The 69,813-nt window shown below is 46.4% G+C and overlaps 6 protein-coding genes across 7 annotated transcripts; 4 read left to right on the forward strand and 2 right to left on the reverse strand.

Annotated features, from left to right (window-relative positions):
• Nucleotides 1-2,464: 2,464 nt before the first annotated feature.
• Nucleotides 2,465-8,568, forward strand: LOC117858142 (beta-galactosidase 2). The gene is made up of 19 exons (XM_034741153.2): nt 2,465-3,110; nt 3,271-3,366; nt 3,484-3,596; nt 3,918-3,984; nt 4,106-4,198; nt 4,283-4,426; nt 4,607-4,695; nt 4,801-4,906; nt 4,988-5,075; nt 5,611-5,729; nt 5,822-5,986; nt 6,163-6,332; nt 6,404-6,513; nt 6,597-6,706; nt 6,803-6,913; nt 6,998-7,099; nt 7,191-7,396; nt 7,478-7,796; nt 7,887-8,568. The coding sequence occupies exons 1-19, from the start codon at nt 2,952-2,954 to the stop codon at nt 7,995-7,997; spliced, it is 2,478 nt and encodes an 825-aa protein (XP_034597044.1). The 5' UTR covers nt 2,465-2,951; the 3' UTR covers nt 7,998-8,568.
• Nucleotides 8,569-10,362: 1,794 nt separating this feature from the next.
• LOC117855377 (1-aminocyclopropane-1-carboxylate oxidase 1) lies at nt 10,363-11,974 on the forward strand. The gene is made up of 2 exons (XM_034737719.2): nt 10,363-10,611; nt 10,734-11,974. Exons 1-2 carry the CDS (start codon nt 10,492-10,494, stop codon nt 11,550-11,552), a joined length of 939 nt encoding a protein of 312 aa, XP_034593610.1. The 5' UTR covers nt 10,363-10,491; the 3' UTR covers nt 11,553-11,974.
• Nucleotides 11,975-17,299: 5,325 nt separating this feature from the next.
• Nucleotides 17,300-20,540, reverse strand: LOC117856437 (uncharacterized). The gene is made up of 5 exons (XM_072293982.1): nt 20,285-20,540; nt 19,616-19,827; nt 19,097-19,537; nt 17,889-18,645; nt 17,300-17,802 (listed from the first exon to the last, which is right to left on the reverse strand). The coding sequence occupies exons 1-5, from the start codon at nt 20,538-20,540 to the stop codon at nt 17,348-17,350; spliced, it is 2,121 nt and encodes a 706-aa protein (XP_072150083.1). The 3' UTR covers nt 17,300-17,347.
• Nucleotides 20,541-24,129: 3,589 nt separating this feature from the next.
• LOC117859004 (uncharacterized) lies at nt 24,130-28,643 on the reverse strand. 2 transcript variants are annotated; one of them, XM_034742174.2, is made up of 5 exons: nt 28,488-28,643; nt 27,853-28,314; nt 27,709-27,767; nt 26,925-27,605; nt 24,130-25,405 (listed from the first exon to the last, which is right to left on the reverse strand). In XM_034742174.2, the coding sequence occupies exons 2-5, from the start codon at nt 28,199-28,201 to the stop codon at nt 24,401-24,403; spliced, it is 2,094 nt and encodes a 697-aa protein (XP_034598065.1). In that variant the 5' UTR covers nt 28,202-28,314; nt 28,488-28,643; the 3' UTR covers nt 24,130-24,400. The 2 variants fall into 2 exon arrangements, with proteins under 2 accessions (XP_034598065.1, XP_072149695.1); XM_072293594.1 differs by having other exon boundaries at nt 27,853-28,622.
• Nucleotides 28,644-41,755: 13,112 nt separating this feature from the next.
• Nucleotides 41,756-45,971, forward strand: LOC117859306 (lycopene epsilon cyclase, chloroplastic). Its single transcript, XM_034742532.2, has 10 exons — nt 41,756-42,271; nt 43,409-43,580; nt 43,686-43,821; nt 43,921-44,134; nt 44,280-44,423; nt 44,509-44,616; nt 44,813-44,909; nt 44,993-45,121; nt 45,245-45,377; nt 45,482-45,971. Exons 1-10 carry the CDS (start codon nt 41,948-41,950, stop codon nt 45,645-45,647), a joined length of 1,623 nt encoding a protein of 540 aa, XP_034598423.1. The 5' UTR covers nt 41,756-41,947; the 3' UTR covers nt 45,648-45,971.
• Nucleotides 45,972-46,105: 134 nt separating this feature from the next.
• On the forward strand, nt 46,106-49,123 carry LOC117859305 (U-box domain-containing protein 35). Its single transcript, XM_034742531.2, has 4 exons — nt 46,106-46,582; nt 46,682-46,776; nt 46,850-46,974; nt 47,111-49,123. Exons 1-4 carry the CDS (start codon nt 46,378-46,380, stop codon nt 48,960-48,962), a joined length of 2,277 nt encoding a protein of 758 aa, XP_034598422.1. The 5' UTR covers nt 46,106-46,377; the 3' UTR covers nt 48,963-49,123.
• Nucleotides 49,124-69,813: the final 20,690 nt, after the last annotated feature.

The raw sequence follows: 69,813 nt of genomic DNA on the forward strand, positions 1-69,813 counted from the left end.
GCGGTGGACGCAGCACGGCAGCAGCAGGTGGGATCGATGGGATCGGAGGAAAGGCTAATAGAGTAGACCTGAGCCATCTCTTTCGTACACTGCTTTTGTCATTGGTCAACAGCAACCTGAGTACGGGAGGTCAAGTTTCCTAACCATGAATGATAAACCTGTAGTATTCTGTTCGTGAGTGAATTTTCTCCCGTCTGCCTTGCCAACATGTATGCTCCAGGAACAGAGGCGGAGCTTCAGGACGCGGGCGTGCTTCGTGCAGTCCCTGACGATTCTCCTTGCCGCTGTGGGTACGTACTGTAGCTGAAGGTAACTGTTAAAAAGTGAGCGCTCTGGGATCTGCTGGCTCTCCATGTCTCCGTGTCTAGCTCAAAGTAGGCGCCTAAAAGGTTAGTTATGGCACAGCTATCGTACGTACTCTTGTTACTATCGAACGGGACACGACCGACCATGCCACCTTGCACGTGATGCCACGCTAATGCCTGTGCCAACAGCACCAGCACCACTCATCAGTTGAGACCCGACCGTAAGAGGTGCAGAGCCTGTTATGTTTCCTTTTTCTTTTTTGGACAAGCCTGTGACTTTACTTTTTTGAAGCGGTCCAACCTGTGCACAAATCCAAATACCAAATGTAGCTTAACATTTTTTTTTAAAAAAGAAAGAGATTCTTCAGCTTATATGTGTACAATTAAATCCAAATTTAATCAATTGTAAAAGGTCGGCACAGTTATTTATTTTTTGTTCACCCGCTTAGACGTTTAGTTTTTTTTTTAGTATGGCCAATTTTGTAGCTTCGGGTTGGCGATGAGTGTTTTTTTCTTGTTACATGTGCCACTCCATGAATGTTTTTCTTACACACCAACAGGACAAAAAAGCCTGACCCCTTTTTAGAGCGCACATATTGTTATTATAAATAAAAGCACACATATTCTATTATTTTCTACCCTAATCTCTGTACAGTGTAAATAATTAAATACTTTATCATGCTCTCGTATATGAGGTGAGGTCCACACGTCAGGTATCTGAAGCACTACGTGCGTTAGTGATGTGAAATATCATGAGCCGTAGGGTGCTTTAATTTGCTTTTATGTAACAATAAAGATAGCACATGATCGAGGCGGTGAAAAAGGTTACGGCAGATCGATAAATGAAGCGTGGGCAACACATGCTACACGCATCGTGCACCACTACACGATACGTTTAGGCAGTCGTTGAGCCAGCCACTTGCCTGCACATGTGACATGACACGGCCGAGGAAATCCTATTCATTACCACTCAAGAACACACACACCAAGATTTGATCTCTCTATAAATTTACCCCATATAATGGTTCTCCTATTGGTTCGTTTGTTTAAAAATGCAAAGTAGAGTAGTTACTACCCCTCCGTTACACATTGTAGGTCGTTTTGGCTAAAAATAACCAAAATGATCTACAATTTGAAATGGATGGAGTAATTATTACAACATGTCCATGAGTACTTGAGTTGTTCAACTTGACGCGGATGCTCATATTTTTCTAAATTTATGCTCGAAATTAATCATGTTATTTTTTCAATGGTAGACCACACGGCTATAAATGCTATTTTTTTTCAATGGTAGACCACACGCCCGTAGAAATGCGCCTGTGATGCATATTCAACCTTAAAAATTGGTGGTATAGTCTTTTGGGGGCTCCCATAGGTGCATGATTGCGTGCGAGTATTCATATAGGTAAGTATGCATACATGTATATTAGTGTCGGCGTCTATAATATGTTTCACAAAAATAACTGCATTAGGGATGAAGGGAGGACACACATTTTGTATTATTGGAATAATATCAAATTATCTTTTTAGTAATGAAAAAATATAGTAACAATTAATTTTAAACAGATGAAGAGTTTTCCAAAAAAATGTTCTGCCAACGACGCGAGATAGGCATGAATTTTTTATATGAACATGATTTTCTTTCGAACCAAGAACAGCCAGAACATCGATCCTTGCTTGTTTGGCAGCCCAATGCAGAGCAGTCCGCGCGAGCAAAGCTCGACCCACCTTCTATAAATTGTTCTGAAAATATATATTTCAATGCATGCATGTAAGCACGCAAAATTAAACTGAAGTCGTTATATTTTACGAAGAACATGCAATTTTTGTGTTGGAATATGAAATGATATCTTTGTTACAGGAAAAATTATCTAGTAAATTTAAATTGTGGAACTTTTTTCTGCAAGTTATACTAGACATGAATTTATGTTGGACGAGCATGATTTTTCTTCTAAAAATGAAATATCAGAATATAAACCTTTGCTTGTCTGGCGGTGACGGTAGAGGCGTAGAGCAGTCCGCCACCTCAACTGGCAACCCCCACCAAGATTTGACATCGCATATAAATTCGTGCCTCCCTGGCTCCCTCTCCCTCCGCGCCAAAGTCATCTTGACGACACCAGTCCCACGCTGTGGGCCCACCAATGCAGTCACATTCTCTTTCTTCTCAATCCTTTCTCTCTCTAATTAACAACGCTATTAGCAGTGCAATCACGCTCTCAGACCTCTCCTAGATCCTCGCGACCCCTTCTCGTGCAAACACATTTTTTATTCAGATCGATGGGCGAGCTTAATCACCCCTCCTTCAATCTCCGATCCCAAAGGCCAAATCTAGAGAGAGAAAGCAATCTCCAACTCGAGAGACAGAATCACAGAGAGAGGTGTTTGATGCAGAGCAGCCAGAAACAGAGCGGGGTGCCGGGGAGAGAGAGAGAGAGAGAGAGAGAGAGAGAGAGAGAGAGATCCCTCACTGTCCTCACTCAAGCGATGAACGAGTGAAGGCGTGAAGCGGCGCCTCACTCCCACCGTCCGGTGGCCCGACCTGCTTCCAGTGGAGGGAAAGCACCGAAAGGCGCGGTCTTTTTCTCGCTTTGTTTCCACCTTCTTTTCACTTCCCTCCCTTTCCTTTCCTCCTTCCCCCCTTCCATGGCGCCGCCGGCTTTCGCCTACGCGGCGGTCGCGGTGGCCGTGCTCGCCGCGGCGGCGTCGGCGGCCGTCACCTACGACCGCAAGGCCGTGGTGGTGAACGGCCAGCGCCGGATCCTGCTCTCCGGCTCCATCCACTACCCCAGGAGCGTCCCCGAGGTGCGCCCCACACTCCCTTGCACTTCCTCTTCCTCCTCTGGCAGTCCGGCGCCTCGCGTTCCTTCTCCCCCCAAAATGCGGGCTCGCTGCACTGCCGCCGCAGTTCGCGGAGTGTGTCTCTGACTCTCTTGCTTGCATGATTGCTTCTCCTGGCGTGCAGATGTGGCCGGATCTGATACAGAAGGCCAAGGACGGCGGCCTCGACGTGGTGCAGACGTACGTCTTCTGGAACGGCCACGAGCCCTCCCCTGGACAGGTAGTTACCCTTGCCGGAGCACAAATTGCCGGTAAAGAAAAGCAGTTGATTCCCCCCAACTTCCTCTGCTGTTCGCCTGTTTGTTCCTGATGTGGTGGTTGGTTGTCCCATGCGCAGTACTACTTCGAGGGGCGGTATGATCTGGTGCACTTCATCAAGCTGGTGAAGCAGGCCGGACTCTACGTGCACCTCCGCATTGGCCCCTACGTCTGCGCCGAGTGGAATTTTGGGTAAGGGGAACTTGCTCGGTTTTGCTCCATTTCTGTATGAAATGTTTTGGGCCACATTGATGGTCTTGCTGTGACCATTGGTGTTTTTTGAACGTAAGAGTGTATAAGTTTCAAGTGAAGAAAAAAACAAGCGGAGATTTGGTAGTTAATTTGGTTTTTGAAGTAGCTTTCATGCTCTTGTAGTTGACAGTGAGTGTTTGCCTGTAATCGTAGTCCTGTGCTTTGAATTTAGCCAGTGAGGAATAATTAATATAGATCCATTGACGTCAAGGTGATGTGAAGTATGCTAAACTATGTTCCTTTCCCTCTTTTTGGTTGCAGTGGTTTCCCTGTTTGGCTTAAGTATGTCCCAGGCATCAGGTTTAGGACTGATAATGAGCCGTTCAAGGCAAGAATCATTGACCGCTCTGCTTTTCAAGTGTTTCTCCTTTCTAAAATTACTGCAAACTCAGTAACTTTTTTTTTACCCGGGGGTGGGGGGGGGGGGGGGTGTTGTCAATCTTGAACAGTCTGAGATGCAGAAATTCACCACAAAGATTGTTGACATGATGAAGTCAGAAGGGCTCTTTGAATGGCAGGGAGGACCAATCATCCTCTCCCAGGTATGTTTGCAACTCTACATTCTTGGTCTGTATTGAGCCATGCTTTTGAATGCAACCTACCTTTGGATTCCGCTGTCCTTGCAGATTGAGAATGAGTTTGGGCCCTTGGAGTGGGATCAGGGCGAACCTGCCAAGGCCTACGCGTCATGGGCAGCTAACATGGCGGTTGCACTCAACACGGGTGTCCCATGGATCATGTGCAAAGAAGATGATGCCCCGGATCCAATTGTATGCACTGTACTTCTTTCTTTAATAATGCACCTTGGGCAGCATTTCTTTAATGTGCTGGGGTCTGACCTTGTGACCATTGTCCAAGAAAGGAAACTAATCATGTATTGTATGATTTGCTATTTGTTTTCCCTCTCTTTGTTCACTTAACAAGAACTTTCTCTGATCTAATGGTTGCAGATTAATACGTGCAATGGATTTTATTGTGACTGGTTCTCCCCGAATAAACCTCACAAGCCTACCATGTGGACTGAGGCTTGGACAGCTTGGTAATTGAGTTTGCTTTCTTTTTTCTTAACCCAAGAAGGTAGGCACTTGTTTTTTTAATAAAAAAACTCTCTTTATGTGTCTCCTGTATTTTCTCTTGGGTGTAGGTATACAGGCTTTGGTATTCCAGTTCCACATAGACCAGTAGAGGATCTAGCATATGGTGTTGCCAAATTTATTCAGAAGGGTGGCTCTTTTGTTAATTATTACATGGTAACTCCCATGATTTATGCTTCGCACCTGAGCCTTATTACTAAATTATTGATTGAATAAAGTTCTCACACCACCTTTCAGTATCATGGAGGAACAAACTTTGGGCGCACAGCTGGTGGTCCATTCATTGCAACTAGCTATGACTACGATGCTCCTATTGATGAGTATGGTGAGTTGAACACATTACACATTCTACTTTGGCAAAGGCATTTATTTTGTAGTTTGCATCAATCTCCCGTCATGTAAGGCTTACTTCTACGCATTGTTCCCTGATACAGTACATATACATAATCCCGTAGATGCTATAAGGTTGATTTAATGTTGCTCCACTCGTCTTGAATGAAACAAAGGTGCATGTATTTTCTGATAAGTTTTCTATTGGCAATGGCTACAGCATGGTATACTTGATATCCTATCCACAGTCCCTCCTAGGCTACTAGCCTATGAGCTGAAGTGGTTTAAAATTTTCAAATTGACGCATATAATGTAACCTGTATTCTCCTTAATCATTAAAAGATTTGATTGGGGTAAGACATTGTGTTGGCAATCAAAAGCACATGCAACATACATTTTTGAAAATACTTTGATGGGATATGATGGGTGCATTTGATGCTAAATGAGAAGTGGTTATGTTTCAACCGTTTATGATTTAACAATCCTTCTGTTGACCAAATTGATCTGAGTTCCCCCCTTCACTTCCTCAGGCTTGTTGAGAGAACCAAAATGGGGTCACTTAAAGGAGTTGCATAAAGCTATCAAGCTATGCGAACCAGCCTTGGTTGCAGGAGACCCTATTGTTACTTCACTTGGCAATGCTCAGCAGGTCATTAACTATTATAACATTATGCTCACTCTTCTGCACTTGGACCATATGTATTTTATTCAGGACTGACTTCTTGATCATTTCCTATCTAGGCATCTGTTTTTAGATCAAGCACAGGCGCTTGTGTGGCCTTCCTTGAGAACAAGGATAAAGTATCTTATGCTAGGGTAGCATTCAATGGAATGCATTATGGTCTACCTCCCTGGTCCATAAGTATTCTCCCAGATTGCAAAACAACTGTATACAACACTGCCAGGGTGAGATTGAGTCTTTGTTGTTCATTCTGCAACTTTCTCTTGTTCTTGCTCGAAATGAGTTGCTTGCTTAAATTAGATGTGTACCATATTCAATTAGTTCATGCAGCATTTTCCTTTGTGCTAGGCACCTTTTTATTATTTTGGAGAAGAATTTTTGTACTGATATGTTTATACAGGTTGGGAGTCAAATTTCACAAATGAAAATGGAATGGGCTGGAGCATTGACATGGCAATCATACAATGAGGATATAAACTCCTTGGGTGAGGAATCGTTTACGACAATAGGGTTACTGGAACAGATAAACGTGACAAGGGATAAAACAGACTACTTATGGTATACAACATAGTGAGTACTCTAACTCAGAAAATATATTACTAGTTTTTGCAATTCGATGATGCTGAAGGTTTCACTTTCAGTGTTGAAATAGCTCAGGATGAGCAGTTCCTGAGTAATGGGAAGAATCCAACGCTAACTGTTATGTCAGCTGGTCATGCTTTGCATATTTTCATTAATGGACAACTAACAGGTAAAACAAATGATTCTCTCTCTCTCTCTCTCTCTCTCTCTCTCTCCAATTGATTTTCAATATGCTCTCCAATTCATTGGCAGGAACTGTCTATGGAAATGTAGAAGACCCAAGATTGACATATAGGGGAAGCGTGAAACTTTGGCCAGGCAGTAACACCGTTTCATGCTTAAGTATAGCAGTTGGCCTCCCGGTAAGTGGATGTTTGTCTTAACAACTGATAGTACTCTACTACTGATTGGGAGATGTACGAGTGTCTTGAGATTCATTCTGTTAACCTTCACTGCAGAATGTGGGAGAACATTTTGAGACTTGGAATGCAGGAATTCTAGGTCCCGTGACACTGGATGGCCTGAATGAGGGAAGAAGAGATCTCACATGGCAGAAATGGACCTATCAGGTTATTTCTGTTATTGTTATGAACCTTAATCTTATGTGTGATGTGTTTAAGACATGAACCTAAACAGCACTGTACTTGTTGCAGGTTGGTCTGAAAGGTGAGACTTTGAGTCTTCATTCACTTAGTGGAAGCTCATCAGTAGAGTGGGGAGAACCTGTGCAGAAACAGCCTCTAACATGGTACAAGGTGTGGAAGAAATTCATAAATTTCATTGCTTTCCATGTGGAACAAAATGTTGTTTTTCAAAAAGATCATTCATTTATTGTCTTTTGTGCAGGCTTTCTTCAACGCACCAGATGGCGACGAGCCATTGGCTTTGGATATGAGTAGCATGGGTAAAGGGCAAATCTGGATAAATGGACAAGGTATTGGGCGGTATTGGCCTGGCTACAAAGCCTCTGGAACCTGTGGAAACTGTGATTACCGTGGAGAGTATGATGAGAAAAAGTGTCAAACCAACTGTGGTGACTCTTCGCAGAGATGGTAGGCACTTCATAGGTTACTGCAGCAATATCCGTGAAAAGTTTACAATGAAGCTCTTACATTCACATCATTCTTGTTCAGGTACCACGTTCCTCGTTCATGGCTTAATCCTACAGGGAACCTTTTGGTTATATTTGAGGAGTGGGGTGGTGATCCTACTGGAATCTCAATGGTGAAAAGAACCACAGGGAGTATCTGTGCTGATGTCTCTGAATGGCAGCCATCAATGAAGAGCTGGCATACAAAAGACTATGAGAAAGCCAAGGTCCACCTTCAGTGTGATCATGGACGGAAGATAACTGAGATAAAATTCGCCAGCTTTGGCACACCACAGGGCTCCTGTGGGAGCTACTCTGAAGGAACTTGCCATGCACACAAGTCGTACGACATATTTTGGAAGGTAAAGGATCCGCAAACACTTGTAGAACAGTAAAAAATCCTGAACTTGTATTGGTGTTTACGCTACAATTAAAATTGGTGTTTCTTGCAGAACTGCATTGGTCAAGAACGCTGTGGGGTAAGCGTGGTTCCAGATGTATTTGGTGGGGATCCATGCCCTGGGACTATGAAAAGGGCTGTTGTTGAGGCTATATGCGGTTGAGCCATATAATCCATATAAGCCATCGGTTTCTACAATAACGCCGCCTTATCAACCTTCTGGCAGGACGTGAAAGTCACAAGCAACCGTGACGCGCAGACTGTCAGGAGTTACAGGAATTAGTTGTATGTTAGATTTAAGCATCGATATCTGTATGTAATTTATGTAATTTAGCCGACACAAGAATTTGCATGGAAGAAATGGTTAGGACTCTAGGTGTGAGAAATTAAGGGCTGTGGCACTCTAGACACAACAGATAGGTTTGGCTGGTGGAGGGCGCGGATGAGACTCTGCTTATTACCTGAGTCCATGTGCGTGGTGGCTCTTGGGTTGGAGGACGCCAAGAAGCAAACCGTTGGTTTTGCATTTCCTGACTTCTCATTTTAGCTCGTTGGAGGGTGCAATGTACTGTTCAGGGCCCATCATTCAGGTACTGTCCTTGCTAGTAATGAAGCAGCCAAGAATATCTGGTTCGGATTATAAATGAGAACTGTGTCCTATTCTGTCTAAAACTTACCTGATTCCGTGCTTTGTTGGGCATGGTTTACATGAATACCATCTTGCTGAATGCTTATATGTTTTATCAGAAACGACCCATGACCATGCACGATGCCGCAGTACATGGTTTGCTTCTGATGAGTTGGGCCCGGGCGTCCGGCACTGAAAAGAATACCTGTTTGAAAAGTTTGGAATTCAAAACTTGAGTTTCTTTATTTCCTTTTGCTGACGTTTAATAGAAAGGCTGGAGTTTGATTTTTTTTAAAAAATAAACTGAGAATGACATGAATCTGCTTTTGCTGAATGCTTTGCATCAGAGACGACCCACGAGATTGGGGGTGTTTGGCAACACCATCCTAAACTTTAGTACTTGTCACATCGGATGTTTGGATACTAATTAGGAATATTAAATATAGTCTAATTACAAAATCAATTGCACAGATGGAGTCTAATTTGTGAGACGAATCTATTAAACTTAATTAGTCCATGATTTGACAATGTGGTGCTACAGTAACCATTTGCTAATGATAAATTAATTAGGCTTAATAGATTCATCTCGTGAATTAGTATAGGGGTTCTGCAATTTGTTTTATAATTAGCTCATGTTTAATCCTTCTAATTAGCATCCGAACATCCAATGTGACACTCCTAAAGTTTAGTAGCTCGTATCCAAACACCCCTTGTGGCACTGAATCTAGTGCGATGCTGACATGGTCAAAAGGTCTCCGCCCCGCATGGTCCTGAATGTACTGGCGGCATGTTGACGGTCGCAGATTGACTGATCAGGGTTCAGAACGCATAAACGCGACGCACGATGGAGATTGGAGAGCTAGCAGTACCACCAGTAGCTGGTGGTGTGTTTCCGGCATGTGCTGCTGCTGTGCTCGCGCTCGCAGTTTCCAGGGGAACCCGGGGGCCGGGGCTCGGCCGAAACCGCCGCCGGTGGCCGTGCTGCCTGGTATGATCCTTCAAGTCTTCACTGCAGCTGCAGGCGGGGCGGCAGGCAACAGCCGAGCTGGCCAAAAATAAAGCCGATCACTTTCGGTAGATGTCGTCTGGTGATCGTCTCTACTCTCTAGACTAGGAGGAGTAACTTTCTGCGAAGGCGAAGACGAACCGTTGAACACGTTGGATGATGTGTGCCTGCTGCAATCTGGTTTGGTGTGGTGAATTCAGTGTGCGGTGGAAAAACCGCGCGAGCACACGGCGTCTGACTGACGACCGAAGCAAACGGCATTGCCGGCGGCCTGTCGGAAGATCCGGCAGGATCAGGCCCCCGGATGCGGCGGCGCGCCGGCCGAAACAGCGTCGAGTACGGCGTACGAGACCACGGCGCGAAGCAAATGCTTGACGCCGCGCTTGCATCGGATCCACGCATCGGAATATCGGTTCGTCAGGGTCAGTCCAATGCACTTAGGCCCCGCCGCGTCCTTCACTTAGATCACATCAGATTCGATTCTTCAGAGCTCAGTATTGATTAATAGTACTCCACTTACTAGAACAGCCGATCGATCAGCTCGATCGGTGTCGTACGCTACGCTGCATACGGCCGCCCGGCGCGCGGTGTGTCCGGGGAAGACTGAACCTGCTGCCATTCCAAACCAAGCAACTGAAACCGCGGGAAGCCACCGGCTTCCTCGCTCGTGCCAACCCCCTGCCCCTGTCGCGGACGGGACGGGACGGGACGTCTCACCTGGCTGCTCTCTGGCATATGGCCACATGTCATGTGGGATCGATCGATGTAGCCTAGAGCTGCCTAGTCATCTGCCTGCAAGTTGTTGGCACCGTCCAGTTGGTAATCTGGAAGACTAGATCACTACACCAACTGGATTTGTTTATGGGGGCACACATACATGCCAACGCAACTATACATGTTCGTGCGATGTCGGAAGCGCTATAAATAGCAGCAGCCTAGGCACCTCCCCCTCATGCAGCAAACACAAGTTTAGACACTGCAAGGAGATACAAGTACACTAGTGTTGTGTTCCAAAACGAGGCGATGACGGGACCGATGGAGATTCCGGTGATCGACCTCGGCGGCCTCAGCGGCGGCGAAGAGCAGAGGTCGTGGACCATGGCGCGGCTCCACGAGGCCTGCAAGGACTGGGGCTTCTTCTGGGTAATTTAGCAATGCATCCTGCATTCCTCTGCTGTACAGTGATTTGTTCCTACTACTTTCTAGTGCAACGCATCTCGTAGTATAGCTTGGCAAAAAATTTGACGCGTGCTCGTGCGCGGCAGGTGGAGAACCACGGCGTGGATGCGGCGCTCATGGACGAGGTGAAGCGCTTCGTCTACGGCCACTACGAGGAGCACCTCGAGGCCAAGTTCTACGCCTCCAACGTCGCCAGGAACCTGCCGGCCGAAGACGGTGGCGGCGAGCCCTCCGACGAGGTGGACTGGGAGTCCACCTACTTCATCCAGCACCGCCCCAGGAACAACGCCGCCGACTTCCCGGAGATCGCGCCGGCGGCCAGGGAGGCGCTGGACGCGTACATCGCCCAGATGGCGTCCCTCGCGGAGCGCCTCGCCGAGTGCGTGAGCCTCAACCTGGGCCTCCCCGGAGGCCACGTCGCCGGCGCCTTCGCGCCGCCGTTCGTCGGCACCAAGTTCGCCATGTACCCGCCCTGCCCGCGCCCGGAGCGAGTGTGGGGCCTGCGCGCGCACACCGACGCCGGGGGCATCATCCTGCTCCTCCAGGACGACGCCGTCGGCGGGCTCGAGTTCCTCAGGGGCGGCGCCGAGTGGGTCCCCGTCGGCCCCACCAGGAGCGGCCGCCTCTTCGTCAACATCGGGGACCAGATCGAGGTCATCAGCGGCGGCGCGTACCGGAGCGTCGTGCACCGCGTCGCGGCGGGGAACGAGGGACGGCGCCTGTCCGTGGCCACGTTCTACAACCCCGGCCCCGACGCCGTGGTGGCGCCGGCGGCGAGGGGGGACGCGGCGGCGCTCTCCTACCCTGGGCCGTACAGGTTCGGGGACTACCTCGAGTACTACCAGGGCACCAAGTTCGGCGACAAGGACGCCAGGTTCCAGGCTGTCAAGAAGCTGCTCGGCTAAGCCAGCAACGATGCTTTCGTTCATGGATATATTGTTCTGCGTCTCGATTCCGTGCTTTGCTTGTTGATCCATGGCCTGCATTTGGGTTAGTTGCGTGTTTGTTTTAGCAAATCTTTTACGTGATGGTTAGTGATTACCTGTAAGCATTCTGCGGTTGACTAACGGCCGTCAAGAGCTTGTTTGCAGTTAGCACATCATCCATTGTCTTCCGAATTCCGATACAAGTGGATTACGGTGGAAAATTGGGATAGAGATCCTCAGCAGTACATCTCTCTTGTCACTGACACGTGAATCTGAACCTACGTGTCAGTGACACATAGGGGCGGACCTACGTTGGTGTGAGTGAGGGTACAGGTCCTCACTCAATTTTATCATGCTAGGGTAGTTTGCAAATTTTCACCATATAAGCTTTCAAATTTTAATTGTTCTTAAGGTGTGCTGTAACACCAAGTGTTTTTGGAACTTTAAAAGGTCATCAAGATGATAATAATAAAGTTTGGAGTAAATTAAGGTATTATGAGTTAAGTTCAAATTTAGATGGAATTTGACAAAAATTCAAATAAATGGTCGAATTTGGAAAAAATTGAATCAAACATGGAATCATAAGTTGAAAGTCTGAAAACAGAGTTAAATGCTCAACTTGGAGCTCAATTTCTGAGAAATTCTAAATGACAATCTTGGAACTCGAGGGACCCTACATGATCTTGGATGTTTAATCAACATCTTAGATAAGTTGTTGAACACAGAAAGTTAAGAATTTAAATTTTAATTGGAGGTCAAAGTTTGAAAATTAAGCTGTTCCTAGGCAACACTGATGAAACTGAATGGCATGTGCCATTGAGCACTGACGGATAGTGCATTGGCCGATTTTCGAGGCTTCAATTCGAGCATTTGAGTGATCCATTGCTCAAAGTGCAAATCTATTGGATGAAGCCCCATGAATCCTTACAAGTTTGGTTAAAGGAGATTGCAGAGCTTGGATTGAAAGTGGAGCACAAATTTGGAATGAAATCGGGCGGAAATGGAGAAAAGGGGAGAAGAGCAGAGTCGTGGTGCTGCCACGCAGCTGCTTGCCGCCGATGGCCGGAGGCGGTTTCGCCCGTGCCACGTGCCGGTGCTGCGTGCGAGCAAAGCAGGTGAGCTGGCTTGAGGTAGCCGACGCGGAGGCGGTAAAAATTTGAATATATACTGCGTTCACCGGCTGTGTTCATCTCTTTTACCGTCGCCGCCCCTTTTTCACCGCTTCCTCGGTCACCGGCGAATTCCCTCATCGTCCGGCCACCGCTAGCTTTTTCCTACCATAAAAACTTTCTCCTGACAGTCCCTGACCTATTTCGCCAGTCCTCGTCTAGCCCCTTCCACCACAACACCCTCCCACCACCGTCTTCCTCAGGTCCGACTGCCGACTCTGCTTTTGGTAAGCCGCCGCCGTGGAGCCTTGTGTTGCCGTTGTTCTTGTGGCCATCTTAGGGTCCGGTTGAGTCATGTAGGTGCAGGAGATGGTGTAGCAGCCGCTTGTTGGCCTGGAGCACGGTCGAGTTGATCGGAGCTCCTACGCCGCCGCGCACGCGCCTCCGCCATGGCCGTCGTTGTGGAGCGCCTTGCTCCGGCCATGGGGAGTTTGGGTTTGGGGGCGCGCCATGCGTCTTGGGTCCAGGCGTAGCTATGGAGCTCGCTTGTTGACCTGGAGTCGCGCGCGGTGAGCCGCGCACTGCCGCATAACCTAGCACCACCCACTCCGCCGCTGGTCTTCGCCATTCGCCGCCGCCGCTAGCCAAACCACCCCAACAGCACCCCCAGTAGGTGCACGTGGTCGAGGTGAGCCTAGTTGGGTAGCCACCGTTGCCGGAGACCTCACCGGCGGCGAGTTCTCGCGGTTACCCGTGCCGGTACCCACTATCAAGGCTGGGGTATCGTGTGTTGACCGAGGCCACGGGAGTGTGAGAGGGGGGTACGGCAGGGCTGAGTGAGAAGATTTTTTTCCGGGTGTTTTCCGGGAGAAATTGGATTAGGGGTTTTAGAAATTAGATTTAAATTATGTTTTCATATTTAATTTATTTCAATTTGTAGAAATGTCCAAAATTAGTGAAACCAATTTTATTAGGTGTGTTTTGTTTTTCCCTTATGCATTAAAATTCTTAAACCCTAGGAAAAGATAATAAAAATTAGGTATTTATTTAGTGCCTTTATTTAAGGTACTTAAATAAATACTTAACCTTTATAAAATGTATAAAATTTGAATAATGTTTTATTATTCACAAATGCTTATTAATCCATAGGGATTAGGTTTTAAGATTAGAAATTATTTATAATGCTTTTCTAAATAAAAGAAAAGGCTTAAGTTAGGTTAGTTAAGAAAATAATTGGAGGGCTAATCTTTTTAGGTAGTTTAGTGTTGGCTTGCAACTTTATCATGAAGATAAGTTGTATAGTCTCTTTTTATCAAAAAGTTTTGCATTACTAACTATGACTTGCATCATACCGTAGAATCTGAAGCACCTGAGGTGGAATTTGTGGAATTGTCTGAAGAAACTCATGATTTCGAGGAGATTATTGAGCTAGCTCCTGTTATTGAAGGGTCTTCTGAAGAAGCTAACTTTTTTGGGACCCAAGGCAAGCCCTGGAGCATCTACATCTATTATTTTTAGAGATTATATTCACATGTCCAAACTATTGGTTATTTTCTCTATTTATGCATTAAGTCTAGGAGTTGATTGAAACCTTACTTTTATGCACAATCCAACCTTGTTTGTTGGATATTTTTGCCACCTGTTCAAAATAACTAGTAATGTCCTATGCTTAGCATTTCTTAGAATCTCTCCTTATAGTAACTTTTGTTGCTCATTAACTTAAGGTAATCATGTTCATACACGATTGGATCAAGGAAATGGCCTAATTTTTGAAAGTCATGGACAGGAGCTAGAGACGATAGTTTTGTCTACTGAGATTAATGAATTAAGGCCCTTTCACTGTCTTAACCTTTGATCAAGTGATATTACCAAGTTGCTTACTGCTATTGGGAACTAGCAAGCCCAGTAGATTAGTTGGCTTTTTTATTGGAAATGTCCTTACTCGTGCTTGGCGTGCGGGAGAAAGGCAGGGGCATAGCCTGAAACTCACATGGAGATCGGGCCAGACCTGGGGTCCCATATGGGGGTGCATCCCTGGGTTCGAGTAATTATGTTTCCGATCTTTGGGTACGGCTAATCAAAAGGTCGTTATGCGCAACCCGATTAGTTGTGCATGGCTGGTGATTAGGTATCTCCTGCAGAATGTAAATCGGTCTGAATCGCCGCAATTCTCGGTTATGAATGCAATTGATTGTCGCTTAAGCATCCTATAGTAAACAAGTTCAATATGATGTTTTCCTTGAATTAATATTGTCGTATGATGTTCTAAACAACTCGTCTGTGCAAATGATTTATAAACCTAGATTGGTTAGGTAAACATAAATGGTTAATAAAATCACAAAACTAATGTTTCACTAATAGTAAGCTTTTTCGCAAAATGTTGACTCAGCTAGTCCACTAAAAAGCTATCATACTTCTTAAAATTTTATTTTATTTTATCTATACTGGTTAGACGGGTCAGTCTTACTGAGTACCTTAATACTCAGGGGATTCTCTTTTCTTGTTTTCAGACGTGACGCAGCAATCTGCCGAAAAGGAAGGCCCGAAAAACTAGAGTATTCTACAAGTCTCATATGCCCTAGTATTGGACTTAGTTGTTTAATTACTTTACTTCCCAAGCTTGTTTTAGTTTGAAATTCTTAGAATGGTTTAACTTGCACTAAGTTTGTTTGAACCTACGATTTGTAATAATTCGTACCTTCAGTATTTATGTAAAAAAATAGTGTTTGTTGATGCTTTCCCTTCATGGAAGTGATTCTGATGTATGGCTAAGATTCAAGTTGTATGTGGATGATTCGGGTTATCCCGGGGACACTTGACGAACTACCGGATTTAAACTGTTTCAAATGCGTTATGAATAATTTCTATTTCGATAGTGATTAGACACACTTAAGCTAGTTTAAATCGGTTCCACCACATATGCCCTCACTCAAAATTGGTCCTAGGTCTGCCCCTGGTGACACAGCTGCAGGTGCAACTACTGGAGGAGTTCTGTCGAACCAATTACTTGAGGATTGGAATGGATCACGCACTATCCAAGCAAGGCTGAAGGCTCTCTCCAAAGGTCGGCTGGCCAAGCAAACAAAGAAAGGAACCCAGAACAGGAAAATAAACAAGCTCCGCTTGGATGTCGATATTGTGAGGCTTGGCATTGAGTTGGTCTCAATACCAAATCAGAGAGGTTTTGAAAATGGATCAAAATACCAAAGCTATTGTTTGGATGTAGATGAAATCACATATGGAATTCAAGGAGACGACAAATACCAATTCGTGTTTGAATGTGCATCACGTGAAATTTAGCATTGACTCATCTTCTCTCCCGTGCGCAGCCCCTTGTCGCTGCTCCTCCCATCGTCGGCGCCCAACAACCAGCTCAAGGTCCATGCGCCCAACCACCAACTCCTCTTCAGTCCGTGTCCAGATCCATGAAGGGAGGAAGAAAGGGGAGCGGCGGAGGTCGCTAGCGGTGGGGCGGCACGGCTCGTCGCGGAGGGAGGCAGGAGAGGCGCGGCGCAAGTCGCCGGTGGCAAGTCGCGGAGGGAGGCAGGAGAGGTGCGACCCCCACCGCCAACCGGTGCTTCAACGAGCGGCACAAGCCCCCGCCGCCGGCCGCCGCTCCCCAGCAAGGTGTGGAAGGAAGAAGTGGACGTGGCCCGCGGCCCGCGAGGAAGAGACGAAGGGGATGCCGGCTCCGAGGAAGAAGATGAGGGCCGATGGCCGCGTGGAATAGGAGGAGGCGCAACTACGAGGAAGAAGATAAGGGGGCGCTCAATGCGAGGAAGAAGAGGATGGGGCTGGCAGCGGTGAGGAAGCTCCAGCAGTGGGGAATCTCCGATGATGGAGGTCGAGGGTGGAGTTCCAGCGACGGTGCTTGTGTGTTGCGGAGTTTGGGCAACGGAGGAAAAGAACAACCGATTCTTTCCAATACCAAGGGTGAGGCTTGGTTTTGATGGAGGTTTGTTTTAGTTGTGGTTGGATTCCACGGTACTGGATCTCAATATCAATTCTCAATTCTATCAGCATCCAAATAACAGAATTCGTGTGTTACAATTTCAATTCTCAATTCTGAGCTTCAATTCAGATATCCAAACGGGGCGGAAGACGATGCTCGTGCATGAATTCATGACCACTAAAACAAGAAGTGTGCCTCAACTTAAAATACGCTAGAATAAGGTACTATTTGGATCCACCCATATAATAGTTTAGGTGGTGTTTGGATCCAAAGTTGATGGGCTAAAGTTTAGTCCCTAAATTTTAGCCTCTAAAGTTTAGTCCTTATGAGGTGTTTGGATCCAAGAGCTAAAAGGTAGTCTTCCTTGAGGTAATGACTGATTTGCCCTCATTTATTGATTCAAACAACATGCATGTCTCAAATTCATTCCATGCACATGCACATGCACGCTGCTGCACATGCACGCTTGAGTATTTTGCTTGCTCCGGCCAAGCACATGCACTCTTGAAAAACAACTTGCTCCGGCCATGCACATGCACACCCAAAGATACACATGCACCTGTATCTCATCATTATTCCGGCCATGCATAGGCGCCGGCCAGGAGGAACACACTGCTGTTCCTTCTGGACATTCAATAGTTTAATTTGTTCAATTACATCATCGTTCAACCATACAACTCCTTAGTCCTAGGCAATACAAGAAAACTAAAACTCTACGATCTATTATACAAACTTGAGGCTATTTGATCACGGAATGCATTCATATTTGTATCTTCGTCCCTTGATTGAGTATTTTGCTGTGGGGGTTGAGAGGTTGATGCTTCATGAGGAACATAGTTCTCATCACGGTCACAACGATCAAAGTCCTCATCCTCCATATGACTCTCTCTAATAAAGTTATGAAGTGCCATACATGCAACAATTATCTGACTTTGCTTTGGCATTGGATAACTTGGCACTTTCAACAAAATCTGCCACTTCATCTTAAGAACTCCAAATGACCTCTCGACACAATTCCTAAGAGATGAATGAGCGAAATTAAAGATCTCTTTCATACCTTTGGGCATCGGCCCCTGTCTAAACTCTGGAAGATGGTACTTCGTTCCCTTGTAAGGTGCAAGATAACCAGGCCGATTGGGGTATCCAGAGTCCACTAGGTAAAACTTCCCTGCAAATACGAATATTATTGTTACAAACAAAAGCTACAACCAAAGTGGTTTATGTACTGAATGTGCAAACATAGGCCTAACATACCAAGAGGGGGATGTGGGAACTTGTCTTTGTACTTGTCTGTTGCATCATTGAAAACTCTCATGTCATGTACTGAACCAGGCCAGCCCGCAAGAACAAATGTGAACCTCAAGTCAAAGTCACAAACCGCAAGCACATTCTCTGTAGTGAAGCCCTTTCGACAAAGATGTTGCACCACCTTGTTACTTGGCACGAAAACTGGTATATGAGTGCCATCTATTGCTCCTATACAATTATTGAAGTGTGGAAAGAATCTAGGATTCTGTAACCTACGGTGCATTGTTCTAAATTCAGGGTCGACTAGCTTGATTATGTCAGCTGCTAGCTTTATGATACACTTCAAAACTTTGTCAAAATTACGGTGAACTGCTTCTAATGATCTCTCTAATCTGTTCTCGGCTTGTCTGACTGACTGAGGGGCACCAACCATCCAAAGAAACATTCCTAAGGCCTCTACTGAAGAGCTCTTTGATGTGGACTTTAGGCCATAAGATTGCACTAATAGATCATGCAGACGATCAAACAATTCTCTACTCATTCTAAACATGTTATAGCATTGCACACTATCTGTTAGATTTCTCATCACCCAATCATGGCCACTTTCAACCGGCTTTCTCTTCTTAGCTTTATTGAAGTAGGTGTCATTATACATACCAAACAACAGTAGATCCTCCGTGAATTGCCTTTCATATTCACTGTCCTCCTCAGTAATAAGCCTCAAGACCTCATCATCACTTGAGTCATTGTCCACATCCATATCCTGAGACATAATACAAAAATTCAATCAGTGACATAATACAAAAATTCAATCAGTGACATAATAAAAAAATTCAATCAGTGACATAACACAAAAATTCAATCAGTGACATAACACAAAAATTCAATACAGATTGAAATCAATCACAAACAGTTCAAGCATAATAATTTCAGCACAAACAGGTCAAACAAACTCATTTCAGAACAAACAGTTCAAACAAATTTATTTCAAATGTAACTTCAATTAGTACAGACAGTTCAGTTCAACACAAAATTATCATCACAAAGATATAATCCTAATCTAGGTTGTGCTGCTTGCAATATCTCCTCAAGAAGGTCAGCCTTCCTTCAGTTGTGGATATGTTAATGAAGAACTCCCTCAAGGAATCATTTAAGCAGATCTGAGAAACAGCATAGTACTCAGTACTAGTTTCATCCACCCCACACTCCAAAACCAATTTCTGAGCCTTCTTAATGGTGTTGGACAACTGAGCCTGCTTCTTGTCTTGCCTATTACAGACAACTTCCTTGATGAACTGATTCCTTTCAGCTTGCTGCTTAGAAGAGAAACTAATGTAATCCTTCATCATTTTAACCATTGGGCTTTTGGTCTTCTTGTTTGGACTTGAAGTTGTTGTGCTGGTACTACTTGTTCTCTTGCGGCTGCTTGTACTCATAGGACTGTGTGCATACTCTGGAGGTAGCTCTTGCTCAGGTTCTTCATGCTCCTCAGGCTCCTCAGGCTCCTCAGGCTCTTCAGGCTCTTGATCATCTGCATTGGTGTATCCTGGCACAAAAGAACTTGAACCATCTACAACTACACCATCAAATATACGCTCAAGCAGTGGTAGATACTCTGGAGGCCCATACATTAGTTTCATCCATTCTGGGTGTTTCTGCACATGTAGTAGCTGAAGTTAGATTTCAATCAGATGGATCCTTGCAGCCTGCACATATAATAGATCAACAAGTACCTTTGTTGCAGTCTCCCACCACTCCAAGGTTGCAGTAGGCAATCCATTTTCATCACGACCTAAACCACTGTCGGAATAGATGTCTTTTATGAACTGATACATTCCCTTGAGCTGCCTAATCCTATTAGATATCTGTTTCCTATCATGCCTCAGCCCTGAACCGCAGTAATACTTTTCTATGACGAGCTTATACCCTCTTGCTGTCACAGTCCCTTTAATGTAGTTACCCATTTCAATTTGATCAACAAGTAATTGACACAACAAGTTATTATTCTGCTCTGATGACCAACTTCCTCTGTCAAATTTATTCTACCATATGCATCACAAGAACAAGCATTTCATATTACTCTAACAACAATAGTGAACCTCATGCACTTCTTTGAGATCAAGGGTTTAGGACTCATACCTGACGGCTTGGAAAAACTTCTTTGACTTCATTGTCTTCAATGTCGTCGTCGTCGTTGCCCTGCCGTCCAACACGTCGACCACGGCCACGGCCTATAGATGCACCAGCCGCCGCCGAAGAAGCTCCACGCATCCCACGGCCGGCGGCGGGAACAGGTGGCAACCGACCGCGGCGGCCGCGACTGGACAGCGACCATTCACCGCGACCTGCTACAGCTCCGCCACAGCTCCGAGCACTGCGTAAACCGAGTGTGCGAGAGCTACCTCTTCTGCCACCGCGCGGTTGAGAGTGATGAGGCCCCGTGCTCTCCGATGCCGCCAGTGCGCCGGATTGCAGGATCCCCTGATACGCCGCCATCGACGACCAGTCATTCGCCTGCGAGTTGAGATCGAGTGCCTCAATGCCAATCCAGGGACCACTGACGGATCCCGACCCCGGATACTGGCTGCCCTCACTGGCGAAGAGGTCAACGTTGCCGGAGAAGAAGTCCCTGGTGCCGTTGTCGCCGAATCCGTCCATCGGCGGCGCGCGGATGTGAAACTTGTAGCTTCTAGGCGGTTGAGGTGCTCCGGCGACTGGTGTGGCGTAGGGAAGGGGACGGGATGTAGATCTGGCGAGTGGGGCGGTGGCGGTGAACTCAGCACAGAGGGGTGGCGGCAGCGATGCGGGAGCGTGTTAGAGGAAGGGGAGGTGGAGGGAGTCGGGCGATAGGGGTGGATGCGGTGTAGATCTGGCGAGAGAGGCATCGAGAGGGGCGGCGGCGGCGATGCGGGAGAGAGGGGTGGCGGCGGCGATGTGAGAAGAAGGGGAGGCGGGGGGAATCGGGCGAGACGGGCGGAGGCAGTGGAGATCTGGCGAGCGGGACGGCACGAGGGGTGTGCGAGAGCTGGCGGCGGCCTGCGCGGAGGAGGGAGATGTGGATGAGGGTGATGGGCAGGTGCGGAGGCAGAGGAGATGGCGGCGGCGCCGTGGGGCCGAGCAGAGATGGCGGGACCGGCGAGGCGGCAGCGGCGGGCGAAGGAGGCGGGGCAGGGAGAGAGGGAGAGAGTGACGGATGAGGGCGACGGGCAGGTGCGGAGGCGGAGGAGGTGGCGGTGGCACCATGGGGCAGAGCAGAGATGGCGGGGCCGGCGAGGCGGCGGCGGCGGCGGCGGGCGAAGGAGGCGGGGCCGGGAGGAGCACGCGGGGAGGGAGGGAGAGAGTGCGGGGGAGGATAGAGTTGCGGATGTGGGTTAGGGGCAGGTGTGGATGAGGGAGGGGTGCGTGCCTAGGGTCCTGTGCGAGGGGAGGGGTATGGAGTGTCCAGGATCACTTTTAGCTTCTTTTAGGGTCTCTTTGGGGGCTAAAATTTAGCTCCAAAATTTTAGCTATTTCTCACTTTTAGCCCACCTGTTTGGATCCCAAGAGCTAATTTTTGGGCTAAAAGTGCAGAGCTAAAATTTAGCCCTTGGATCCAAACAGGCCCTTAGTGCCTCTTTTTTAACCAGGTCAGGCAGCTAAATTTTAGCTAGGCTAAATTATAGCCTACCCCTGATCCTCTTCTTCCGATGCTTCTTCTCTGTGTATCCACCCCCCAAATCTCGATCTCTCAGCGGAGCCATATCCTATCCAAATCCAACCCCAGATCAAATATGTGCTGCCCCAAATCCGTTCACGCCGCTCTCGTCTCGGCGGTCTCGCAAAGCATTGCGCCGGCATCAGACTCTAGTTCTTGTCTTCTTGCCACCACAGCGAAGCTGGGCCGCTAAATCCAACCCATGTGCATCCAAATCAAGCTACACGACCACCAAAAATCAAGTTCGCATGCTGTAAATCGAAGAAGCTTGATCTCAAATCGATCTCCAACACCACCATATTTGACAAATCACGGAGACGGGGCGCTCGAGCGCGGTTGGCGGAGAGGTCGAACAGCGGCGCGGAGCCCGGGGACACGGCGGCGAGGACCACGGAGACGGGGTCCTCGAGCGCGTTGTGGCTGAGGTCGAGGTCCCTCAGGTGCGCGAGGCCCGCGAGCGGCGGCGCCGGGAGGGACCCCGCGAGGCCACGGGCAGGGAGTCGCAGGGACGCGGCGTCCCGGCGAGCGGATTCTCTCCCCGAGGGAGCGTCGCAGCGAGCAGCGGCCCTAGCGCGGTGTCCCGACGAGTGGCGGCCTGGCGAGCGAGCGGTGGCCAGACGAACCCCAACGCTCCCGTCGGTGGAGAAGGCCAGCGAAGACAGCACGGGGAGGCGGCCGCAATTGGTGAGGATGGTGCGTGGAGGTGGCGGTGGATCCCGCTCGCTGGCGCCGCCGCCGGAGAAGGAGGCCTGGATCCCGCCGTGGAGGAGGAGGCCCGAATCCCGAGTGGACCAGCGGCGGCGTGCAGAGCAGCAGCGCGCGGGGATCGAGCCGCGAGGGGGCGTGGGAGGGGAACGAGCGGGGGATTTTACCGAGGTAGCTGTAGCTGGGTTCAATCTAATAATAAATCTTTAGCTGAAATTTAGCCGACAACTGACTATGGGCCAAAACAGGTTCTGTTTACGTGGGCCACACGGTGCGGCCCGCTGGTGCGCAGAGCCCGAGCACGCACGCCGACGTGGGCGGTTGGGCCGCTCACTTCATAGTTCGTACACAAAGGGTGCGTTTGGTTGGTTGTATCATTCGATTCATGTATGAAATGATTCAAAATAATAATGATCCTTTTGTTTGGTTGGGTGAATTGGACCAACACATCCAGGATGAGTCCATCCCACTTAATACATTATTCTACTAATTAGAGTGAACCATATAGTTCAAGCAAATTGGTTGAACCATCCCATCCAGGATCATCCATGCATGCATCATGTGGTACATGCAACCAAACACATCCAAAGACAATAGTTTCATCTGGCCTTTCCCACTTCGTCGTAAGCAAAGGCGGCAACTAGTGTTTTGATCTACAGAATTTCTATGTTTCAAAAAAACAATTTACATAATTTATAAACGTTCGTTGGTTACTCGAGTAATTTTTTATTGGTCTCTTCAGTCGATTTCTTTTTCTTCACACACAACCTGCCTATTTTTTTCTCGTTGTGTTGCGTCTCAGATATATGTTGGGTTGTTTTCGTTTCTGTTGTACTCTCGAATTTAGGCCCATTAGTTTTGTCTTTCGGCCTTCTGCCTCCACACGAGCTGCCTAGTCCGCTTGGGCTCGCCGCCGAGACCCGAACCACAATGCGCGGCCCCATCGCTCGCACGCTCGAAAGTCTCGAGGCCATCGTGACAGGAAGTTTTGTTGCGCTGGTCGGCGGCATCGGGTGGTGACGAGAGGGAGTCGCCGAGGGAGAGGTCGGAGAAGATGGCCGTTTGCAGCGCAACTGGTCGCCGGACAGCCAGAACACGCGGTCTCGTAGCTCTGCATGGCCTGATCACTGGAGCTTGTCCCCGCCACGTCGGCTGATTTCGTCCATTTTCTGGTTTGAATAGTATGGGCTTATGCTTGTGTTCAGTTTTCTCTGTTGCTAAGCATTAGGCGTGTGAGGGCTCAGTGCATGGGCCTCCCTGATCACTTTTTTATCTGTTGTTTCAGTTTTGTATGTAGTAGCGTCCAATTTCAACTCGCAAACTAAGCAACACTCACACATATCACCAGAATATAAAATCCACAAGAGACTATAATATAAAATATCTATAAGAGATCGAAGTCGAACCAATATATCTGTCTCTACCTGTAAAAACACGAAGTGCACGTTAGAAAACAGAGAGATGTTTAGCACCTCTCTTTATACGACAGCTCTCTGCGTCTTTCATATAAAATAAAGAGTAAAACCCATTGACAGTTTCCAAAATTTAGAACAGAGAGAGTACTAAGCTATTATGCTCTTCGGTACCTGATAGGCAGACATGCTACTAGATTCATGATTTTCTCATTTTGGCATCCATTTACAATTTTTCATTAAAATAATATTAATTACAAAAATCTATACTCCATAACCATAAACAATAACACCTGCTGCACCTACGAGGAAATTGGCTAGCTTCTATTTACATTGTCGCTTGAGATCACTCAATGTTTCGGGCGATTAAAGAATAGGAAGTTTGGCAAATTAAAGGAAACCGAAACAAAAGAAGTGAGAAAATGGGGGAGAAAACTACAAAATGTTGTGATCATCATTCATCCGAACATGATGCGGATCTTCTCTTACATCGTCTTTTATCGACTCATCAGTCATCAATCATCAACATGGCACTTTTTCGATCCAGGTTCACGCTTCAACATGAGTACAAATATTCACAAGAAAAACCCTGTCTTTTGCATGCTGCAGTCCCTTTTTTTTTTTTATAAGCCAGTTCCTGTTAATGCGTTGATTGCATCTGCGCATCACTTTCAATTTCAAGTCTCAATGCATGCCCCCTGTCCTCATCACGCCACCGCCGGGCTCCTCAGCTCCTCCGACCGCCTCCTCGGCTCACGCTTCTCCGGCGCACGAGACCCGTCCGGTTCGATCCCGCCGCCGGCCGGGTGGTCCGGCCTGAGCGCGTGGTACCGGCTCGCCTCCCGCCCGTACGACCTGCCGGCGTCGCTCCTCGACCGTGCCATCGTCGGCCCCGCCTCCGCCCGCGTCGTCGTCTCCCCGCGCTCGCTGTGGCCGCCGCCGCCGCGGGCGCGCGAGTCCGCCGTCGTGGCGGTCGTCACGCTGCTCAGCGGCGTGCGCGCGCACGACGACAGCGGCGTGCTCTCGTACGAGTGGTCACCGCCGTCGAACGCGTCGTGGGCCGACAGCCACTGCATGGCCTTCTCGAGGTACTCATCGCTCGGCGCCGGCGCCTTCCTGCTGCTGTCGCGGCCGGCGTGCCCGTGCCCGTGGCTTGAGTGGCCTCTCTTGCCGCCTGGGAGCAGCTTCTTGATGTTGCCCAGGAACTTGAGCTTGCGCGGCCCGGCCTTCTTCCCTGGCGCCGCCGCCGCGCTACCGGCGGCGGCAGAGGCGGCCATCGTCTTCTCCGACCTAGCATAAGGGCTCCGCTCGGGCTCGTAGTAGTTGCGCGCGGGCGACCGCTCGTCGCCATCGCCATCGACTGACTCGTGCAGCGGGGAGATGAGGGCGGGGTCGAAGCCTTCGAGGCCGGGGTGGCCGTACCGGAGCATCAGCTGCTTGGCCCTCTCGCTGGAGCGGAAGCTCATGCTCTTGCTCAGCTCCAGGGCCGACAGGTCTCCGGCGCCGGCGTTGTCATCGTGGTGGTGGTCCTGTTGCTCGGTAGTGGGGTGGCCGTCATGGTCGCGGAGCTCGTGGCGGAGGCAGGCGTTGACCCACTTGAGGTAGACGAGCTCCTCGACGTGCGCGCAGTGGTCGTTGTGAAGCTGCTCGATCTGCCTGGTCAGCCTCTCGTTGCTCTCCCTCAGGTACCTCGCCTCCTCAGCCATGTCCTCCTGCATGCGGAGAAAAGGACAAGATTAGCCTCAGGATGGCACGTCCAGAAGATCAAGTGCAGAAATGTTCCGATTACCACTTGGAACAAAGCTTAGGATGTTTCCAGGATAGCAGTTTGGGAAGCTTAACTAAACTAATTTAGAGCAGAGCCGTATGGCACTAATAAAGTGGCATGTTGCTTGACTACACGTGCTTCTTTCTGTTGTGGGAACGCTCCTCCTTTATTTGGTGTGTGCTTAACTGCTTATGCTGCTTAAAGCCTGAGACCTGGGATGTGATAGCTACAGAACATATTTCTTCATTTGGGAATATCAAATTTTGCATAAGAAAGTGAATGTAATTGCGAGGGAGTCATCTGCGTGCTCTGACAAATCTGCAAGCAGAACTGAAGAAAGGCAATCTCCCGCATGCTAGAACTATGGAAGAATTGTATTCCCTTCTTTTGACATGAATTTGTACTCCATTTCACCCTCCTCACAAATCTGAATTTTAGATCCTTGATCTTTATCATCATGTAATCCAATGTTTCTCCTTATTTCTTCTCACTCTAGTCTTCTTTCTCCCTGCTCCACTCACAACATCGTCGTACATTATGTATGATATGTGTTGGCCCTCGCCCTCTCTCCTACACTCACAACTCTGTTGGCTCCCGCCTCCGGATCCTTGTTGTGCTTGTCCTAACCGTTGGAGCAAGTTGCCTCCTCCTCGACCCTCAAACATAACCTCTAAAATCCCTAATTCCTCATCCTAACCCGTCGAAGAAACATGACGTCCCTGGAGGTAGAGGCGAGGGGGAGGAATCTCAAGAGAATTGGGGAAGGGGTGGGGATTGAAGATTGAATCAAAGGAAAAGTCGGGTATTGTGTAGAAGAGTAAAATAGCAATTTTCTTTGGCTTTTGAGCATTTGAAAGGTCTTGAAGGAGTAACAAACTATGGTTGAGCAAGGTGCACGAAGAAGTTTATGACCCATCACGTTCAGCATATGCTAGTCAGGGAGAAAGCAGATTAATTTGTTTAAGCAATATAATTCAACGGCGAAAATGACCAATTCGTGCTCAACGCCAATAATTCAGTAGCAGAAGGTTCTAACCATGACTTTAGCATCGGAATAAACAAACCCACCCAGGATGTGGTAGTCTAATTTGATAAGGGAACCAAGTCAAATTAAAGCTATGACAATGACATGGCGAACTTGGCACAAATTTCAGCCTCTGCTTTTTAGAGAGAGCTTTATTCCCAACATAAGGGAATGACAAAGGGCACTTCACCAGCACAGATGCAAATCGCATAAATATGGTGAATGCAAGCATCCATTTGAACCTCGTGGACCAAATTACTTCCATTAACTATATTTTACTCATTTTTCAATCGTTTTGCAAGGTACCATCTTCAACGGGTTTATCACGCTATTATAAACTAACAAAATAGCATCTAATAATTCAGAAAAAAATTTAATAATTAGATAATGTACTGTGTAAAGATTAAATTTTACTGAAGACATGAGTTAAGCCAATTACCTCAAGAACTGGATCAACAGAGGACGCAGCCTGTTGTGCATCCTGCAGCCTGAGGGCAAGCTCCAAGTTCTCCTCCTCCAGCGCGGCGTTCGCCTTCCGCAGCTCCGCAATCTCTGCAGCCAGCGCACCAGCCGTCTCCTCGCCGCCCCTCTCCAGGTCCGCCACCTTCGCCCGGAGCACAGCCGCCTCGCGCCGCGCCTCCTCCTGCTCGGCCTGCACCCGCGCCTTGATCGCGCGCAGCTTCTCCTTGGCGCGCGCCAGCTCGGCGCGGGCGGTGTCGAGCTCCTCCACCTGTGCTCTGAGCCTCCCGTTCTCATCCTGCAGCGTGGAGACCTTGAGCTGCAGGCGCCGCTCCTCCACGGCGGCGGCGGCGACGCGGCCCTCGAGCTCCCGCAGGGTGGCCACCTGCGCCCTGAGGCCTTCGAGCTCCTGCAGCCGGAGCTCCAGCCTCTGCTCCCGCTCCAGCAGCGACAGCCACAGCTCCCTGAGCCGCTCGTGCTCTTGCCGCTCGAGCTCCTGCCGCTCTTCTTGCTCCGATGGGTCTTGCTTTGTTTCGTCGTCGGCATTTGCTCCGACGATTTCGGCCGTCGTAGTATCCATCTGCACTCGCGCGACAATATCCGGCTCGTCGTCTCCGGCGCCGATGGACGCGCCGTGAATCACGTTTTCCAAAGATTCATCCTTTCCACACGGAAATGGGAGGATCAGTTATGAGTCGACTCCAAAAAGCCTGTGCGGAGCTGGCATGATCAAGAAACGGAAAGTCGTTGGGTCGAGAACTCACGTTTGACGACAGAATCCTGAGCCCATCGTCGGGCGCTGGCAGAGCACGAAGCCTAGCAGCTGCAACAAAAATCCACAAAAAAAAAATCAGAATCACCATCGAATAGAGACGCGAACGAAGCAAAGGGAGCACTTGAATCGCCACCTGAATCCGGCGCCGGTAGGCGCCGTCGCTGCCGCGGCAGCGGCGGTGCGCGGCGAGGCCTCTGGTCAGACGCGTACATCGCCGCGAGACAAAAAGAAACCGCCGCGGCAAGCGCGGCGGCGGACACGGCGGAGTTCCCGGAGCCGCCGCCGCCGCCGCCACCTTCCTCCCCCGCGATCGCCACGGACAGTCTCCCCTGGCCACCGCCGTCCTTGCTCCATCCGAGAAGGCGGCTGAGCAGCGCGGAGAGCGAGACGCCGAGCAGGGTGCGATCGAAGCCCGGCCTTCCCGGATCGAACTGGAGGAGGAACCTCAGCCCGGCTTGTCCTCCGTCGCCCCCCTCCACCATGGCGTCAGTCCACGACGCGCTGGGCGAGCTCTGGCCCTGCTCCCCGATTCCCCATGGCCAGGAGGGGGCGCCGAAACAGAGCCCTTGCGGAGGTTGAGGAGGCGGCGCCGGCCCTATGGGTACATATGTCAACTCGTTCACCGATTTTGGTCAAAGAAAGAGAAACAAAAAAAATGGAGAGGAATTGGTGCGAGGGAAATGAAAGGAATTTGATTAAGATTTGATTCCTTGGTGCATGGATGGAAGATGGGCGTGGAGAAGAAAGCATCAGGGAGAAGAGCCCCACACGAAAAGCAGAGGTCAGTGTCTCTTGATCCCTTCTCGTTTTCTTTTTCCTCCTCAAATCAGTATCTCTCTGCAATTGAGTATTCGGGTTGAACTTGGCCTTGGGTGTAATGCAATTTTGCTGGGTCGCACACATACTGACTGCCTTTATGTATAGTGCTGCTAGGACGCGGAGATTGGTAGGCACAGGTGGTAGGTGGCTGCATGACGTGGAATTATCACGATGTTTCCACGAAAAATGGCTTGCTTTTGCAAAAAGTTTTTGTGTTTTTGGAGGTAGGACAAATGAGGTGTAATAGTTTGCAGATATGAGTGTCAATCGTGCTGCTAATGTCTAACAAAGTGTGATACAATACTGTGGGCCACAAAACCGTGTACCCATCTTGTCTGACATGGCAAATTGACGATTAGTTGATCACTGTCTTTGTCATAACATGGCTGTTTAGTGTTATCTTGTTTCCACCGGCAGTCTGGAATCTTAGATGCCAAATGTCGTACGGGCATCTCGGGTGTCAGTGACAAGTAGTATGTCAGGCAAATAGACCGGAGCACATAGAGGATAGTGTTGTTGCCCCCAGCAACTGCGATCACAGCACTGGTTGAAATCCCATTTGGAAACGGGACATCTTTTTTCCACGGTTTTGACCACCGTGGTTCTGTGGGCTGTGGCTGGTTGCTGCCGGTCCAGGTCGTTTGTCGTAGCCTTTTCTCGCTTTTCTTTGAGCCCACATAATGTATACAAAGCTATGCTAGGCATGCTCTCTGCACTACGTTTGTGCGGCACAACTCTCTCTCTCTCCTGGGCTATGACTGCTATTATAAGGAGGTGTTTGGATACACCAACTTTAGTACATGTCACATTGATATTTGATACTAATTAGGAGTATTAAACATAGTCTAATTACAAAACTAATTGCATAGATGGAGTCTAATTCGCGAGACGAATCTATTAAGCCTAATTAGTCCATGATTTGACAACGTGGTGCTACAGTAATCATTTGCTAATGATGGATTAATTAGGCTTAATAGATTCGTCTCGCGAATTAGTATAGGAGTTCTGCAGTTAGTTTTATAATTAGCTCATGTTTAGTCCTCCTAATTAGCGTCTGAACATCCGATGTGACCCAATTTAGGAGCTTGTATCCAAACAGCCCTTAAGACCCCGTTTGGATACACAATGCTAAACTTTAGCACCCTCAAATGAAGTGCTAAAGTTTAGCACTTGGGGCTGTTTGGATACAATGCTAAAGTTTAGCACCTTGGGTGAGAAATGACTACATTACCCTTATTTATGGCTGGCTTGGGAAAAGTGGAGAGGAGAGAGAGGGAGCAACTAAGAAAAAAGTGGGCTTGGGGACCACTTTTAGTACTATTAGCAGGTTTTAGCACCCCTTGGGTGTGCTAATGAAAAGAGTTGTGCTAACCACTTTTAGCACACATGTTTAGATGCACAAGTGTTAAAAGTGTTGTGCTAAAATTTAGCACTGTGTATCCAAACGGGGTCTAAATTTGATCAGTAGTAATGAAAATCAAATTAATTATTTGCTTAAGCAGTTGAGTCGATTCACCCCTGGTTTTCTGGTAACGGCCGCGGTATTCAGGCCACAAGACAAGGGTCAGACCTGGATTACTGGTAGCATACGCTGCAGCGGCCACCGAACTGGCTCTTGTCAAGTTGTCATGGCCTCCTCCGACGAGTGGAGTGATGGGCAAGTGCAGTTGTGTAAAGATGAGCTGGCGACAAGCGGCCACGGCTCCACCGCTACGAGCGCGTCTTTCCTGGCCGTATTCCTCTCCCTTTCTTCATTCCCTCGTCGTCGTTCGCCGGGTATACGCGCGCGTCTTTCGTGGCCGTCAGCATGTGAACCACCCCATGGCCGCCGTCGTTGCTCTCGAGGCTGATCTCTCTGCTTCTGCGCGCGCCACTGAAAGCGAGGAAAAGCGAGCGCAGGCACGGCAATCCGGCATGGCACTGTCATGCCAGCGTTCTTCTCTAGGCACACAATGCAAGAAGATGATGCTGTTTCAATTGAAAGCATGCAGCAATTCAGCCTCCTTTACTTGGCCTACCTTTCGCTTTGTGCGGAATGGCTGGGTTTGGGATGCTTCTAATTTCGAGTCACGATCCTCTAGCTTTGTTTCGAGCTACTCTTTTTTTTTTGTCTGGTGCCGCTTTTTTTTTCTTCTAATTTCGAGCATATTTTCCAATTTATCGGTGGTGATTTGTATCTATCCACTAATTTAAAACATCCACTGGGAATGTACTGACGGCACCGGTGTGGCCCAAAAGGACTGCCAAATGGAAGGTAGTGAAAAAGCTTCATGGTTCGAGAGGAAAAACACATTTTACTTTTCAGATTCAAACTAATTAATCGCCCTCTCATTGTTCTATAGTCAAATTATAATAATGTTATGAAAGCTCAAATCTTACCGAAACTGATGGATACAAATTCAGCCACACAACTATACATATTCCCCATGATGATGGTGGCCCGAGGAAGGAAATAAAGTCTAGATCAAAGAAAGCTACTAGCCCAACAGTAGCACCCAAGTACCCAACATAGCTTTGGTGTTAGGCCCAGCCCAATTTAACAGAATAGGCTACCACCCAAGCCCGTAAACTGGTGGCCTGTAAGCACGATTTTAGCTTAAAGTAAGCAGCGCTCTGAATTCTTTCTGGACAATTTATGATGAAATAAAAAGACTAAGAATGTAGATCTTATATTGGAGAGTAGTAGATGGAATTATACTCTTTAACAAGTAGTTCAAATTCGATTGAGAAATTCCACATTTGAATTATGCACTAACGAAGCTAGCTACAAAATTTCAGTATATGCAACGTAGGTAAGGAAAGGATGCAAGTTTGATTTTTTTAGTCGTTGGGTACGTACACTTAAATCTCATCATCTGAATGAACTAATTAACTACCCAATGCTCTTGGACATCCACTTGCATTCAATGGCGGAGGCAAGATCAAAAGTTCAATGGTGGAGGCAAGATCAAAAGTAAGGGAGACTTGCTTCTTCTTTCTCCATCTACACCCTTTCTTCATCTTTTTCTTCTTTTTCCTCTCTTCTTCTCCTCTTCTTCCTTTGCTTCTAATGGAGTTTGTTGGAACAGTCGATCACATCTTGCTTCTACAATGTTGACCTTCTTATCGAAGAAACGACACAAGTAGCTTCGCAGGGTCTTGTCTTGTTGTTGCTTGATTTGTGCCAAGTCAATTCTGTTACCTAGACGCTGCATTGCTCCCACGTAGTTGTTGGTAAACGCCCTCTTGAGGTCTTGCCATGAGTCAATCAAATTTGACTTCAATGACTCGAGCCAAGTGAGCGGCGTTGATTCCATGCATATGGGGGAAATGGATGACTTTTGTGTCATCGTTCCCTCCTGCAGCTTGAACTGATAATGAGTAGCATCGAAGCTATTGAACTGGGTCCTGCTTGCCATCGTATTTGGAGATGCCCAGAGGTTTGAATTTCTCAGGTAAAATAGTCTTCCTAATCTGACTTGTAAAAGCCGGGAAGCTATCGTTGCCGTCGCCCCTGTAGTCGACTTCGAGTTCGCGCTCACGACGCCGTCCTTCAATATGTTACGAGCATCGCGATTATTGTTTATTACCTCTCTAAGATCTCCTACGGGATGCGCGAGCTCAGGATCGGCTCTGCGGTGGCGGCGACCTCCCACAGAAGGTGTCCGAGTACCCTCGGGTACATTCCTATTTTGTCTGGCGCCTCCGGATTGTCGAGCTGAAGGGCCTCTGTGGCTACTGCCATGTTGACTTCGCTGGGATGGAGTATGTGATACCGATGCTATTGGATTCTACCTGTCGAGTTGTTCGTAGGCGTGTTCCGCCAGCGCTGCCAACTGCCTGGTATATTTGTTCTGTGGCATGGTGCGGGTAATAAGGTCGATAGAAGCAATGGTGGCGAAAGGTGTACGGTGTTGCCGCGTTTGGACTGCTTCAAAGGCGTTATCCAGGTTCATGATCGGGAGCCCCTCTGCAAGCCAGTTGTGACGGTCTACTCTCATTGTGTTCCTTACTCGTCGTCGGGTTCTCTGAGTTTCGGTCTCCTCCCCGACGATGTTGGCGGTGAGTTCATCCTACGAGACGTCATCTGGGTGACGCTCGTGTCGAGGATTCCTCTCCGGTTAATTGCTGTTCTCCATATCTTGCCCTGTGATGAGGGCGAAGAGTTCACTGTCTGGCGAGTGGCTTCCAGAACTTGAGGTGATGACTTCTGTAGAGCCATTGCCTTCATGGATAGGGGACAAGGGCGTCCCTTCCTGGTATGGGAGAACGTCGAGGTGGGCGATGAATCATGACTTGTTGTCCTGGGCAAGGGTGGCCTCATGCCAGGGCAGTAGATGAATCTGCCTTGGGGGGTCAAAGTGATCACCAGGTCCTGCTGCGGACCAGATAATGGCGTCTCCTCATCGGAATCCGAGTAGTGATTGTAGTCGGGTCCTCGATTGCACCTGGGTTGGATTGCAATCTAGACAGGCCTGCTTGATAGGTGGCAGCTGCGTTACGGAATCCGAACGGGAATTGACTCGGAGTTTGAATCAATTTGCACGATGGCTGGAATGCCGACTCGTGAGAACTGATCCGAGTAGATGTAGGGCCCGAGTAGTACTTGGACTTGCTTCTCGATCCTTGGAACAGGTCAAAAATTTCGTTGAATCTTTCAACGAATTCCTCCAAAGCTTGGCGATGAAGGTTGATTTCGTAAAACTTCTCCTCCGGGGCCTCCATGTGGCAGTGGAAGCCTTCAGCGCCATCGCATGCAGGCCCAGGAGCCGAAGATGAACGTCGCGCCTGCTTCGAACACGACTGCAGGTTTGATGATGACTTGTGCTATCGAACTCGCAAGGGAAATCTCGGTGACTTCCCCTACCTGACGCGCCAACTGTCGGTGTTTAAACCCAGCAACCTACCAAGGGGAGTACCAAAGGTAGAGTTTTGGTTGGTGGGTGTCACCGAAATCAGGAACTCGATGGTGTACGTAGGCACACGATTTAGACAGGTTCGGGCCGCTAGATCGCGTAATACCCTACATCCTGTGTCTCGTTCTTTTGTATTCAACCGAACTTGTTTGGAGGGGGTCCCTGCCCGTCCTTATATATCGGAGGAGCAGGGTTGCAGGCCGGTTATTTTATAAGAGTACTAGTCGGATTCGACCAGAGAGTTCTACTCTAACTGCTACGAGTAGTCTCCAAGTCCTTGACTAGTTCCTATCCTCCACGTAGACTATGCCGGCATGCATCGTAGTCCCCATGTCTGATACGTCTCGGTGTACAGCTCTGTGTATGGGTCTGTCCAAACCTTCCGGTGGGCCTATAAATGTATGTATAGAGGTGGTAAAGGGCCCTCTAATTTTGCCTAGTAAATTAAGGATCGGGCTCAATAAAGGCCGGGTCATAAATTTATATGATTTTAAACTAAAAATAGATAGGACTAAGTTAGATTGTGAAGGAGACATTAGAGCCATGATCTATTACCACCACTATGTATGTACCACACCCCCAACACACACCCCATTAACCACACCGTTTCAATTCTTGGCTGCTGACCGGAACTTTCAGCTTTTACGGCCAAGGATTCCAACTAATAAATTTCAAACTTCAAAATGTCAACCAACTTAACTTTACCTATAGCAAGTTGGAATAGCGGTGACATGCCATGAATCTGAAATTTCGACCAAAACTTATTTGTAAGCCAGTTGTATATCTATAAATCAGCGGTGTGCTTAGTGCGTGCAGCCAGGGCCGGCTCTATAATTCCAAGGGCCCTTGGGCAAGGATGAAAATAAGGGGCCGTTGAACTAATTTTTAATATAAAAACTTAAGTACACGATACAAATAATAAAATTAGTTTGCAATATATATATATAGCTCATAAAACATAAAATAGTGTAACAAAAAAACTAAAAGCAATAACCATTATGATACCTCAAATAAAAATATAATGCTACAGTGCTTTGTAAAAAACTGACTTCAGACATTTCTTGATGCAAAATTTTCAAGAACGGTATCAAGATTAATATCGTCCAAAACATCATTCGCAATGCTGCACATAGCCAAGCCATTCAATCTTTTTATGACATAGTTGATCTAAAATAATATTAATTAGATAATTTCTTTTTAACAAAATTGATGTAAAAGAAAACAAAGATGGAAGCGCTCGCCTTTGACGTGCTCGGTGCTCCAAGCGATCAAGACGTGCTCCACCGCTCCAGAAGGCAGAAGCAACGCTCGGCAATCCAACCCTGACGCCCTGATGGTCTGACGCGGCGCTCGGTGCTCCAGAGTCCAAACGCTGAGACGCAGCGCTCGCCTGATTGCCTCCTGCACCCGCTGAGGCTCTGACCCGCGCGATGAGGCAACGATCGGATCGGTGGCGGGCGGCGGCATGGAGTTAGGACTCAGGAGTGTATACGACGCAGGCATACGGAGAGTCAGAGACACGGAGTCAGGGCGTCAGGCATTAGGATGCAATTTGGCAGGCCTGGCTCGCTCTGATCGAATCGGAATCCGTGGCGGCATGGCCAAGCGTATTTGGCAGGCCTGGCAAGCAATTTGGTAGGCTCAATTTAGCACGGATGGAAGGCAGGCAGCAGTTGTTACGCGTGCCATTTTAAAAAGGCCAAAACAAAATGCACCAATCAAATTATATATACTAACTACCTATATAGTCATGAGCCCCCCGACTTCGTGGGCTCCGAGCGGTCGCACGGCCTGCCCTCCCCCTAGAGCCGGCCCTGCGTGCAGCAACTGGCAAAATATGGAGGTCTAACAAAATACTGGTGAAAGATGAACAATCGTAGGTGCATGCCTATATATAAAAACTTCACATAGGTAACTTAAGGTTATATCAATAAACGTGCCCAAAAGAAAAGGCTTATACTCAAACAAGAGGCAAGGAAACATAATTACAAAAGTTAGATCAACCTAGGAGGATGTAACTTTTCATTAAGTTATTAAGAAGAAGAAATAGGTATCCAAATTTAAGCTAGAGGGACTCGAACCTGGATGGTTAGAGTGCACTATCGTATCTCCCACCCTAACCAGTTGAGCTAGCTAGAGGCAAGAAAATTAAACATAATTACTCCGTCTATCCACAAACCTAAACATTTTAGGATATGAACACGATTTCTAAAATACTAGCTACTTTAACCAATAATACCTATAAAATAAATTATTTTAAATAGAAAAAAATTACATATTATGAAAACCGGTTTCATGTTGAATCTACTACTATTATTTTTATGCTACCAATCTTTATAAATCTTTTGCATAGTTAAAGTTAAAAAGGTTTAGAGGTAGTACATCAGAGATAAGTGGATACGGCTTATGGAGAGAGATAAAGAGGGGAGGTGACAGGAAGAGAAGTGAGCACGCGTAGCTCCAAGCACGAGAAATACATGCAGGGAAGCGACCACGTGTGCTCACTCTCTTCAGTCACCTTCACGCCAAACCGTTGGAGCTGAGTCTCCTATGCTATGCTTCCAGCTAGCAGCAGGCGTCTAAGGCTGCTGACCTGCTGTCAGACTCCCATATGCTTCAGAGCTCCGACCCTTCATCATCATGCAGCTAGCTTTCTCGATGCATCAATTCCACTGTGTGCGTGGTAAATACTATAGCTTTGCCTCCTCGCCTGTCTTGTTCATGCGTAGCACACATATTAATTTGACAGTGGAGTGATGTACACATAGGCTGCTGGGTAATAAGCTTGTGTTAGTCACGGAACGGGTGTTCTACGTGTGTGTGCTTAAGACAAATGGAGAACACAGAGGGGTTCATATATAGCTGGGCAACCTTATTAGTTTATTTTCCTTTATTAATTTTCATTCATTGGCGGCCGCGTGATTCTTCTCAAAATATTTATTCTTCTACATACAAATAAAATATGCATAGCACCACATCAGCTCAGGTTTATTCCCAGGCTCTAGCGCTGCTAGTAGCCACCCGTTTCTACACTTTAAATTTTTCCAACATTATAATTTTTTCGACGTCTTTACATGCATGACAAGTTCAGTAGTCATGTCATCGATCTAATAATGCTGGCCTGCCGTAAGATACCACGATGACAGCCCCGCTGACTCCTACATTGCCTACATATAGTTTTCCTTGATTTATGACGTCATTATTCAGATAGTTAGGCTCTTCGGGCATATAAAAAAACTCATGTAAGATAGAGATGTGTCGTCCTCGTCGAAGAACAAATATGGTGCTCCCAACCTTTATGCGCTCCGTGTTTCCATACTTTAAAAAGTTGTGAAAATGGTAAAAAAAAAAGAGAAAGAAAGAGAGATAACATTGTTCCAAACTCGATCTGCCATGTTTCTCCTTTTTATGTGCAGCTATTCAAATTTTCTCTTATTTCTCTTTGCATTATTTTTTATTCAACATCAAATTTTGCATGATAATATATACTTTCTCGATCCACCCATATATTTTAGATAAATCTTTCATGCACTAGTTTAAGAGCTACCATGTTTGATGGCACGGTATAGCAGCACCGTAATCCATGGTAGCACTGGGTATGCACTCACAATCCTTTCTCCTTTTATATCGAGAGTTAATGCACCGAAAAACTGACCATTAATCAGAAAAAACTGATTGTTGAAGAATGTATGCATATACTCGAGTTGCTTGAAATTAGAAATATAGTTTTTTTTATCTCGTTTTGCTCCAAAATTCTGGATAATGTTGATTCACTAATTAATGGACAACTTAACACTGTCATATTCTATTATGTGACCAAAACATGTAAACGGTGAAGTAGATATCATGTTGGCAGCAAAAAACTGAGTTACTAGCATCTGCTGCAAATAAATGATCACTCCATTAAGGGAACAATTCCTACAACGCAAATATTTTAACGGTGAAGCAAAGTGCCAAGAAAAGTAATAAGAACTGGTGCTCCCCAATAATTATTCTGCTGTACGAATTCTCTCTTCTTTTCTCTGTCGCAACAACATTAGTCACTTCTACTTTGGAGCTCCTGTTCATGGATTTCTATATGATCAAGCATCGGTGCCCTGATAAGACTCGACACAAAGTCAGCTTCGGAATCCAGCATGTTTCCTTTTTTTGAAACGAATCTCCTCTCTGAACTAATGACAAACAGGTAGGTTTTCCGATATGGGTAATCTGGTGGCCCGGAAAGAGCACGCGCTAGATATGGGAACAAGCATTGGATTATTCGATATCCTGGTCTCCTCGATTTATATGAGCTGGGGTTTGATGGTGGGCACTACATAAATATATCATATATTTAATGGACTACGGCCATTTATATATCTGGGATGTGGAACATTGGATGATGTTTGTTAATTCTGATCCTGTTGTCTTATAAAAGGTACGAATGGACAAGTAAATTAACTCATGACAACAACATTCTTATGCCAGTATAATCGACACAGATGGGGAACGGCATAGAATGGTCGACGTCATTGGCGGATAGTGTAATAAGTTAGGAGGGGCTCATCTTCCTTCTCTCCTTTCTTTGCTTCTTCTTTTCTTCCTCCTCTCCTTCATCCATGATTAAAACTTTAGGAGAGGCCTGAGAGGGGCTCCGTTATATCTAGAGCTGTAGAAGGGGCTTGAGCCCTGGCTGACCCATCGCTGGATCCGCCCCTAGTCGACGTCATGGCTGTGATCGATGCGGTGGAGAAGAAATTTTCTAAAAGTTATTACAATTTTATTTTCTATCAAGATATTTTCTGTACTATTTATTGCTTTTCTTAATATAAATAAGGTATATGATGACAAGAACGTCTTTTGTTAAAAAATACATTGTTATGTCCAGAGGCGGACTGGCAGAGGCTGCTGAATTCTTGGGTATTCCCAGGAATAACTAATTTTTTGAGCTGCAAATCAGATATACATTAAGTATTTACATATATACATGCCATGTTGGGCCACAATCTTAGTTTCCTGAGTTAAAACTTAGTCCAAAGCCGTTCCAACCTAGAATTGCAGTCCTCTTCCCACCCAGGCTAACTTCCGCCCACAACAGGCAACAGCCTTCGCTGGCCCGCTCCCACCACCGCTCGTCCTCTAGATACACCGTCTCGGCGACTTGCTCGGTTCCTCTCTCTCCAATTCTCTTCTCAGTCTGTTCCCCAAAATCCAAGACCCCGGTGGCCGAAGTGCGGGAGCAGCATCGGTAAGGACCTGTGGCCAGCACCCACTACTCTAGAATGGATCTTTCGTCCACTGCATTAGTGCCGGTTGAAATTGGGTCCAATATTAATGTGATCATTAGTTCCAGGCTTAACGGCTAGTGCTCCGTGACCCCCTTTAGTATCGGTTGGGGCCACCAACTGGTACTAAAGGGTACACATTAGTACCGGTTGGTGCCCCCACCCGGTACTAATGTGCCACCGGGCCTTTAGTACCGCGTGGGGACTCCACCTGGTACTAATGGGTGACATTTAGTATCGGTTGGAGCCCCAACCGGTACTAAAGGGGGTCACCCATCCCTATCTCCTCCGCCTAGCCCATCTTATCTTCTCACCCGGCCCTCTCCCTCTCCTCTCCATCTTATCTTCTCACCGGCCTGGCCCTCTTCCTCTCCTTCCTCTCCCTCTTCTCTTCATCTTATCTTCTCACCGACCCGACCCTCCCCGCCCCCCTCCCTCTTTCCCTCTCCGCACTCTTCCTCTTCCCGGCCCCCTCCCTCTTTCCCTCTCCCGCCGGACCTCTCTCCCGCTGCCCCTCCCCTCCCCCCTTCGCTCGCCCCTCACTTGTGGCAGTGAGGAGCGGTGGCGGTGCAGGAGATGCGGTCGCTCGCGCATGTGGATGCGGCGGCGGCGCTGGTGGCTGCGGTGGCGGTCGGGTGGATGCGGTGGTGACGGTGAGCCCCCCTCACACTATCTCTCTTTCTCCCATGGCGGCAACGGGTGGATGCGGCGATGCGAGGCCAGGACGCATGGCAGGGATGGTGGTGGCGGGGCGCGTCTTCGGCAAGGGGCCCAAGGGATGGCGACAGGAGGGCTCAGGCTCAGGAAGGCGGGGTGCGGCTCGAGGGAAAGGGTGGCGGCGGGGGGCAGGGGGGGGCTCGAGCTCGAGGGGGGGTGTGGGTCGGGCTCGAGCTGGCGGGGTGCGGCTTAGGCAGGGTGGGATTTCTTTTTTTATTTTTTAATACCCTCTTTAGTACTGGTTATTTCACCCAGTACTAAAGGGGTTCCTTTTAGTATCGAAGTAGCAATGCCGGTTGCGCAACCGGTACTAAGGGAGTTCCAACCTGGTACTGATGGGGCTTTCCCAAACAGTGATCCTACTGCCGCCAAGCGTCGCTACGCACTGCGCATGGCCGTAGGGGCAGGGGAACACCGCTGCCGCTGGAGACCAGCTGGCCAAACAGGGAGATGGCCAACAGCGACAGGGACTTGCTGCAGGAACGGCACACGAAATCCTGAACGGTGAGTGCTAATGTTATTGACTAATGAGCAGAGCTTTGCAATTAGAAGTTTTGTAGAACAACTGATTTACCTTTTAGTTAGTTAGTGTGTATGTATTTAAGTGTAGATCATAGAGCTTTGAAAAAATGTCTTTAAGTGATTCCTGTTCATCTAGATTTTTTTTGGGTTAGAACTTAGGAGAAGGGAATACCCAACTATAGAATCTTGGCTCTGCCACTGATTATATCGCCAAGAAACTATCAGTAGTAAACTACCATTATATTCGTATCTACTTAGGTTGTGTAATTTAGCTTTTAAAAGCTATGGCCCGGCTCGGCTGTGTTACTTGCGGCTGGCTGCAGCTACAGCTACAGTGTTTGGGTTGCAGCTCAAGGAGCACAACAGAACAACACCAGCATGCAACAAGCCTTGCTGCGTCTGCTATGGTGACTAAACGTTAGCTGCAGCAGCAGCTGCGCAGCCAACAGGGCCCTATATCTAATCCAAATGGGCTATCAGGGCGGCTCCAAGATCTTGAGATAAGAGGGGTTCATCTCTCCCTTCTTTTCTTCCTCCTTTTTGTATTCATTGATTTTTTTGGTGGGGGTGTGTTGGAGGCTCTAGCCCCCATGCTGGATCTGCCCCTTCTATCTCTGTACGTACTATAATGTGAGACAATGAATCATAATGTGAGACAATGAATCATATTGTCTCTCTACATATTTACAAAATGAGATAATGAATCATATCGTAGTCGCCCATTTATAATCACCTGAATTTTATCCAGCTAGGTGCAGATTAATCATGCATAACTAGATGTGACATGCTCCGATCCAATCCCCAATAACATCCACAAGCCCACAACATGGGCAAAACCGATGCAATCTGAAGTGCGATGCTTGATGAAAAGGTATCCCCAGAGTATGTAGATTCATCTATACAATATTTGAAGAGTAAAATATAATATGAGCCTGTTGCAACCACTAACTCTTGGCAGAGTGCTATTTTCATTTCTTAAGGAATTATGAACCAATGTTTTGAAGGCGTCGCCTAGGCATCCAGGCGAACCCAGCTCACCATGGGGAATCAGTCCGCTTTGTCGCCTAGGCGTAGGCGATAAGGTGCGCACATGTTTCCAAAGTCGCCTTGTGGCCTTTAAAACATTGTTAAGAATGAATTTTATATGTTTGATTGAATTATCAGCTTCATTCAACGTAGTGGCCGTCCGTTGGATTCCATGTGGTAAAACTGGTACCACGTCATTGTCACATCAGAGAAAATGATGTTCAACAGTTTCAACATCCCAATAAGAACAACTCCAACTGAGTTGCTAAGGGGGTGCTAGAAGATGTTAGAGAAAGATTGCCTAGTGCTTCATGCTGGAGAAGGGGGTGCTTTGAAGCTCCACCTTAGATATGGTGTTTACTTTTGCACCTGGTGCTTTAAATAAAATAGTGTTTTATTTGTCCATCATTCCTTATCTGTTGCATGTACGGGTAGGGAAAGCTAACGCACATAAGTATTTTTTATAAAAAGTTGATTTTGCTTCAGTTTATAGGCTGAAGCATTTTGTTTGGCTTAGCATCTATATGATATGTCAAAATTTCACAAGTTTTGGAAAGATTATACGCTGGAGTAGCTCTAAATGTCTAAAGTACAAGTACCCGTCCAAAAGGTTCCAGCCCAAATCACACAGTACAGGGCCCTTCTATCCAGCCCAGGTCAACTCTGGAAAGCACCACGTCACTGACACGCGGGACGGGCAACGCAGCCGAAGAGTCACGGCCCCCGACGCCCTCGCTCCCGAAAAGCGAAAACCATATCCACGCCGCGGGGGCCCGTGACCAATCCACATCCGCCACGTGCCATATCCGGTATACCCCTCTCCCCGTGCCTCTCCTCTCCCTCCACAACGGCACAGCCGCAGCGGCCACCTCCTCTGCTCTGCTAGTCTTCGCCGCCGCCTCCGACCAACCGCCGCGGAATTCGAAGCAAGACAGCGGCGCCGGGAGAGGAGGTTGTGGGTGAGAGCCGGAGGAGGTGCGGCGCAATGGGGCTCTCGGGCGCGGCGATCTCCGCGCCGCTCGGCTGCCGCGGGCTGCCGCACGGGGCGGTCGGCGGAGGCAGCAAGGTGCGGAGGGCGGAGGTGGAGAGGTGGCGGCGGCGGGAGGGCGCGGGCTGGCGCGTGGCCGGACCGAAGGTGAGGTGCGTGGCGACCGAGAAGCACGATGAGACGGCGGCGGTCGGGGCGGCGGCGGCGGGCGTGGAGTTCGCGGACGAGGAGGACTACCGCAAGGGGGGCGGCGGCGAGCTGCTCTACGTGCAAATGCAGGCCACCAAGCCCATGGAAAGCCAGTCCAAGATCGCCTCCAAGGTTATTAGATTACTGATACTAATAATTCTCTAATCAATTTCTGTGCTTGTTCTAATGATCATGATTATAGATTTCGTCCCCTTATCTTGTACTAGTATTTTGGGATTTACTGGACATGAAATCCATAACATCTGCCACTATAAACTTTGATTAACATGTACGAGATAAAATTCATGTACATCGAAGCTTTCTATTTCTCATTTTTGCCTGTAACCGCACACCATTCATATTGTCCATCCATCAGCAATCGAACTTTATCTTTTTCAAGAGAAATAACCCCAGCCAAGTAGGTTAGGGTAATCATTTAAGAGCGTAGTAAAATATTGCACAATTCAGTATGGAACCACACGCGCCGTACTTCACGTGCTTTGGCTACAATGACGTCCGTGGAAACGGGTGGTGATGACTTGTCCATCTCCTCTTCGGCTGGTTGACACAGTTGATCATCGTTTATGTCCATTTGGAAGTGTATACTGTAGTTTAAAAGTTCTGAAATGCATTTTATCATGAAAATGACAGTAGCTTATCAGTTTTATACTATTACAAAGTGAACATTGTGCTGTAACTGTACTTGACTGCGATCTGAAAAATCTACTTAGGAACTGTCACAAGACTCAAGGTATTGTGATTGGTGGGGAGGGACAATGACTAGTCACTTCCATTTCCGGACTATTGTAAGAAGATAAATCACAGCCACACGTCCTAGGGTGTTTGCACATGAAGATCATGTCTCTTTTTTTTTGTTTACTACTTACTAGTTCCACCAACAGTATGATGTTGCCTGAATGCACAGTGATGTTGAATTCACTGGATTGTACACACATGGGCATGTCATTTACGGTCTAATGTCACGCAGTTTGACTTTGCTTTAATTTAAGCAGTCAAGTGGGTAGTCTAGGCACATGTAATCCCTCAAAATTATGCCATTTTTCCTAGGATTGCTCAAACCTTTGACGAAAACATGTGCTGTTAAAAATATGTGCACATTAACAATGTTTTAGTTCTTGTTTTATCGTAAACCTATTTTCTTAGGGAATGAAGTATTTCCTTACATGATGAAGTAGCTAAAAATCGTACTGGCATAGGTTCGCTGTATGGTTCAGGAAAAATGAATATGTGGTCTTTTCTTTTTCGCAGCTGCTGCCCATATCCAATGAAAATTCAGTACTTGATCTGGTTATCATTGGCTGTGGTCCTGCCGGTCTTTCTCTAGCTTCAGAGTCAGCCAAGAAAGGCCTCACTGTTGGTCTTATTGGCCCTGACCTTCCGTTCACGAATAACTATGGTGTGTGGGAGGATGAATTCAAAGGTATTATATTATTTGCATTGCTACGATGAAGAGTTTTTGCATAATATCTTTATCAACATAATTTACTTTGACGATACTTATTCTTTTCTCTCTTTTTCTGTCCAGATCTTGGTCTAGAGAGCTGTATTGAGCATGTCTGGAAGGATACCATTGTCTATCTAGACAATAATGAACCAATACTGATTGGCCGTCCATATGGCAGGGTGCACCGTGACCTGCTGCATGAGGAGTTGCTGAGAAGGTAAATTCTCATGTACCAATAATGGGATTCAAAAGTATGAATTACCAAGCAACGTGATATACTATGATTGACAAGTAGCAACACTTAAATCATTGGCAGATGCTATGAAGCTGGCGTTACATACCTCAACTCGAAAGTGGACAAGATCATCGAATCTCCAGATGGTCATAGAGTAGTCTGTTGTGAAAGGGGCCGTGAGATACTCTGTAGGCTTGCGATTGTTGCTTCGGGGGCAGCATCTGGTCGGCTTTTAGAATACGAGGTTGGAGGTCCCCGTGTCTGTGTGCAGACTGCATATGGAGTAGAAGTTGAGGTACACAAAGAAGCTGTTACTTTCAATTCATTTGCCATTTCATAATTTACATAATATCAGTGCTCATTCTCGTTCTTGATGAAACTTTCAACATAGCATTTGGTTACTAGTTATATGTTCTTTCAGAATGATTTGAATTTTTCAGGTGGAAAACAATCCATATGATCCCAGCTTAATGGTTTTCATGGACTACAGAGATTGTTTCAAAGAGAAATTCTCGCATTCTGAACAAGAAAATCCAACTTTCCTGTATGCTATGCCTATGTCATCCACACGAGTTTTCTTTGAGGTCTGTATGGAACTTCCATTACATCTGTGATTCTACAACCAGTACTTCCATGCTTCAAAGTTTCCGATCAAATTCTTTATCACAGGAAACATGCTTAGCCTCTAAAGATGCGATGCCCTTTGATGTACTTAAGAAAAGGTTGATGTATCGGTTGGATGCAATGGGAGTTCGGATCCTGAAAGTTCATGAGGAGGTAAGAAGTTAAGGGTCACTAGCATGTTCGGCTATGATTCTTGCCGCTGCGCTGCAGCTGCGCCTGCAGCACCAACAACTCTGGTTCCTGTAGTTTTAGAAGGCTAGCAGCTGCAGCAATCTCAGCCAAACAGCTTGTTACTTTCTCATTCATATGTATTGTGAACATAAACTGAAATGCTGAAGCTTGGTTTCAGGAATGGTCCTACATTCCTGTTGGAGGTTCCTTACCAAATACAGATCAGAAAAATCTTGCATTTGGTGCTGCAGCAAGTATGGTGCATCCTGCAACTGGTATGGCCAAATCCTTAATTTTTACACACCATGTCCTTCCTTGCAATCTAGCTGATATTCACAACGTGTTGGAAAATTCATAGGCTACTCAGTGGTCAGATCTTTGTCTGAGGCTCCAAGATATGCCTCTGTAATATCAGATATCTTAAGGAACCGAGTTCCTGCGCAATATTTGCCAGGAAGTTCTCAAAATTACAGTCCATCAATGCTTGGTAAGTATTCTGCTGGTTTTTACTCTCATAGACATCACTTCTGGACAAGTACAGCTTCAGTCTTTTTAAATTTTAGACAAGTGAGCAAAACCTTCTGCTTCTAATTGTTATATGATGTTTCAGCTTGGAGAACACTATGGCCTCAAGAAAGGAAACGGCAACGCTCATTTTTCCTTTTCGGATTGGCATTGATCATCCAACTGAATAATGAAGGCATACAAACATTCTTCGAAGCCTTTTTCAGGGTGCCGAAATGGTAGTTTCACTTTTGCCCTGTTTTCAGTCTATTTTCATAGAGATTCGGTGTACTGAAGGTAACAATTTCCAAGAAGTTTTGACAGCCATTGTTATTGTCAACAGGATGTGGCGAGGGTTCTTGGGCTCAACCCTTTCATCGGTAGATCTAATACTATTTTCATTCTACATGTTTGCGATAGCTCCGAATCAATTGCGAATGAACCTCGTCAGACATCTACTCTCTGATCCGACCGGCTCAACAATGATCAAGACCTACCTGACCTTGTAAAACCAAGTCACCAGTCTGCAAGAACTCTAGAAACTGTACAGTTTTGTAGTTGTATATAACTTAGAGGGGATCTGAGGGGTTACTTTTCTTTTTGCCGTTTGACGGCGGGTCTCGGTGTCACTGGCATGATATAGAATACGCTTGAAACTGTTTATGTTTGCTATGGTGATGGGATAGGGAAGCACATGGTGTTGTCATGCTGGAAGAACACAAGTAGAAAGATCAACTGATGGTCATGGTTCCTGGATTGGCCATTTTTTGGCCTTCTGTCTCTTGTATTTGTTTCCATCCCTGTCTTTGCTATTTCAAGGCTTTTTACATGCATGCCCAATCAATTACACCCTTATTTTAGGTTGCTCAATTCCAAGCCAAAATGTTTTTCTTTTCCAACAATATTTGCACAAAGAGAAAATTATTTTTTTCAAAAAAAGATGTGCAAGAATAGTATGAGGCTGTCCTTGCTCCTGTGCCATGCATTTAGCCTGCAAGATGTAGAGGAAGGATTGGACAAGGCCTGTTGGAGACAAAGGTTGGAGGCAAGGGAGAGAGGAGGAAGAAGGGCAGGAGGAGAGGCGGAACACCCCGTCTCCCTTCACCTCTCTGCCTTCTTCTCCCGCGCCCCCATCCTCCCGCATCCATCGCACGACCCACCGACCGGCCAGTCACCAGCGTCCATCTCGGTTGGTGTGGCCGCGGCGGCTTGCCACAATCACCGGACGGTGGCGGCGCGATGCAAGGGGGCCCACTGAGTCCGGAAGAGTACCGGGCCGCATCGCCGCCGGCGCTTCTGCACCAGCCGGCGCCCACCATCGTCGTGGCCATCGACCGGGACCGGAACAGCCCGCTGGCCGCGAAGTGGGTCGTGGACCACCTCCTCTCCAGCGCCTCCCACGTCATCCTCCTCCACGTCGCCGCCCACTACCCCGCCGCCACCCGTACGTCGTCGTTCTCATCGCCGCCGTAGCCATCGCCGGCCGGTGTTCCTTCATGCAGCAGCGGCGGCTGAGCTATGGTTTTCGTTTGATGATGTGCAGATGGATTTGCGTTGGCAGAGACGACGCAGGGTGCGCTGGAGGCTGAAATGAAGGAGATCTTTGTCCCCTACAGAGGATTCTTCAACCGAAATGCTGTAATGACTAATGACAAATGCAAAGCGTCCAAATTTGCAATCTTGTGTCTGATGGTATCATTCATGTTTACAGCAGGTGGAAGTATCCGAGGTGATATTGGAGGAGGCAGACGTGTCCAAGGCCATTCTAGGTTACATCACTGCAAACAAGATCCAGAGCATTGCGCTCGGAGGAGCCTGCAGAAATGCATTCACCAAGTAACGCAAATTTTCCACTTTCTTTTTTCCATCAATTTTTCTTCCGGATTGCACGTATGATTCAACGGAGAATCATCGACAGACACTAGTTAAAACGCCCTGAAATGAAACACTGCGTCCTCTATAATTCGAGCAGGAAATTCAAGAACGCGGACGTGCCGTCGACCCTGATGAAGTGCGCGCCCGACTACTGCAACATCTACGTGGTGGCCAAGGGCAAGTCCGTCAACGTCAGGCTCGCCAAGTGCGGCGTTCCGGCCGTCACCGGCGCCGACATCCTCCCGGACAACGAGTCCCTCCGGGGAGCCGTCGGGCTGTACTCTCGGCGCGGCTCCAGGGGGCTTTTGCCGCCGGCAATGCCCGATGCTCGGCGCTCCGTCGACAGCCGCTCCACCCTGCCGGAGCTCACCTCGCGGCCGCCGTTCCGCGAGCGATCGCTCTCGTCGTCAGCCAAGCACGTGATGCCTGCCGGCAAGGACTACTCCGACGCGTCCTCCCGGTCGACGCGGCACGAGTCCCTCGCCGAGCTCGACTTCGGGCAGAGCACGCGCTTCTCCTCCATCGACTTTAGCGAGAACCTCGACATGTCCACGACCCTCGCTGCCAGCCCCGGCGGGGAGCCCATGTCACCGGCCACCTGCCAGGCGCAGCGGGAGGTGGAGGCCGAGATGCGGCGCCTCCGGCTGGAGCTGAAGCAGACGATGGACATGTACAACGCGGCGTGCCGGGAGGCCATCAACGCGAAGCAGCGCGCCAAGGAGATGCAGATGCTGAAACTGGAGGACGCGCGGCGGCTGGAGGAGGCCCAGCACGCGGAGGAGGCGGCGCTGGCGGTGGCCGAGATGGAGAAGGCCAAGTGCCGCGCGGCCATGGAGGCGGCCGAGGCGGCGCAGCGGCTGGCCGACCTGGAGGCGCAGCGGCGGCGCAACGCCGAGGTGCGCGCGCGACGGGAGGCCGACGAGAAGGTCCGCGCCCTGGACGCCATCACCAACCACGACTTCCGGTACCGCCGGTACCACATCGACGAGATCGAGATGTCCACCGAGCGCTTCTCCGACGAGCTCAAGATCGGCGAGGGCGGGTACGGCCCCGTGTACCGCGCCTCCCTCGATCACACCCCCGTCGCCATCAAGGTGCTCCGCCCCGACGCGCACCAGGGCCGGAAGCAGTTCCAGCAGGAGGTGGAGGTGCTCAGCTGCATCCGCCACCCAAACATGGTGCTCCTCCTCGGCGCCTGCCCGGAGTACGGCTGCCTCGTCTACGAGTACATGGACAACGGCAGCCTCGAGGACCGCCTCTACCGGCGCGGCGGCACGCCGCCGATCCCGTGGAGCCAGCGGTTCCGGATCGCCGCGGAGATCGCGACGGCGCTGTTGTTCCTGCACCAGACCAAGCCGGAGCCGCTGGTGCACCGGGACCTGAAGCCGGCCAACATCCTGCTGGACCGCAACTACGTGAGCAAGATCAGCGACGTCGGGCTGGCGCGCCTCGTGCCGCCGGCGGTGGCGGACAGCGTCACGCAGTACCGGCTAACGGCGACGGCGGGCACCTTCTGCTACATCGACCCGGAGTACCAGCAGACGGGCAAGCTCGGGGTCAAGTCGGACATCTACTCCCTCGGAGTGCTGCTGCTGCAGGTGGTCACCGCGCGCCCGCCCATGGGGCTCACGCATCACGTCGAGAAGGCCATCGACGCCGGCACCTTCCACCAGATGCTCGACATCACCGTCAAGGACTGGCCTGTCGACGAGGCGCTCGGATTCGCCAAGCTCGCGCTCAAGTGCACGGAGATTCGGCGGAGGGACCGGCCTGACCTCGCCACCGTCATCCTGCCGGAGCTCAACCGGCTAAGGAACCTCGGCATCGCCTACGATGCGAGCGTCACGGCCGGGCCCAGCTATGGCAGTGGCGACGGTGGCGTGCAGACCACCGTCAGCTCCCCAACAGTGGGTGGTGGCGGTTCGTCCTGGAAAACGGCGGAGAGCTAGCGGCGGCGCGGTCCTGTCCTGTGTCAGTTAGAGAGCGAGCTTTTTAAACGGGGAGAAGACTCTTTCTTCCTTTTCTTTTTGCCGAGGGTTCAATCCAAAAATCTTGGTGTATGTACAGTTTTCTGAGTATGAGAAATACTAACACGTCTTGCAGTGCTCTAGAGCCTCTCTCACCATTTTAACTTCTGATTTGATTTGAGGGTCACGGCTGCCTACCCATCAATCCTTGATGAACGTATTTCTGTTTGACCCACCTTTATATAAACTACTCACGGGCAGGAAAAAGTTGAGCGGACATAAAGCAGTATGCCAACAGGAGAAAGTTGATGGCCATGTACCTTCTTCGACTCTATCCACCGCTCATTAAAATCACAGAATAGAAAAATTACACATGACCATCTTGTATCTCATATACAATACAATAAAAAACATAAAATCAAATCATGAGCATGTAACTTATATTTTTATTTAGTGGTTTTGGCCCACATTTTTATTTGGTGTGTTTTCTTTCTACTAGCACATGTACCACTCGGCTATATCAGCTACCTCCTCACTCATCCACTCACTCGCTACGCAACACCTGGATAATTGGTAGTACACCATTGTACTTCCTCCGTTCCAAATTATAAGTCATTCTAAGAATTTTAGAGAGTCAAAGTATCTCAAGTTTGACCAAATTTATATGATAATATAATAACATTTATAATGTCAACTAAGTATCATTAGATTCTTTATCAATTATATTTTCATAGTATATCTATTTGATGTTATAAATCTTTATATTTTTCTCTATAATTTTGGTCAAACTTGAGATGTTTTGACTCTCCAAGATTCTTGGAATGACTTACAATTTGGAACGGAGGGAGTAGTACTTAACCATGGTGAAAATTGCGATGTCAATCTCTCGTCTCCTCACCCACTCACTCGCTAAGCAAGACAGGAATCATTGGCACACCATTGTACCAATCATGGTAAAAATTCAACATACAACCTAAATTCAGCATGGAGCCATCCACCATCAAGTACACCATAAAAATAAATAAGTAGTACATGGAAGTTGGGAGGAATCAAAATTAAAATTGAATGAAGATCCAACGAGGGAAAATGATTGCAAAGTTTTGCGTACATGTACACATATTGCAGACAAGCTCTAGCGTTAAGCTTTGGAGGGTCTCGTCAAGAATTTTGGTGAATTTTCAATTTCTAACCTAACACCTTAATTTTGGAGCAGATTGGTAGCCACAAGCGTCTTGATTTCCTCCTCTTTCAAGGATGACCGCTTCCAAGCGCAAACAGGAGTTGGCGGCGCAGTCTGGTCCGTCTTCCCGTACTTGGGCGCCGGCAACTGCGACTCCTTCTTGTCAGACTTCTTCTTCTTCTCCTCCATGGTAGGCTTGACAGCAGCAGCTTTTCTCCCCATCCTTGATGTCACGAGTTTCTTCTGTCGCATATGCTCGGGGGCTGAGTGGTGGGGGACGGTGGCGCTAGCGCTCGTAGATTGAGCAGCGGTAGCGCTAGGGCTACAGTGTGGAGATTGGAACAGCAGATGGCAAAAGTGAAACGAAAGGGATAACTTTCTCCGTTATTTATAACTGCAGTGTAGTAACAGTAGCATGGATAAAGGAATTTCAGGTTTAACGGATCCGCGGATTTTGTGGATTGGCGGTTACCTCTATTTTCGGAAGATATCAGATTTCCTTTCAAAGATGGTCACGTTGACCAGAGGTTGACCCTTATACCCACCAAACTAGTCGGTAAAAAGCTTGGGCCTGTGTGCCACGTGCCTATTTACAAAAAGTTTTTTCTCTGGGTTTTTAAGGGGAAAGTGATACAAATTACAGATTAACCCTCAACCTGATTCTTCGATTCAACCTAAGGTTCGGGGGTTACTCCATATGGAGTGCGACTTTCGTGTTACATGAGATTCTTGGATACAAGACTGTGTTACATGAGGCTTGAGCACATTCTAGCTGCATGGCAGTTTTTTGGTACTTTTGAAGATTCAACTAGATGAAGTACTTGAAGAGTACCAACACTAGTCGGTGAAGTCTACAAAAGTACTTGGAACTGTGCATTTGACTAAAAAGTACTCGGGAGCTTTTGTACATACATATATGGACCCACCAGAAGGTTTGGATAGTCCTAAATATGGGGCTGGATATCGAGACGTATCTGACATGGGGATTATTGTGACATCCTAGCCCAAGGCTTAATAGGATTGATAGAATACTCATACCAACAAGTTGCAACTTCTTTTTCGGAAGCTCATCCTCAAAGAACTTCGAGGTTGAGCTTGCTTGGCCCGGAGCAATTTCGGGATGGGTGACCGACCGGGAAGTTCTTCCCGGGTGCGCACGAGTGAGGACAAAGTGCGCAGAAAAGACTTGTGTTGGTCTGTGAGGGAATTCTTGATATCCTAGAGAGCTGCCAGGTGTAAGCGGGCCCGGCCCCGGGGGGCACGACAGCATGGCACTGGACACACGAACGTGGCCAAGAGGGGACATTCCTGGCTTGGGGTTGACCGACGAGGGCGTCGGTCTTCTAAGGGGGTGAGTATGTGACATCCTGACCCAAGACTTAATAGGATTGATAGAATACTCATACCAACAAGTTGCAACTTCTTTTCCGGAAGCTCATCCTCAAAGAACTCCGGGGTTAAGCGTGCTTGGCCCGGAGCAATTTCGGGATGGGTGATCGACTGGGAAGTTCTTCCCGGGTGCTCACGAGTGAGGACAAAGTGCGCAGAAAAGACTTGTGTTGGTCTGTGAGAGAATTCTTGATATCCTAGAGAGCTGCCAGGTGTAAGCGGGCTCGGCCCCGGGGTGGGGGGGGGCGCGACGCCACAATTATGACGCTGGACAGTGTAGTCTACGTGGCAAGATAGAAACTAGTCGAGGATTATGAAAAGTACTTGTAGCAATAAGAGTAGAACTCGTCTAGTCGAATCCGACTAGTATTCTTGTAACCAACTGACCTGTAACCCTGCCCCCGGCAATATAAGGAGAGGCAGGGACCCCCTCCAAAGCAGTTCAATCCAACCAACACACAGGACATAGGCTATTACGCTATTTAGTGGCCCGAACCTGTCTAAATCATGTGTCTGCATTTACCTTCGAGTTCCTAATCTCGACGAGCCCCACTAACCAAAACACTACCTCGGGCACCCCCTTCGGTAGGTTGCCGGGTCTAAACACCGACACTACGGTGCCGCTGTGTAAGGGTAGAGCAGGGGTTCGGAGATTTTCTCGACTTGCGTGAGAAAGGTCTTCCTTTTAGTGAAGTGCCCAGGGGATAAGAATAGAACTCGTCTAGTCGAATCCGACTAGTATTCTTGTAACCAACTGACCTGTAACCCGGCCCCCGGCAATATAAGGAGAGGCAGGGACCCCTCCAAAGTAGTTCAATCCAACCAACACATAGGACATAAGGTATTACGCTATTCAGCAGCCCGAACCTGTCAAAATCATGTGTCTGCATTTACCTTCGAGTTCCTGATCTCGACGAGCCCCACTAACCAAAACACTACCTCGGGCACCCCCCCTCGGTAGGTTGCCGGGTCTAAACACCGACACTACGGTGCCGCTGTGTAAGGGTAGAGCAGGGGTTCGGGGATTTTCTCGACTTGCATGAGAAAGTTCTTCCTTTTAGTGAAATGCCCAGGGGCTGTCGTACCCCCGCAGGTCGAGTTTTTCTAGTGCCAGTTACTAATCCAGGGATGGCACTAAAATGCGTTATGTGTGGACGCCCGAGGGGCAGTCCCCACAATAAACATGATTACCCAAATATAATGGATGGCCTTTTCTGATACGGTACTGGGGATAATCACCATGCACAATTTCCAAGTGCACTACTTCATCTCGATAAAGTTTCTTCATCCTCAATGCTTATGTCGTCCCCAACCTGGAGACTTCCTTCCATGTTCTGATGAGTAAAACTATGTTGTTCTCACTATTTTTGAGGCAAATCAAGGAGTGAAACCTTCTCCATGTTGCATCACCACTATTGTGACCAAGATCAACAATAATCAATGACCTTGCATTGGAAGCAAATAATTCTGTTTTATTTATTGATGACACTATCAGTTGCAAGCTTGTTCATATCATCACTGTTGATATGAACAATTTGACAGAACTCTTCGATTACCCTCTGATCCTTGCAGGCATGCTTAATGACTGTACTGATTGCTGACCTCTGAAGGTCCAGTGATGGGAAGAATACTCAGAGATGACTTACATGTTTGCAGCAAGAAGTTAGCAATCTAGTCCTCTTTCTCTGCATGTGGACCAAACATGCATCCCTCCATGAACAAATATATGCTATATGGTTGGTGAGAAACGTGAGGGCAATCACTTTCTCTAGACCGGAGAAAGGCCTTTATCAGGGGGACCCACTCCCACCCATTATGTTTAATCTAGTTGCAAATATGTTGGCTTTATTCATCAGGGCATTTGTGTTGTAGCCCCTGCTTTGAAGTGTAATTGTGATTTAGCCCTCGTTTTCAACTTTGTAGTTTTGCCCCCACCTATTCACAAGTCAATGCGATTTTGTCCTCCGTCAAGGGTAAAAAATGGGGCAAATATGCAAAGACCAAGGGCAAAATCACATTGACTTGTGAATAGTTAAGGGAAAAATCACAAAATAATTTAAAAATAAGGGTAAAAATACAACTGCACTTCAAAGTAGGGGTAAGATCACCAAAAATCCATATTCATTGCAAGACCAAAAGTTAGATTTAGGGAATGGTCCCGCATCTGATAGTTTCCTCTCAATTTTGTAATATAATGATGACACGATCTTATTTATGGAGCATGACTTGGAGCAAGCAAAAAATATGAAAGTCATTTTGTTTGTGTTTGAGCAACTTTCATAATTAACAATAAATTTTCATAAGAGTGAGTGGTTTTGCTACGAAGAAGCAAATGGTCACATGGAACATTATTCCTATATTTTTTATTGTGAAATGGGCCATCTTTCTTTATGATATTTGTGGAATTCCAATGAATCATAAGAAGTTTAATAATAAAGATTGGAAAGCAATCGAAGGTCATTTTTTGTATGAGTAGTTGGAAATGAAAGCTTTTTTTCTTATGGTAGTTGACTAGACTTGATAAAATCAGTTTTGAGTAGTCTAGCCACGTTCTTGATATGTTTTTTGAAATACCAAAAGAAATTCTTAAGAAATTGAACTTATATAGGTCTGCCTTTTTTGGAAAGGTGATTATCATAAGAAAAAATATAGGTTGACGAAATATGGAATTCTTTAATTGCCAAAAGATTAAGGTGGTATAGGAATTTTGAAATCCAAAACGTCTGTTTGCTTAGCAAGTGGATTATAAGTTGAAGAATGAAGATAAGGTTTGGCTGGAACATCTTAGAAACAAAATAAATTCAGTGGAAACAAGGAGATTCACATTTCTGGTCAAGCCCTATGAAGGTCAAAGATTGTTTTCTTAGTCTCTTCAGTTTTAACATTCACGATGGTATTCAAAATAGATAATGGGAGGATGTGTGGTTTGTAAACCTATCTCTTAAAAACAATACTCATCTTTGTACAACATTACTAGGAAAAAACACACTATAGTAGCTAATGCATTTAGTTCCTCACCTCTTGACATTTTTTTAGAAGAGCTTTAGTGGGGGGGGAGGACTACTTAAATGGAATGAGTTGGTTGCAATAATTTCTTTTGTGTAGCTTGAAGACCAACAAGATTCAATTAAGTGGAAAATATCTCAAAATATGGGTCCAACACTGGTCCTTCACTGTACAATCAATGTACAAATATGTTGTGGATCAAGTTGCCTTGGCTCTCTGTAAGGGAAATGGTCCTAGCTAGGCCATTAGTGATTTTGGTGTTTGTGTCTCAACACACACTAACCTATGGGACTAACAATGTTTGCGAGTATACAAGGTTTAGTCACATGGATGCAAGGTAATGGGCCTGATGATTAAACACTTCAAACAAAGCTTAAGATGACATGTGCAAGACCCTAAAATACATTAAAGCAACCCAAGATATCATAAAAGAAATGAAGCAAAATAGTGAAGATTCATCATAGTCACAATATCAAAGTATCAATTGGTGATCACAGTCGCAATATTAGAGTATAAGTTGGTGATCATAGGATGATAGAGTGATGGCCATGAAGGGAGCATAGGATGAATCGGTGACTAGCAAGGTTTGAAGTCAACATGCATAATAGGATGATATGGTGATCACAATCGCAATCATAGTATGAATCGATGTGATCGGCTCATCCCGGCATCGGCTCAAATTTGGTTCTAGAAGTTTTTAATGCATCCACCAAATGATACGGTCATCACAACAGCAATATCAGAGTATCAATCGGTGATCACTGATTGATACGGTGATGGCTATGAGGGGTCATAGTATAAATATGTGATCACTGTTTAGTGACCGTTGGAGCAATAGCTAGTTTCTTAGCTTGAGGCTATAAATACCCCTATGCCCGGCCATTTCAGGTGTGTTAGAGCTTGGAGAAGCTATAGGTTTGGTTCTCACATACACACAAGTGCTCTAGCCACCAAAGTGCTTAACAGAAGATTAAAACAATTAGCATTAGGATTAGATCTTGATTAGTGCTAATTTAGGTCTATTAGCGCATTGCTTTAGGGATTAGCCTAGAGTTGGGTGAGGTTCTCACACCTCCTTTGTATCGGTGCTTGCGCGCACCAAGAGTTATAAATCCGGGGCTTGTAAGTCTTGCGAGACCCTCCAACCACGTTTGTGGAGTGGCCGCCGGTGCTTGTGATAGGGAGGAGAGGTCCTAGGTGTTATGCCGAAGCTCTACCAAGTGAAGAGTGACAAGGAGAGCATCCGGGAAAGGCTAGGTGGAGACCCATTTACGTGTGAGGAAGGCCCATCGGTTATCCTACAGAATTACTTGACTCGGGAGTTTATGCGCGGGCATTCCCTTGAGAGGGGATCCAACAACAAGGATTAGTGGAAAGTTTTGCTTTCTGTTACCTTGGTAAAAATCACCTCGTCACCACGCCGAGAGTTTGCCTTCTCTACCTTATTTACCTTCCGCATTCCTTATTGCACTTTACATTTTGCATTTACCTTTCCAAGAATTGCCATGTTTAGTTTATAGAATTGGAACCTAGGGTGCAAAACTCTTCTGCAGTAGAGATATCAACACATAGAAAAATCTAGTGCACATCAAGATAGAAATTGAAATAGGTGTTTATATGTGATTGGAGCCTTAGATATCAGAACACCCAATCCAACCCCTCTCAACAAATAAATCTTTATGAGGTATTCTTTACCAATGGCACATACCAAACCATTGCATGGTCACTTACCAACAACATTATCGAGGAAGAATCGAGGAATAACCTTGTCCTTGCAGCAAGTTCCTCGACAATGGTGTTCCATCTAAGGAGAACCTGCTCCAGACTTGCCGGTATATCTATGGAGATCCTCTTGTGGTACTTAGCAATTGTTGGGATACGAGGTAGGCTACGCTAGCGCAAAACAAAATTTTTCTACCGTGTATACCAGGAAAATTGTCGTATATGGATCACGGGATTACCACTCGACGCACTGGTGCGGAAGATGTAGAATCGCGTCGGGGCAGCGAAGTTGATCAGCGTAGTCGATCACGTCGACGTCGAGCAGCTCCTCAGCAGCTCGTCCATGTACAACAAGGTCCTCCTCATGCCGCGGCTCGTCGGCGGCTCGTCGTGGCTCGTCCAAGTGTTGTAGGTGCAACACCTCCAAGGTATCCACACGTGCAGGGAGGAAGCGTCGTAAGCCGGACTGCTAGATCCACAAGTTGCAACAGGGCGAGGACGTGGGAGGCGCGGCGGCTGTTGGTTCGGCCAAAAGGGATCAAACCCTAGGGCACCCCCACCCCTCTATTTATAGGGGTTCCTGATGGGCCTCTGGGTCCGAGGCCCATTAGTACTCCTAAACTTGATCCAATTCGGATCACATCCGAATTGGGCTTCCAGCCCCTTAAGTGTGTGACCATATAGGTTCGGATACATATAGACATGGCCCGAGTACTCCTACTCAGCCCAATAGTCGGTAGCGACCTCTAGCAAGACGTGCCAACTCCTATACGCTCACAAAGATCATATCAGATGAACCGTCACAACATCACATACATGTTATTCCCTTTGCCTCACGATATTTGGTCTAGCTCCAAGCTGACCACTCTTTCTTGATCCTGTGACTCGAAATCCTTTTGTTGGTTAACTCTTAACCTTACGTAGCATGGCCATGCATTTTCGGATCCGATCACTCGAGGAGCCCAGAGATATCACTCTCAATCAGAGAGGAGCAAATCCCATCTTGATTTGACCATGCCTCACAGTATGCTTCTTGACAAATCCGAAAGCTACCTTTGTAACTACCCTGTTACGGTGTAGCGTTTGATAGCCCCTAAGTAAGTCGATCCACATCTTGAGTACATGCGACAATCTCAGATCTAAGGACAAAGCGTACATGTTGTGTAAAGAGAGAACTACTTCTCGTGTTGGGTCAGTCCTAGCACATGTCTCTACATGTGGCTACATTATTAGTTTGACATCTCCATGTCCATGACTTGTGAAACATAGTCATCAACTAATACATGTACTAGTCTAATATTCATGTGTGTCCTCACATGAACTCCGACTAGGAACAACTTTAGAATAACCATACAAGTAAAGAGTTCCACATACAATTCACATAATTGCAAATCAATTCAAGTAGCCTTTAATGGATATTTAAGAAACACAATAAAAATCATGAATATAAATGGAATATCATATTTATGATTGCCTCTAGGGCATACCTCCAACAGCAATGTCTGATGACATTGAGCAGCTTATGTCTTACCCATGCGTAAAACATTATATCCATAGATTTATATTATGATAAGAAGGTAGTGGAGAGGAAGAAACCTTGTAGTAGAGCGGCTATGTTTGGAATTGTTTCATTTGCTCTTGTTTCATCAATAAAAACAAGAGCCAAGGGCATGGTCAGCAAAAGCAACTTTCAGGGGCAGGGCACTGACTAGCACAATTAAATGAGAAAGCACCATATTTCTTGATTAAACATATATAGTGCTATGACTATGACTAATTGACAATCTCTTTTAAGACACTTTTTTATCCCGCTCATAAAAGCTGCTTTCTTGAACTATATGTATATTATATTTCATGGATTTTGGTTTTGAAGAAGACAAACAAGAAATCATTGTTGCATTGCTAGTTGATTAAACAATAGTGCTATGACTTTGACTAATAGACATTCTCTTTTAAAACATTATTCGATGCCTCTCTTTTCATTCTTCATCAACTATGTAAATTTGATATCTAATTTTTTTAGATTTATGAACCAGTCGAACAAATCAATTATGATTGAAAAAAAACTTGATGGGAAGAGGCAGACCGCCCCCCACTTCGATTTAAGAAGGTGCAGGGTTCGAAGCTGGGTTTCTAGATTGAGAGCAAGCTCCACTAGCCAGTCACCTACAAGAGAACCTGTGCATTTAATTGGCATATGACAATAAACAGTAGTTCAAGCAAGTATTACTTGTGTGCATGGCTTGGGAGGTTGTGATCACTAGGTGGATAAACTATCAATAGAATGACCATGTTCAGGTTCAATATTTTCCATGAGCTTTTGTTTAACTTGATGGTACACTTAAACACATGCAGCTCCAATAATAATTTAACACCATCACCTTATAGGATGCATACACTATACATAATATTTCCTCCATATATCTTTTCTTATTGGGGTCATTTCTTCGGCATAGTAGTCAATAACTCCCAATAGCTGTATAGTGAAACAGTTAATGAAATGGGCAAGATGGCATGAAGGCTAACAAGATCAAAATAAAAAAATTAGTCAAGTAGCTAATATCAGTTGTCTTCATCTATCTTCTGAAATTCTGCATGATAGATGAATATTTGCATAATGAAGAAAAATAAAGCCAAAGAACATAGAATGACAAATGGTGGGGCTTAAATACAATGACTCGAACATGCTAGCAGCATAACACTCTAAAAAATTATTAGATATGTAAAATAATTAGGTGCCACACAAATTTCACGTCAACTAAAATTAGGCACCGTAAATATTGAAGAATCAATAGGTATTAATGCTCCCTAACCTAAGGCATGTCAAATTATTGATAACATAAAAAATACTTGACAAATAATAACCTTGGATACAAGCACACACTCACAAGAGAGAGACACAAAAGAGAGACAAAGAAAGAAAGAGAAAGATGATGATAAAACAAGAACCATGAACAACCACCGAGTGGCAACAACAAAAAGAGAAGCAAAATAATCAGCAAGGAGATGTTATGATGGTCCAATTATGAATAGGAGAAAAATATAAACAAAAACTAAAATATATACATAACTGGACAATATAGATTTAGTTACCCTATGCAAATAATATCTATTGGTGACTAACAAATAAGAAATATTTAACAGGCACAACAACTCGTTATATATTGGCTCATATCATACTTTGTTTAAAGCATGATGGTTTAGTGTATTTACATGAAAATTCAGTATAAAATCATAGCAAAAAAATAATAATGAACATTGAAAAATTAGCACTTACAGTCTAGAACAAATTTTACATGAGCAAATATACTACAATTTTAGTAAAAGGTAAAATATAGATAGTGTACAATATTAGAATAACTGCCCATGATAGATTGAATAAAGATAAAATCATATGCAGGTTGACTTCAATATAATATTTAAATGTCTCCATTTCACAGTACACATAATGCATCACACATAAATTCAACCCAAACAAAAAGGACGACATAACCCCAGCATCCCCTGATCTAAGCACCTCCAAATCACAACAGAAAAATTAAAAGGAAAGGGTTACCTGCTGGCACTGGGTGGTAGGTTGGGAAGCTGATCCAAGACAAGTCCGACGAGTAGCGTCAGGTGCAGAAATCCTTCTCCAACATGAACAAAACAGAACATGTACATACACAAAAAATGAATAAAAATGGGTAAGGGAACATCAAACAAAATGGAATGGAAAAAATAAGAATAAATTAAATGTGTCACTCATTACAAATAAATGGACATACATAAAAATCATTTACGAGATGCCATCTTCAATCCACAAGACAAGAGTGCTACACAAATATACAAATTCACTTGGAACTTACATACAAATAAAATCAAGCTTACACAAAATTTGGAATGCAACTAATTGGTAATTGAACTATGAACTAGAACTATGAACACTTTCCACCTCAAGATAACACAAATAGGTGCACAAATCAACAACAAAGGAAACATTTCATTTAAAAATTTGAAACCCAACATCATGCCGTCAACAGAGAAAGCTAATGCTCCAAATTATAGAGACAAAAAAGTAAGATAAAGGAACAAATACCTTTGTGCACAAGGTAAGAGTTTAACACAAAAAACTGGTGTGCTGACAGTTTTTTGTAGGATGTAGATACCAAATACCTTAAAAATATAAAGGAGATTATGGGAGGAATTATCACATATAATAACCCTAGAGCTCAAAACAGGCAAATAAGAGAAAAAGGTAACATTGAAGATATGGCACTTAAAGTTCAGATCAACAAAACATAAGCAATTTGATGCCTTTTCCTCCTTCAACTATGTAAATTATGATATCTATTTTTCTGTGATTGATGAACCAGTTGAACAAATCAATTATGCTTGACAAAGTGCATGGAATTGGAATCGGGCAATCAACAGTATTTCAAGCAAGTACTAGTTGTGTGCATGAGTTTTGAAGGTTGTGATTAGTGTAGGTGAATAAACTATCAATAGAAGAACTATGTTACTGTTCAATACTTTCCATAAGATTTCATTTGACTTGATGGTACACTTAAACACATGTAGATCCAATAATAATATTAACACTGGCATCTTATAATGTGTATGCACTATACTAATATTTTCCTCCATATATATCTTTTTTTATTGGGGTTAGTTCTTTGGTGTGGTAGTCCATAACTCCCAACAGCTCTATAGTGGAAGGCTTAATGAAGTGGGCCAGATGGCATGAAGGCTAGCGAGATCAATAGGAAATCAATCAACTAGCTATTATCAGTCTTCTTCGTCTATGTTTTGAAATTCTACACGTATATATACTGCAGTTCATAATTCCATAATGAGAAAAGCATATATAGTATCAAATATTGAACCAAACCTTGTTATGATCATCAGTTGAGCTGAAAATAAGCCAATGTCATAGCTAGAATAAACCAACTAATATTCGTTAGGTCAGACTCACATATATACTTAGCAACAAGGAAATCATGTAAGCCCAACTCTCTTATCACCAAGTCTTCTTGATGTCAGGTTATTAAGATAATCAAAGATTCCAAAATTTCATTATCAATAAAATGAAGAACCCTGGAAATTTTAAGGAAAACATTAGGTGTTCCCTACATAAGTCATCTACAAAAGCTTCAGCTTAGAGATGAATCTATTCAACATTTGCTAGTTTCTTGTGTCTTCAATCAACAGGTCTGGTTTTTGTCTTAAATCATCTGAATTTGACTCCTTTAGCGCCCACATTGATGGCAACTCGCTTCTCTAGTTGGTGGGGAAAAGGCTATTAGAGGTGTGACAAAGGATTTGAGAAAAGGACTTATTTATGTCATCATCCTTGTGGCTTGGAAGATTTGAAAACACCAAAATTCTTGTGTGTTTGAGGGGACAACGCCTAACCTTCTTGCTCTTATACAAACTGTGGCTGATGAATGCACCTTGTGGTGTGTATGGCAGGTGCCTCTAATCTCCAAAAAGTCCTGGCAGGGTCGCTGGCACCCCAAGCTTAGTTTCTTGGTGTTGTGTATGTGTGTGTTGGTGCTCAGGTTGGTCTGTTGGTCTAACTTGTTGTACTTTGTATCCTTTCTCAATGAAATGACATGCAACTCTCTCCTGCGTTATTCGAGAAAAAAAGAAATAAGAATCTCATCAAGTTAAATTGTCCACTAAATAAAACATGAATCTCATTAACTTAAAATAGAGTGTGCATCAAGAGAAACAAAAATGTGAGTGTCAATTAAATTAAATGTGCACTATTCACTTTTCCATTGCAAAAATAAAAGAAGAAATCGTTGGAGGGGTGCAAAATATTAGATAGAAGTACAAGTGAAAACACTACACCAGAAATAATTTATGCTGGCACGTCGAAATTAGCGTGCTGGTGGGCGGAATTCGCACCCGCCACCACAAAGGTGACTGAGGCCGCCAGGTTAGTGCCCGCCAGTACAGATGGCTCTGTGCTGGCGGACAATCTAAGCGCTCGCCAACATAGATGGGATGCATCTGTGCTGGCGGGTGCGTTAGGTGGCCTACCAGCACAAATGCTGCCTAGATAAAGCTGCGAATAGCTTCTTCCTCAGTCAACCTTCCATTTGGAGCTTGCTCGAGAGGAGCTCGGGAAAAACTCCAAAAATACCAAATCTAAGGGGGAAGGTTTTGCTCTTGTTTTCTTTGGAGGAGGTGGCTAAGGTAAGTTTGTGCCATTTCAACCTTCTTTTTCAACTTCTATCCATCATTTCTAACTTCATTAGGTTGTCATCTAGATCTAGATCTAGACCTAGAAGAGAGAGGAGAGAAGAGAGAGAAAATAACTAGAGATGGATTATTTTTTAAATAAAATTCTATGATCATATTATAACCATTATAATGCTATGTTTGTCATTTTAATATAATATAGAATTGAGTTTGATTATATTTTTCTACTTATTAATTATTACATCCATAGTTTTAATTAATGAGTTTGATTGAATTTAATATATAACTAAGTTTGATTTTTTTCCTTCTACTTATTAATTATTACATCAATGGTTTAATTGAGTTTCATTTAGGATAATATAAAATTGTTTTTTATTATATTTCTTCCTACTTATTAGTTAATGCATCCATAATTTAATCGAGTTCATAGAATTGCGATCCATAGCTCATTAAATTAGTTAATATAATATAGAATTGTTGTCATAGATTGTCAAAGATGGATCATAGAGCATGGATGTATGGCATACAGAGATATTCGCATACATTCATGTCAGAGGTATCAAAGTTTGTGAAGGCTGCAGAGAAGCACGCTCACATTTGCAGAACAAAACAAATACGTTGTCCGTGTTTTGACTGTAGCAACAATATTGTATGGGAGAATATTGATTGGATGGATAAAGCGAGGTTTTGTGGATGGATACACAATTTGGTCCCATCCTGGTGAGGCAAGAGGTACTTTCAACAACACAGACATCGATACTAGCTCTAATGGAGTGGGTGGTGATGATGCAAATGAAAATGATCATATTATGATAGATGATGATTATGACAGTGGAGATCAAAATGGTGATCAAACAGATGCGCGTGTGGAACTACAGGTGGACGAGGAACGTGATGTTGATATGGAGGACATGTTGCGCCACATTGAACCAAAAGTGTTGCTAGGGAGTGCTAAAGGGTCAGAGAATTTTGAGACACTCAAGAAGGTAGCAAAGTACTGTATGTATGAGGGATGTGGGAATGAGTGGACAGTGTTGTGTTTCGTCCTTCATCTTCTGATCTCGAAGGCTAAATTCGGCTGGTCAGATAATAGTTTCAATGATCTCCTTACTCTGCTGGGCAAGTTGCTCTCGAAGCCTAACTTTGTGCCAAAAAATATATACGAAGTAAAGAAGATTATCAATCCATTGAAGATGCGTGTGCAAAGAATACACGCATGCAAGAACCACTGCATATTGTACCATGGTGAGTACGCAACATTGGAAAAGTGTCCAAATTGCGATGCTAGCCGTTACAAAAATAATGCCGATTTCTGTGAGGATCATGCTGGTTCTTCCATCAGGAATAAGAGGAAGAAGGGTGCAAAGAAAAGTGTTGGTGCTCAAGTAGAGGATGAGTCCTTTATAGGTACTGACACGACAACTCGGCGCAGAGTCCCTGCCTTGGTGATGTGGTACTTGCCGGTGGTGGACCGTCTGAAGCGTTTGTTCTCAAACCCAAAGCCCACTGAAATGATGACTTGGCATGCTGATTGCCTAGTAAAGACTGACGGAAAGCTTTGACATTCTTCCGATGCTCATCAGTGGAGGACATTCGATGCCAATTATCCATAGTTTTTAGATAAAAAAAGGAATGTACGGTTCGCATTGAGTATAGACAGCATAAATCCATTTGGTGAAAGAAGCGGCATGCACAGCACATGGCCAGTGCTGATGACCATATACAACCTTCCCCATGGCTATGTCACAAGAGAAAGTTTCTTTTGCTAGCCATTCTCATACAGGGCCTGAAGCAACCTAGCATCAACATAGATATTTTTCTGGCACAGTGAAACATACATACGAGGGAGGAATAAAATTAGAAAGACCATATATATAAAAATACCAAAACACAAACCGTGGAAGAATATATAAACTTTGCAAAGAACCAAGAGCAACAAACAGCCGCAACACAAGAGACCAGGTGTCTGATTTATATTTGTCATTCCGTGGTGTTGCATCATATATAATAACTGTCAGAAAAAAATACAAGAGACGATTAAACATGGCCAGTTTGCCACATTGGGAAATGTATAGAAGATTTTGCAACTCTACACTAGATTATTTTACAAACAAATTTGCAAGATCTCATGGGAGTACATAATACCAAATATCATATCATGGGAGATCGAGATAAAACAAATGAGCACACTGAGTGCTTATAACTAGCTGAAAACATCTCATGGGAGTACATAATACCAAATATCATATCACCAAGGCTATCTAGATAGTATGTGGTGGATCTATATGAAACAGTAATACAATATTATAGGACAATTAATATAGTGCTGAGGATTGGTGAAGAATCATTTGGGAATTCAACCGGAGCAGTTCTGGCCAGTATATGCAAATTTCTTGCTCGGATGGAAAGTGGATCGGAAGCCCTACCCCTGGTAATATATATATTTCCTTGCTATTTAAGGCACTAATAATGTTACCGATATATATGTTCCGAGCAAATAACTTTTGCAATCTGAAGTTTCATATTAGACTCGAAACAAGAAACATGAATATTTGGTGGACTTCTCTGAGAATTGAAATTACATCAAGTGAGATGGAATATATATGTGTCTACATTTTGATTCAGATATAGAAGATGTATGCGGGTTCAATTCATCAACAACTTCACAAAGTCAGACTGGAATTTATCTCTAGTCACTCCAAATATTGGATAGAATAAGGAATAACAAATTCGACTTAAAGCTTTACCCACAGACACAGAAATTTACATATATATAATTGATGAGAATTGAAAAGCTGTTTTTTTATGGTGGCAGTAATACAGACCCTATAAATTGTGTTATGCTTTCTACACATCTGAGATAGGAAACAGCCTTTAAACTGAACGTTCAATTTATAAAAATTTGCCAAACTATAGAATGTATCTGGTTGTTACTGACGGGGAAAGGGGCCGGGGGTTTGAATGCAACCGGGCAGCCGTCAGCCATGAAATCACATACACGAATCATCTTCATACAAACTGATAGACCTGATTTATTTATCCAACATAATTTAAAGAGTCTCAGAGAGGAAACATATGCAATTGGATTCTTGAATGAAGAAAACTAATTTGGGAAAACAAACATGCCACTACGATACCACGCACTCTCTGCCTAAATTAGATGCACGATGCATAAAATGAAGTCAAAGCCAAACATTGCCTGCCAAAACATGATACTCGATCATAACATGACACATGACATAAGCTACTCGAACTGCAAGTCAAGCCTAGATCAGCCGCGGGGCTATCCCATCACCGGCGTCTAGTACTTGAAAGTAGGCAGAAACCACCTGCCGGGCTTCTGCTGCTCCCAGGTCCCAGGGACCTTCTCCACGACGGTGGCGACACGCCCGATCATGTCCCACTTGCACAAGAAGTACCCAAAAGGGTTTCCGTCACCAACACCGCCGTCTTCGTCCACCTCCTCCTGGCGCTGCCAGCTGAGGAAGTACACGAAGTTCCCGCTCAGCCCGGCGAAGCGCTCGCTCGCCGGGAGCACGTAGCAGCTGCTGTCCTGGCCCTGGAAGATTACCTTCCCGTGCAGCTCCGGCGCGTTCGCCCAGTCGATGGTCTCCCCCTCGGCGTCAAGCGTGTTGCGCAGCTCGAAGGACACCCGTGGGAGCGGGTCTCCTGGCCTCACCGGGCCCTCCGGCGCGGCACCGGCGGGGACCACCGGTGGCTGTTCCAGACGGACAAGGACGCGCACCTGGCCCTCGTGCTCGACGACGTGCGCGCCGCGCATGCCAGGGAGCCATTCCACGTGGCCGTGGGCGTGGCCGTTCACGGCGGCGATGGCGGCTTCCTCGCCCTCCAACACGTGGGGCCCGTGGGCGAGCAGACGGGCCCTGAGCATCGGCATGCGCATCCAGAACGTCTCGGCAGGCACCGTGGCCCAACCGCCGGCGTCGCGGCGGCGCCAAAGGGCGACGCGGCCGCGCGCCTGGCCGGCCGGCCGGTTGTACACCGCGACAACGATCTCGTTCTCGCCCGTAACGCCGGGGTCCGTGGCGAAGCCGTAGGTGGGCGTACCGCGGAAGCACTCCGGCAGGCGCGGCGCCAGGGTGCTTTCCGCGGTCAGCGGGTTCACGAGCACGGCCGACAGCTCGTCCTCCGAGTCGATCCCGAGGAGGAGGCCGGCGCCGTACCCGGCCACCCTCCTGCCCTCAAGCGCAGCGAGGTGGATCAGGTAGTACTCGCCGGAGGCCGGCGAGTAGAAGAGGACGTTGCCCGAGTCGTCGTTGGGGTCGCTCTCCACGACCCACGGCTGGAAGCGCCAGTGGGCGTCGGGCGGGACGGCGGAACGCCACTCCGGACAGGTAGCGCGGAAACTGACGAAATCTTGAGGGTCGGCGAGGCGGTCGGAGACGAACCTGAGGGCGTTCGCTGGGAGGCGAGTCCAATCCATGGATACGGAGCCCTCCATCGCCATGCTCTCCGGCCAACAAGCTAACAGGGGAATTGATCGGATCGGATCTGAAGCCGAGCGCGTATATATGCTGTAGGTGGTGTGAGGTTTCTTGTGACTTGTGAGCTCAGGGGAAGGAGCCAAGGGGATGGCGGCATGTATAGCGTGGTTGCTTTTGTGACTCATTTCAGGAGAGAGTTTAATTGCCATGCAATGTGTGAGCTCATCGTATACAGTTGTAGTTTGCCAGTTTTGTAACGTTCCCAGCCAGCCAGCCAGCCTACTCATTAAATTCATAATGGTTTTGTCTGTCCACATATTTTCTCTGTCAAAATCTGTCAAGTTTTCTACTACTTGTATAACCATATGAAAGAAGATTCATAACCATAACACGATTAATATTGGTTCCTCATGAGTAATATTATTGTGTGATAAGAGTGAAAGACAAATAATTTAGAGTGAATTGTGGTTTGAACAAAAGAATAAAGAATAACAAACAGCAGCAACAGCAAGAATATAGTTGTTCTTATATTATGTTTCATATTAATTTGATGGAACCTTTTTCATGTACATTTTGCTAATAACGGAGATTTTCCCCATAAACATTTGTTGATTCAGAATCTGGTAGCAAATACAAAGGAATGGCTCATGAAGAAACTAAAGCAATGACACACAGATCGATCAGCTGAAAGATAAGAGCACTAGATGCACACACAGCACACACAATATACATTAAGGTCACTGATACAGATATATACATCTTTTTCCTTCATATACACATTTTCTAGCAGAGGATTACCACATGAACGGAAAGGCCCCAAAATAAAATGAAAATCACTAATATAATAGTACTCGTACATACAAGCTAGCTGAACTCTAATCCCTCGTATCCATTTTTCAACATGATGGATCAGAACATAACCTCCCAACAACATCGCACGTAGATCATGATACTATGTGTTCAGTCACTCAAACATGTGTGGTGTTTTATACCAATTGGATGATCAACACAGGAACGGCTGAACAGTGCTTGAAGCAAATTGAAAGGTCCAAACACAATATAATACCTCAGAAAAATGATTGCATGCACCTGAATTCTTCGTATGTGATCTCCAAGATTTGCAGCGCTGACCTGTATTTCATTTAGTTTTGCCAAATCATTAATTTAACTTCATTAATTGGGTTGACATATATAATGTTTCGTACATCTATGTTTTGTATTCAAACGATTTTTTTATATAAAAAATCAATTTTAAACAGATTTTTTGGTGCAGTGAAAAAAATATAATTACTGTGCTAAGGTAGCTATCAACCACAGGGGCAATAACATATATATCCAAACACAATATATCATCTCAGAAAATTTATTACATTCATCTGAACTCTTAATAAAGAATTAGGCAAATCAACCCTGGATTATACGTAACATAAAATTTGGGGGAAACTCATTGATTTAACGCATGCCTCACGACATGTCCACATAACATGATGTGAAAATGTGGCTCAGACCCTCAGACATAGAACAATATGATGCAACACAAGCCTAGAACCCGGCCTAGATTATGTTGCATATGTCTACTCCACAGGATGATGCCCACCAGCTAGTACTTGAGAGTGGGCAGGAACCATCTCCGAGATTCCAATCCCAGTCGCCAGGGATCTCCTCCACGACGGTGGCGACGCGCTGCAGCAAATCCCACTTACACAAGCAGTAGGCCTCTGCGTCTCCTCGGCGGCGGCGCCGGTCAACGAAGTAGATGGAGTTCTTGCTGAGCCCAACAAAGTTGTCGCCCGCCGGGAGGACGTGACAGCAGGTGTCTGCGCTCTGGAAGATCACCTTGTCGCGCAGCTCCGGTGCGTCGGCCCAGTCGACGGCCGCCCAGTTGTTGTCGCCGAGCATGTCGCGAAGCTCGAAGGTCACCCGTGGCGGCGTGCCTGGCAACACGGCGCCGAGACCGTTGCCCTCCATCCTGAAAAGGAAGCGCACCTGACCCCCGTGCTCCATCAGGTGGGCGCCATCCATGTCGTGCACCCACTGCATCTCCATTTCGCCTTCTTCGCCGTCTCCGGCAATTTCACCTTCCAGCACCTCGGGTCCGTGTGCGGCGAGACGGCTTCTCTGTTTCGGCATCCGCGTCCAGAACCTCTCGGACGGCAACACAGCCCAGCCATGGCCACCGCGGCGGCGCCACAGGGCGACTTGGATGCGCACATGTCCTGTCGGCCACCAATTGTAGATGGCGACGGAGACATCGTCCTCGCGCAACATCTCGGGGTCCGCGGCGAAGCCATACGTGATGATGCCACGGAACCGCTCCGGCAGGCGAGGCAGCGCGGTGCTCTCCCCTGTCAGCGGGTTCACCAGCACGGCGGAGAGATCGTCGTCGACGTCGATCCCGATCAAGTGGCCGGCGCCGAACCCGGCCAGCCTCGTCCTCCTGCCCTTCAGAGCCGGGACGTGGATCTCTTGGTATTTCTCCGAACTCAGCGAGTAGAACAGCACGTTGACGGAGACGCCGACCTCGTCGCTCTTCAGGATCCATGGGAGGAAGCGCGCGTGGGCAGTGCGCGTGATGGTCTCACGCCACTGCGGGCAAACGGCTCGGAAGGAGACGAAGTCCTTGGGCTCGGTGAGGCGCGCAGAGATGGACTCGAGGATATCGGCATGGAGGCCGGCCCAGTTCATGGATCCTTCCATGAGGACAAGCGAACGAAGGAGATGAAACTAGTGGAGAATGAGGGTAGGAGGCTGGGACTGGGAGCACAAGGCGGCTTCCTGTAAGTTGAGTTCCAGGGATGCCCGTACTTGTATTGGTTTCTCGAGGCACTTATCAGGAAAGAAATACGTAGCCAAGGATTGGGCACTTGTGTTCATACGCTGGTGTTTCTGTTGCTAGTTTTGC

This window comes from Setaria viridis, chromosome 5, assembly GCF_005286985.2.
Source record: "Setaria viridis chromosome 5, Setaria_viridis_v4.0, whole genome shotgun sequence".
Taxonomy (NCBI): Eukaryota; Viridiplantae; Streptophyta; class Magnoliopsida; order Poales; family Poaceae; genus Setaria; species Setaria viridis.

Coding starts and splice junctions, on each gene's coding strand:
- LOC117855377 (XM_034737719.2), top strand. CDS start 10,492: ATGACGGGACCGATGGAGATTCCGGTGATCGACCTCGGCGGCCTCAGC. Junction 10,612..10,733: donor AGGACTGGGGCTTCTTCTGG/GTAATTTAGCAA, acceptor CGTGCGCGGCAG/GTGGAGAACCACGGCGTGGA.
- LOC117856437 (XM_072293982.1), bottom strand. CDS start 20,540: ATGGACGGATTCGGCGACAACGGCACCAGGGACTTCTTCTCCGGCAAC. Junction 19,828..20,284: donor ACCGCGCGGTGGCAGAAGAG/GTAGCTCTCGCA, acceptor ACTACATTAAAG/GGACTGTGACAGCAAGAGGG. Junction 18,646..19,096: donor TTAAGAAGGCTCAGAAATTG/GTTTTGGAGTGT, acceptor ATTATGTCTCAG/GATATGGATGTGGACAATGA.
- LOC117859306 (XM_034742532.2), top strand. CDS start 41,948: ATGGGGCTCTCGGGCGCGGCGATCTCCGCGCCGCTCGGCTGCCGCGGG. Junction 42,272..43,408: donor AGTCCAAGATCGCCTCCAAG/GTTATTAGATTA, acceptor TCTTTTTCGCAG/CTGCTGCCCATATCCAATGA. Junction 45,378..45,481: donor TTTTTCAGGGTGCCGAAATG/GTAGTTTCACTT, acceptor TATTGTCAACAG/GATGTGGCGAGGGTTCTTGG.
- LOC117859305 (XM_034742531.2), top strand. CDS start 46,378: ATGCAAGGGGGCCCACTGAGTCCGGAAGAGTACCGGGCCGCATCGCCG. Junction 46,583..46,681: donor CCACTACCCCGCCGCCACCC/GTACGTCGTCGT, acceptor GATGATGTGCAG/ATGGATTTGCGTTGGCAGAG. Junction 46,777..46,849: donor GATTCTTCAACCGAAATGCT/GTAATGACTAAT, acceptor TCATGTTTACAG/CAGGTGGAAGTATCCGAGGT.
- LOC117859004 (XM_034742174.2), bottom strand. CDS start 28,201: ATGGTGGAGGGGGGCGACGGAGGACAAGCCGGGCTGAGGTTCCTCCTC. Junction 27,606..27,708: donor TCAGGATTCTGTCGTCAAAC/GTGAGTTCTCGA, acceptor CCGTGTGGAAAG/GATGAATCTTTGGAAAACGT. Junction 25,406..26,924: donor CTGTTGATCCAGTTCTTGAG/GTAATTGGCTTA, acceptor CTCCGCATGCAG/GAGGACATGGCTGAGGAGGC.
- LOC117858142 (XM_034741153.2), top strand. CDS start 2,952: ATGGCGCCGCCGGCTTTCGCCTACGCGGCGGTCGCGGTGGCCGTGCTC. Junction 3,597..3,917: donor TGCGCCGAGTGGAATTTTGG/GTAAGGGGAACT, acceptor TTTTGGTTGCAG/TGGTTTCCCTGTTTGGCTTA. Junction 5,987..6,162: donor CTGTATACAACACTGCCAGG/GTGAGATTGAGT, acceptor ATGTTTATACAG/GTTGGGAGTCAAATTTCACA.